General features: G+C 46.5%; 2 protein-coding genes and 1 long non-coding RNA gene across 5 annotated transcripts in view; 2 read left to right on the plus strand and 1 right to left on the minus strand.

Moving 5' to 3' along the window:
• cpvl (carboxypeptidase vitellogenic like) overlaps positions 1-2,146 on the minus strand; it is an 11,430-nt gene extending 9,284 nt beyond the window's left edge. The window contains exons 1-4 of the mRNA XM_042318498.1: positions 1,989-2,146; positions 1,560-1,741; positions 972-1,090; positions 355-469 (exon numbers count right to left, since the gene is read on the minus strand). Of these exons, the coding sequence (XP_042174432.1) occupies positions 355-469; positions 972-1,090; positions 1,560-1,741; positions 1,989-1,993 (421 nt within the window). The 5' untranslated portion in view covers positions 1,994-2,146. The remainder of the gene's footprint in view (positions 1-354; positions 470-971; positions 1,091-1,559; positions 1,742-1,988) is intronic.
• A 4,634-nt stretch (positions 2,147-6,780) lies between these two features.
• chn2 (chimerin 2) lies at positions 6,781-55,722 on the plus strand. The gene is made up of 13 exons (XM_042318512.1): positions 6,781-7,358; positions 24,541-24,579; positions 28,845-28,900; positions 29,855-29,886; positions 31,203-31,316; positions 31,396-31,669; positions 39,848-39,937; positions 45,309-45,393; positions 52,597-52,770; positions 53,526-53,603; positions 53,836-53,973; positions 54,157-54,262; positions 54,379-55,722. The coding sequence occupies exons 1-13, from the start codon at positions 7,310-7,312 to the stop codon at positions 54,548-54,550; spliced, it is 1,407 nt and encodes a 468-aa protein (XP_042174446.1). The 5' UTR covers positions 6,781-7,309; the 3' UTR covers positions 54,551-55,722.
• A 1,608-nt stretch (positions 55,723-57,330) lies between these two features.
• Positions 57,331-60,618, plus strand: LOC112225199. 3 transcript variants are annotated; one of them, XR_006082933.1, is made up of 3 exons: positions 57,331-57,711; positions 57,902-59,210; positions 59,254-60,618. It is a non-coding gene; the product is annotated as an uncharacterized LOC112225199 (long non-coding RNA). The 3 variants fall into 3 exon arrangements; XR_006082932.1 differs by having other exon boundaries at positions 57,334-57,711; positions 57,902-59,186; XR_006082934.1 differs by having other exon boundaries at positions 57,335-57,711; positions 57,902-59,186; positions 59,348-60,618.
• Positions 60,619-60,948: the final 330 nt, after the last annotated feature.

Consider the following 60,948-nt stretch of genomic DNA (forward strand, 5'->3'; position numbering starts at 1 on the left):
GTCACGTTATTATACACTAGACAGGGGTCAGTACAGAGTCATGTTATTATACACTAGACAGGGGTCAGTACAGAGTCATGTTATTATACACTAGACAGGGGTCAGTACAGAGTCATGTTATTATACACTAGACAGGGGTCAGTACAGAGTCATGTTATTATACACTAGACAGGGGTCAGTACAGAGTCATGTTATTATACACTAGACAGGGGTCAGTACAGAGTCATGTTATTATACACTAGACAGGGGTCAGTACAGAGTCATGTTATTATACACTAGACAGGGGTCAGTACAGAGTCATGTTATTATACACTAGACAGGGGTCAGTACAGAGAAATATGGCTATGTTGGTACCTGTTAGGTTCTTCAATACAACGTAGGGTCCATGTTCCACAAACAGCCCAAACATAGACGTGCCCCCAGGACCCCCCTGCAGCCACAGCAGGACTGGAGCAGTCTCAGGCCACTCCTGCAGAGAGACAGACAGACAGATACAAGTTAGTAGTTCTCTAACAGTGGATAGTGGAGGTATCTTAGTGAGAGGCCTCCACCCAAAACCCTTCTAATACAACACTGCCACCTTGTGGCTAAGTCATTGACACAGTTATGAAGGAAACACTGTTTAATCACTAGGACCTTGGTAATGTAGGTAGCAGAAAGGACTTGTTTTGTACTTACTTTATAGAGGCTAAGCCCATAAGTCTTTTGTTAAGTTTTCTGAAACCAAAACCTGTTGAAATGTACAATCCAAATAAAACTGTGCCCTGATTCACACATTCCTTTACAGGAGCTGATAAAAGGTGATTGCTAGACAAACACATGCTATTGATTCTTGTCACGAGTGAAACTACAGAGGACACTGCAGCTGATATGGGTGGCACCCTATTCTCTATGGGGCCCTGGTCACAAGTAGTGCACTACAAAGGGAACAGGGTGCCATTTGGGACACATGGTACTGTAGTGTAGTGTACCTGAGCAGGGAAGAACCAGAAGTAGAGGTTGCTGTTGTATTTCTTGTTGACAGTGAGGTAGCCAGCATAACTCTTCACATTGGCACCAGGCAGGGGACCTACCAGACTCTGCTTCCGTGCTGAAAGATAGAACAGGTCATTGCTTTCAAATAACTGTCTCAAACCTCGTTTCATCTGAACACTACGATTAGTCTCCCTCAGACTTCTGTGTAATACTGTAACATTCATGACGTTAACATCACAACGTCATAACAACTGTTCTGCACACGGTTATGTCATGTTTTGTTGCGTGGACCCCAGGATGAGTAGCTGCTGCATGTGCAACAGCTAATGGGGATACACCTGCATTGCTTGCTGTTTGGGGTTTTAGGCTGGGTTTCTGTACAGCACTTTGAGATATCAGCTGATGTATGAAGGGCTGTAGAAATCCATTTGATTTGACCTGTGTTGATGCAAATAACATGATGCATAACGCAATCTCGTCTATTTTTTGAAAACTTGACAACTGCCTTGTACAACATTAGGGATAGCATTAACAGTTGAACAAATGAACAAAATATAGTTTCTGAGTAAAGTAAACCAACCTACCCTCTTCGATGTTGCCCTTTTCCAGGTAGGGGGTGAGAAAGAGCGGCTTGCCAGGGTCGGCTCCTCTGGAGAGCATGCTGATACGGTGAGATTTCCGGCAGAAGAAACTCGAGCAGCCCCTTGACTGTGTTGCCTCCAGAGAAGCCCACAGGAGAAGGACACTCAGCGTCTCCTTCAACATTCTGTCAGGGGTGAGTGGAGAGCAGATACATTTGATAGTTTAGTTTCAACACAATTTCATTCTCACACATGTTTGCATTATCAAATGTTCACATGTCTGCTTTAGCTAGTTTGCGCATGTATTTAAAAAAAAAAAAGTATATTCAATATAATGAAGGAATTAGCTAGCCTAGTCAAATAACCATGGAGAGAACTGCACTGCATAATCCAATGACCAGGCTTTCATACAGTTTTATTTTGCACACATACCTCATAATTGGGGCTCGCCTCCTCTGGAGCTGGAGAAACCAGCTAATCCGTGTTATAGAAGCGAGATAAATCAAATCATCTGTAGTTTCACGTTGCTGCTCCGCTGTTGTTACAAAAATGGATTGGTCACATGATCAACTGGGTGAGTGATCATGTGATTTCAAGCTGTCTTGCGCAATCAAGTCCCTCATCCAACGGTGCGTTTCTGTTTCCGGTTCTCAACCATTCTTCATGTCGAAGAACTTTCGCAACTGCTAAATTCGACACCATTTTTTTACGGTCTATCCAAATGGTTAATGAATGTTACGGTTTTCTTCAGGCATTGTATTTTTTAGCTGTTTGGTTTTAGATAAATGGATGTAGGCCTATTCACATGTTTATCTTGGGTGAATTATTTATGTGCACATGGTTAGTCAATGACGTGAGGCACTAGCATTTTTACCAAATGCAGGCTTGAGCCTACACTCAAATTGATACATAACCCCTAATCGTGGAAGACATTTTAGTATGCCTAGCTAACTGACTGAAAGGGGCCCTAAACAATTATTAGAACATTAGGTACATTTTTTTCAATATTAAATTATTTACATGAAATGGTTCAGTCCTGCCCCCAAACCAGGCGCGAACGGTACTTGCTAGCAGTGATTTGCCGGTGGAGCATCATGTCTCAGCTTGCTAAAGAAAAATCTGGCTTCCAAAAACGAAAAGAAAGAAAAAGACAGGAGAGAGAATGTCACCCAATTTTTCACAAAGGAAGTTGGGTGGAGTCCGTGTGTGGTGGAAATGAACCTGTTCGCTTAGTCCATAGTGAAATAGGCTACTTTTGCTCCCATAATATTAGTTACTTAATATTATCTTCACAGAAAATGTTTGTGTGTTTACATTTCGTTCCTCTTTTAGCCGACATTTAATCAATGCAGGAAAACTTTTACCAAGCTATTCATAGTAAATGAGTTGTCCCTGCCCCTGCCTGGTGCCAGGGCCATACCCCTGAACCAGCCCTGTCTCCCCATCCCCATACCCCTGAACCAGCCCTGTCTCCCATCCCCATACTCCTGAACCAGCCCTGTCTCCCATCCCCATCCCCCTGAACCAGCCCTGTCTCCCATCCCCATACCCCTGAACCAGCCCTGTCTCCCCATCCCCATACCCCTGAACAGCCCTGTCTCCCCATCCCCATACCCCTGAACCAGCCCTGTCTCCCCATCCCATACCTCTGAACCAGCTCTGTCTCCCATCCCATACCCCTGAACCAGCCCTGTCTCCCCATCCCCATACCCCTGAACCAGCCCTGTCTCCCCATCCCCATACTCCTGAACCAGCCCTGTCTCCCCATCCCCATCCCTCACCAGCCCCCTGAACCAGCCCTGTCTCCCCATCCCCATACCCCTGAACCAGCCCTGTCTCCCCATACCCCTGAACCAGCCCTGTCTCCCCATCCCCATACCCCTGAACCAGCCCTGTCTCCCCATCCCCATACCCCTGAACCAGCCCTCCCCATACCCCTGAACCAGCCCTGTCTCCCCATCCCATACCCCCCAGCCCTGTCTCCCATCCCCCCCTGAACCAGCCCTGTCTCCCCATCCCCATACCCCTGAACCAGCCCTGTCTGCCCATCCCCATCCCCCTGAACCAGCCCTGTCTCCCCATCCCATACCCCTGAACCAGCCCTGTCTCCCCATCCCCATACCCCTGAACCAGCCCTGTCTCCCCATCCCCATACCCCTGAACCAGCCCTGTCTCCCCATCCCCATCCCCATACCCCTGAACCAGCCCTGTCTGCCCATCCCCATACCCCTGAACCAGCCCTGTCTCCCCATCCCCATCCCCATACCCCTGAACCAGCCCTGTCTCCCCATTTCCATACCCCCCAGCCCTGTCTCCCCCCCATACCCCTGAACCAGCCCTGTCTCCCCATCCCCATACCCCTGAACCAGCCCTGTCTCCCCATCCCCAGCCCTGTCTCCCCATCCCCATCCACCAGCCCTGTCTCCCCATCCCCATCCCCTGAACCAGCCCTGTCTCCCCATCCCCATCCCCCTGAACCAGCCCTGTCTACCCCCCAGCCCTGTCTCCCCATCCCCACCCCTGAACCAGCCCTGTCTCCCCATCCCCATACCCCTGAACCAGCCCTGTCTCCCCATCCCCATCCCCTGTCTCCCCATCCCCCCCCTGAACCAGCCCTGTCTCCCCATCCCCATCCCCTGAACCAGCCCTGTCTCCCCATCCCCCTGAACCAGCCCTGTCTCCCCATCCCCCTGAACCAGCCCTGTCTCCCCATCCCCATCCCCTGAACCAGCCCTGTCTCCCCATCCCCATCCCCCTGAACCAACCCTACTCCCAACTGAAGAAGGAGGTGAGCAGCATTGTGTTGAATTACATGTCAGTTGGCATAATTGCAGGTACTGCAATGCATTGAGGACAGGAATGTGATTCTCCAGTCAGGAAAAATCTTACTTGACACAGAGGCAGCCAATATCAGAGCCTTAAAGGAAGACATGCAGGCTCTTAGAGATGGATGGAAGTCTTTCTGTCTGAGGCAACACTGATTGCTACGCAAATGAATGTTGCACCTCAATTTAGCAAGGAACACAGCCGCCAGAGGAAGAGATTCCATGATGAGCTCTCAAGAGGAGACAGCTCAGGACAGTGCAGCAACGGTGTTTCAGAACACAGTGTTTTTACTGCTATGGACAACATCATAAGTGACTTGGACACCACACCACTGCAAACATTGTAGAATAATTTTCTGCTGTTCTGAAAGTTGGTCAGATTAGTGAGGATAAAGTCTCTTCTGTGTGCCAACCACTGATCATGAAGTATTCCAGAGATCTTACACCTGAGTTTCAAAATGAAGTACGACACCTGAACACTGTATATGCTGACTCTTTCTCCTCCTAACTTGTCCCCTCTTGGTCACCTGAACACTGTATATGCTGCTACTTTCCCCTCCTAACCTGTCCCCTCTTGGTCACCTGAACACTGTATATGCTGACACTTTCCCCTCCTAACTTGTCCCCTCTTGGTCACCTGAACACTGTATATGCTGACACTTTCCCCTCCTAACTTGTCCCCTCTTGGTCTCCTGAACACTGTATATGCTGACACTTTCCCCTCCTAACCTGTCCCCTCTTGGTCTCCTGACACCTGAACACTGTATATGCTGACACTTTCCCCTCATAACCTGTCCCCTCTTGGTCTCCTGAATGCAATTAGTAAGATGCAGCTACAAACAGTTTTGTAGAAGTGTGCATTGCTTTACGTATATTTTCCACACTGCCTGTGGCTGTTGCTGGTGGCGAGAGAGCTTTCAGGAAGCTAAAACTGATCAACTATTTGAGGTCCACTATGTCCCAGGACAGGCTGTGCAGTCTTGCCATGCTGTCCGTTGAAAGTCAGTTAGTTAGAAAGCTGCACTTCAACGACTTGATCAGGGACTTTGCTAGTAAGAAGGCTGGGCTCCTGGTGAGTAAGGCTGAGCAGGGGCCAGTGATATCTGCTAAATGGCATGGATATTGGATCACTACACACATGATGCCCACAGGCTGAGAACAAGACTGAGAACAGACTGAGAACAAGATATATCTCATAGTAATGGCTGGATTGCCATAACATTTGTTGTGCACAATCAAGACCCCAAGTGGAAGAAACCTATTGATTTGGTGACCTCTTGACCTTTCCTCTGGCGCCATCATCAGGCCTTTTCATTTTCATATCCATTTTGTTTTCCATTTCCATTTTTACAGCTGCTTATTTTCTCGTTGGTATATATACTTAGTTCAATAATATGCTGCTGATTTTATTATTTTGTTTGTTATATCATTCTATAGATGATACAGTTAATTTATTTTAATTGAAGAGGTTGATGTATATTTACGTTATATTTATTTTAAGTTATTCATTCATGTCAAGAGAATTTTCCATTCAAGATTTTTACCATTAAAATGACATTTAAACTGTAAAAGATGGCCTTTAGCACATTTCTTATAGAGGGGATCAGTCTTGCATCAAATAGTGAATTCCACTGTATGCAGAATGTTGCATGCATGTCTGTACAGGGTTATATTTTCACAGCTCGCTGTCAGTAAATATCCTACAGTAAATATTGGACTACAAGAGAGTTGCAAGCCTGCAAAGGTAGAGTTATTTAAAGCTTTGAGTGGGTCGATTGGCTTCTGGAGGTGTGTGGTTACAGAAATGGTTCTGGAGGTGTGTGGTTACAGAAATTGTGCAGGGTTGGTGTGGCCTGTGGTGGTGGGGCCCAATGTGATGTCTTTTCATGGGGCCCAAAATCCCTGGCTGCACCCCTGATGTGAGTTGACAGAGGCTGCGTTTAGACAGGCAGCCCAATTGTTATATTTTATAATTGATCTTTTAACCAATCACGTCAGATCTTTTCACATCGATGTCTTTTTCAGAGCTGATCTGATTGTTCAAACAAAATATCAGAATTGTGCTTCCTGTGCTATAAAAATCTAGCCTAGAGAGGACCTATTTTAGGCTGTTGAAATCAATATCCTATGGTTTAAAGGGTGTGAATGGACTGGGTTTGGAGTTGGACACATGCAATATAGCAGAATACAGTTGTCATCATGATGTTCATTTCCGGATTAAACATCCTCAAATATGTCTTTTATTCTGGTTATTTGTTGTTGTTATTGCATTGGGGAGTGGGGACACTGAACCAGCAGCAGTCTGCCCTGCACCCAGCCACTCTGTCACCATCATCACCATCATATTGAAATCAAAGGTCAGAGCTCTGAGGAACAGATCTGCTTCAGATTGACTGGAGTTCAGAGGTCTCTTTCAGTCTACTGAATACTTCCACTTTAAGAAGGCGGCTCCGTCGCAGTGTAGTGTGTTTATACGATCCCAGAAGTGGCACCACCACATGGAAAACGACACTGTGTTTTTAATTCAACATGGCGAAAGCATATGCCGCTCTTCCAGTGGATACATTTGACAAACTTTAATTGTGTGTATAGTGGTGCGTTTAGACAAGATGATCGAAAGTTGATATTGTTCCTGTGATCCTGTCTATTTTTACACCGCTGCCAGTGAGTGGAGCGACAGTAAATGCGGCAACATACGGCGCGCAGGGAAAGGAACCGAGAGAAGTGAAAGCGTGCTGGAACGTTACACATAGAAGAGGAGCAATTTAGAAAACTGACGTGAAATAAACAGTGTTAGTTCGTGCCAAATCAGTGAGTGAGAGTAGTTTACGCTACGTGACATAGTGAGATGGACGGACTACGGGGAACGGGCTGTGAGCGCACCTCAACCGACCGCGAGTGAACAGACCGAGCCTGAAGCGGATTGGGATGGCAGCATCCAGCAACTCAAGCCTGTCGGGTTCATCAGTGTCTTCTGGTAAGAGCCCTAAATTAAAATATTTTGTTTGATGAAACAAATAATAAACAATTTACTATATATTATTCGGCCTTAACATTTTATTATTTGTTAGGCTTATCAATGATAATATTATCACCCTTGTTATTCTCTCTCTATTCAATATTTATTGCATAATGCAATTAATATAGGGACTTGAGAGTTAACCGTGTCATAGTTGGCATGCATGCATTTCGTTTGTGATACAAATTATGTAACTTAAAAAAATGTCGATCTGTGCGTAATTGACAGACATCACCCAATAAGTCACGACGACAGTCGTCTACGTTCGCATCGATAATAATTCATTTCATGCCTCATCTCTTGATCTCTTTCACATCTGCCGCACCTGAACAGAATGATAAACGTTCCACTTTCAAGAGCTTGATGGAGTGACATACCAGTCTTGTCGTTCGCAATTAGGATGTGTTTTTATGCATTTTAACGCATCCCTTCTTGCGTCTGGTTTCAGTGAGGAATCATCTTGGATAGGAAGTGAACGCCTCTCTCAATGAACAAGCTGAGATTGTAGGGTTGGAATTGTCATTGATGTAATGGTAGTTTGGATAACTACCTTTACATTCTCAATTGTCCCCATAATCCTTGTTGACTGGCCATTGTGGCCACTGCTATATTCTGTTGGTAGGGGCACCAGGGATGGTGTCCCTCTAACTAAATCTACAATTTCCCATCATGCAAAGACCGGGCTTGATGTGACATTTCAAAAATACTTGTTTATTCCCAGTAAAACATTTTGAAGTTGGTCACGCACTAGTTGGAAAGATGCCATATATGCTGTGTTCTGATGGTCTTTAGATACGATAGAATATTCTCTGGGTTTCTTAACAAACACTGCCTTGCCCTGCACAGTTGACTGTTCCTATGTTCATTGATGGTTTGTGAGAAAAGCAACATATGCTTCACTATGGTGGACTTTATTTTAGAATAGTGGTGGCAACATCAAAGACACAACACACACACTCTCCCTCTCCTGGCTATTAAACTACTAGAATAACCACTTCTCCACTGAGATATAACACACACACACCCTTCCTGTGGTTACTGGTGTGGCGTTCACATACATTAACCAACAGTGTGATAGGGTTGTTTGTACTTTATACCCTGACAAACATGGGCACCACACGTTTATCTATACTGTGTGTTCAGGAGGAGGCTACAGCCAGCGACTGCTGTTTCACACTCAGTTATACTGTGTGTTCAGGAGGAGGCTACAGCCAGCGACTGCTGTTTCACACTCAGTTATACTGTGTGTTCAGGAGGAGGCTACAGCCAGCGACTGCTGTTTCACACTCAGTTATACTGTGTGTTCAGGAGGAGGCTACAGCCAGCGACTGCTGTTTCACACTCAGTTATACTGTGTGTTCAGGAGGAGGCTACAGCCAGCGACTGCTGTTTCACACTCAGTTATACTGTGTGTTCAGGAGGAGGCTACAGCCAGCGACTGCTGTTGTTTGAGCAGCTGTGGCACTTTTCCAGGTCATATTCTGAACATTTGTGACATCAGTCTTTTTCTATTCTCTACATGATTGACTCAGGTTAAGATAACAATGTGACCAAAAGTTCCAGAATGTACAGTGGGTGGGAGTAGCACTGACCTTTGATCCTATTGCTGCTGGGTCGTGGTAGTCAGAGTGAACATATGATATGATAGCCTGTATTTATTTAGTGTCTTCTAATCCCCCACCCAACCATACTATACCACAGAAATGACCCAGAAGGCTCTGCTGCCCATGGGAGCCAAGACACAATGTTTGTGTCCCAAATGGTACTCTATGATCTCTGAAGTGCACGACATAAGGAATAGGGAGCCATTTGGGACGCAGAGATCCGTTCCAGGCTGATACAGGCTGTCTGTGCTGACTTCATACTTCACAAGACATTATCTCATGAGTACGTTGCCAACAGCACTGGAATTACCACTTGACCATCTTTTTTAAGGGGAAAGTATTTTCTGACTGTGGTGTGGAGGCTTGTCATTATTGTTGGGCTCTCGATATAATTACCAGACGTTACGAGGTGCTGTGCTGCCAGGGACAGAGGGCCTGTCACACATGGCTATCATTATCTTCCTGGAGAGCTTTCTGGCTGACAGAGACATTTTGAATAATCTTTTCTATGAGGCGTATGACTCCATCTGCAGCACAAATGACACCCTATACCCTATATAGTGCACTACTTTTGATCAGGGCCCATAAGGATCTGGTCATAAGTAGTGTACTATATAGGGTGCCATTTAGGATGCAACCTCAGAAATGAATCTGTGATCACAACACGTTCTGCTTCATATTAGCCCCTTGTTTTCCTGCTGCTGCTGTAAACAAATGTTGCTGTGATGCTGCTGTCTTCAGCTGTTTCTACGTGACCGTAGTCTCTAGTCTGCAAGCCTTAATTGACTAGACCGTCCTCTCTCGGAGACACAGCGGTTGTGTGAGGAAACTACAGTACATGAGCGAGGTCGGTCCAGCCAATCAAGACTTTGAAGTTATTCTTCATGAAACTACCAGGATGGGCAGAAAGACATCCCGCTGTAGGATGTTACCAACAATGTTTATCCATCCCGCTGTAGGATGTTACCAACAATGTTTATCCATCCCGCTGTAGGATGTTACCAACAATGTTTATCCATCCCGCTGTAGGATGTTACCAACAATGTTTATCCATCCCGCTGTAGGATAATACCAACAATGTAAATCTGTGTAATACAGTTGGAGGAAGATTAGACCATTGATGAAAAGCCGTTTCCCAGGCACTGACTTGCACTGTGTATTACACTCCAATGGAAAAAAACAAGAGATTGTGAAATATATCACCAATCATTTTTCTTTCCCCTGGATAAAAACCCCCATTTGTGGCCGTGCTTGTGCCGTGCACTGATCTGAGAGACTACTCCTCCGCATTCCTGGCACAGGAGAGCTGTGTAGTGTGCACCAGCACACTGTTAGTCACATAGCTCTCAGCAAACACTCTGCCCTACTCTGGCTGGGAATAAATGGAGGGATACAGGATGAGTGTATCTCGTCTTCTGTCCGAGCCCTGCAACCACACCGTTAGATAGTAGTAGAGGCAGGTTTTGTGTCTCATAGGTTGCATCCCAAATGGCACCCTGTTCCCTATATAGTGCCCTGGCCCACCAGTGCACTATATAGGAAACAGTGTGCCATTTGTGACGCAGACACAGTCTTGTAAAGGAAGAGAGCCGTCTGTTCTTCAACATCATTATCCTGCAGGTGTTTCTGTCCCACTCTGTTCTGCATCACATAGGCATTCACATGTGGAGTGGAAGCTGTTTACTAGTCATGACTAGTCCGGCTTTTTTATTTAATTTTTTTATTTCACCTTTATTTAACCAGGTAGGCCAGTTGAGAACAAGTTCTCATTTGCAACTGCGACCTGGCCAAGATAAAGCATAGCAGTGTGAGCAGACAACACAGAGTTACACATGGAGTAAACAATTAACAAGTCAATAACACAGTAGAAAACAAAGGGGGAGTCTATATACAATGTGTGCAAAAGGCATGAGGAGGTAGGCGAATAATTACAATTTTGCAGATTAACACTGGAGTGATAAATGATCAGATGGTCATGTACAGGTAGAGATATTGGTGTGCAAAAGAGCAAGTAAATAAATAAAAACAGTATGGGGATGAGGTAGGTGAAAATGGGTGGGCTATTTACCAATAGACTATGTACAGCAGCAGCGATCGGTAAGCTGCTCAGATAGCTGATGTTTGAAGTTGGTGAGGGAGATAAAAGTCTCCAACTTCAGCGATTTTGCAATTCGTTCCAGTCACAGGCAGCAGAGTACTGGAACGAAAGGCGGCCAAATGATGTGTTGGCTTTAGGGATGATCAGTGAGATACACCTGCTGGAGCGCGTGCTACGGATGGGTGTAGCCATCGTGACCAGTGAACTGAGATAAGGCGGAGCTTTACCTAGCATGGACTTGTAGATGACCTGGAGCCAGTGGGTCTGGCGACCAGAGCATACAGGTCGCAGTGGTGGGTGGTATAAGGTGCTTTAGTGACAAAACGGATGGCACTGTGATAGACTGCATCCAGTTTGCTGAGTAGAGTGTTGGAAGCCATTTTGTAGATGACATCGCCGAAGTCGAGGATCGGAAGGATAGTCAGTTTTACTAGGGTAAGCTTGGCGGCATGAGTGAAGGAGGCTTTGTTGCGGAATAGAAAGCCGACTCTTTATTTGATTTTCGATTGGAGATGTTTGATATGAGTCTGGAAGGAGAGTTTGCAGTCTAGCCAGACACCTAGGTACTTATAGATGTCCACATATTCAAGGTCGGAACCATCCAGGGTGGTGATGCTAGTCGGGCATGCGGGTGCAGGCAGCGATCGGTTGAAAAGCATGCATTTGGTTTTACTAGCGTTTAAGAGCAGTTGGAGGCCACGGAAGGAGTGTTGTATGGCACTGAAGCTTGTTTGGAGGTTAGATAGCACAGTGTCCAATGACGGGCCGAAAGTATATAGAATGGTGTCGTCTGCGTAGAGGTGGATCAGGGAATCGCCCGCAGCAAGAGCAACGTCATTGATATATACAGAGAAAAGAGTAGGCCCGAGAATTGAACCCTGTGGCACCCCCATAGAGACTGCCAGAGGACCGGACAGCATGCCCTCCGATTTGACACACTGAACTCTGTCTGCAAAGTAATTGGAATATGGTGATTGACAGAGTCGAAAGCCTTGGCAAGGTCAATGAAGACGGCTGCACAGTACTGTCTTTTATCGATGGCGGTTATGATATCGTTTAGTACCTTGAGTGTTGCTGAGGTGCACCCGTGACCGGCTCGGAAACCAGATTGCACAGCGGAGAAGGTACGGTGGGATTCGAGATGGTCAGTGACCTGTTTGTTGACTTGGCTTTCGAAGACCTTAGATAGGCAGGGCAGGATGGATATAGGTCTGTAACAGTTTGGGTCCAGGGTGTCTCCCCTTTGAAGAGGGGGATGACTGCGGCAGCTTTCAATCCTTGGGGATCTCAGACGATATGAAAGAGAGGTTGAACAGGCTGGTAATAGGGGTTGCGACAATGGCGGCGGAAAGTTTCAGAAATAGGGGTCCAGATTGTCAAGCCCAGCTGATTTGTACGGGGCAAGGTTTTGCAGCTCTTTCAGAACATCTGCTATCTGGATTTGGGTAAAGGAGAACCTGGAGAGGCTTGGGCGAGGAGCTGCCGGGGGGCAGAGCTGTTGGCCGAGGTTGGAGTAGCCAGGCGGAAGGCATGGCCAGCCGTTGAGAAATGCTTATTGAAGTTTTCGATAATCATGGATTTATCGGTGGTGACCGTGTTACCTAGCCTCAGTGCAGTGGGCAGCTGGGAGGAGGTGCTCTTGTTCTCCATGGACTTCACAGTGTCCCAGAACTTTTTGGAGTTGGAGCTACAGGATGCAAACTTCTGCCTGAAGAAGCTGGCCTTAGCTTTCCTGACTGACTGCGTGTATTGGTTCCGGACTTCCCTGAACAGTTGCATATCCCGGGGACTATTCGATGCTATTGCAGTCCGCCACAGGATGTTTTTGTGCTGGTCGAGGGCAGTCAGGTCTGGGGTGAACCAAGGACTGTATCTGTTCTTAGTTCTGCATTTTTGAATGGAGCATGCTTATCTAAAATGGTAAGGAAGTTACTTTTAAAGAATGACCAGGCATCCTCAACTGACGGGATGAGGTCAATGTCCTTCCAGGATACCCGGGCCAGGTCGATTAGAAAGGCCTGCTCACAGAAGTGTTTTAGGGAGCGTTTGACAGTGATGAGGGGTGGTCGTTTGACTGCGGCTCCATAGCGGATACAGGCAATGAGGCAGTGATCGCTGAGATCCTGGTTGAAGACAGCGGAGGTGTATTTGGAGGGCCAGTTGGTCAGGATGACGTCTATGAGGGTGCCCTTGTTTACAGAGTTAGGGTTGTACCTGGTGGGTTCCTTGATGATTTGTGTGAGATTGAGGGCATCTAGCTTAGATTGTAGGACTGGCGGGGTGTTAAGCATATCCCAGTTTAGGTCACCTAACAGAACAAACTCTGAGGCTAGATGGGGGCGATCAATTCACAAATGGTGTCCAGGGCACAGCTGGGAGCTGAGGGGGTCGGTAGCAGGCGGCAACAGTGAGAGACTTATTTCTGGAGAGAGTAATTTTCAAAATTAGTAGTTCGAACTGTCTGGGTATGGACCTGGAAAGTATGACATTACTTTGCAGGCTATCTCTGCAGTAGACTGCAACTCCTCCCCCTTTAGCAGTTCTATCTTGACGGAAGATGTTATAGTTGGGTATGGAAATCTCTGAATTTTTGGTGGCCTTCCTGAGCCAGGATTCAGACACAGCAAGGACATCAGGGTTAGCAGAGTGTGCTAGAGCAGTGAGTAAAACAAACTTAGGGAGGAGGCTTCTGATGTTGACATGCATGAAACCAAGGCTTTTTCGATCACAGAAGTCAACAAATGAGGGTGCCTGGGGACATGCAGGGCCTGGGTTTACCTCCACATCACCCGCGGAACAGAGAAGGAGTAGTATGAGGGTGCGGCTAAAGGCTATCAAAACTGGTCGCCTAGAGCGTTGGGGACAGAGAATAAGAGGAGCAGGTTTCTGGGCATGGTAGAATATATTCAGGGCATAGTGCGCAGACAGGGGTATGGTGGGGTGCGGGTACAGCGGGGGTAAGCCCAGGCACTGGGTGATGATGAGAGAGGTTGTGTCTCTGGACATGCTGGTTGTAATGGGTGAGGTCACCGCATGTGGCAGGTGGGACAAAGGAGTTATCAGGGGTATGAAGAGTAGAACTAGGGGCTCCATTGTGAACTAGAACAATGATAACTAACCTGAGCAACAGTATACAAGGCATATTGACATTTGAGAGAGACATACAGCGAGGCATACAGTAATCACAGGTGTTGAATTGGGAAAGCTAGCTTAAACAGTAGGTGAGACAACAGCTAATCAGCTAGCACAACAACAGCAGGTAAAATGGCGTTGACTAGGCAACGGGGCCGACAGATAAAACATAAACAAGCAGAATGGAGTACCGTGATTAATGGACAGTCCAGAGTGCATCAGCTATGTAGCCAAGAGATCAGTATCCAGGGGGCAGCGGTGGATGGGGCAGGGAAGCTGGACTGGCGAGTGTTATCCAGGTTGAAAAAAAGTTAACAATGACTAAATAGCTTGTAGCTAGTTAGCTGGTTAGCTTCTGGAGGTTCTTGAGTGTGTTCTAAAAATAATAGCGATTCCGTATCACATTGGGTGAGGCAGGTTTCCGGAAAGGTATAAACAGATTAAAAATCAAGAAGAGATAGAAAGTTTCAGGACTGTACTGGTGTCAAAAGATAAGGATAACATTCTTTTCACATTGTAGTAACTTTGGCAGGTTCTCACCCTCGAAGTGACAAACACAAACTAAACAGTTGTCTGTTTTTAGGAAAACATAAAACATGGCCTAATGTTTCCATACAGAGATGGTGAGTTGTTTAATGCAACATGAGTCTGCTGTCTTTCTCTCTATTAATTAGAAACCCTGGTTCCCTCAGTGGCAGCCAGGGAATCACATTACCAAACAATGGAGCCTGGCCTGGTGTTAACCAGCACACTGTTTCCTCCCTAACTGATGGAGCCTGGCCTGGTGTTAACCAGCACACTGTTTCCTCCCTAACTGATGGAGCCTGGCCTGGTGTTAACCAGCACACTGTTTCCTCCCTAACTGATGGAGCCTGGCCTGGTGTTAACCAGCACACTGTTTCCTCCCTAACTGATGGAGCCTGGCCTGGTGTTAACCAGCACACTGTTTCCTCCCTAACTGATGGAGCCTGGCCTGGTGTTAACCAGCACACTGTTTCCTCCCTAACTGATGGAGCCTGGCCTGGTGTTAACCAGCACACTGTTTCCTCCCTAACTGATGGAGCCTGGCCTGGTGTTAACCAGCACACTGTTTCCTCCCTAACTGATGGAGCCTGGCCTGGTGTTAACCAGCACACTGTTTCCTCCCTAACTGATGGAGCCTGGCCTGGTGTTAACCAGCACACTGTTTCCTCCTAACTGATGGAGCCTGGCCTGGTGTTAACCAGCACACTGTGTTTCCTCCCTAACTGATGGAGCCTGGCCTGGTGTTAACCAGCACACTGTTTCCTCCCTAACTGATGGAGCCTGGCCTGGTGTTAACCAGCACACTGTTTCCTCCCTAACTGATGGAGCCTGGCCTGGTGTTAACCAGCACACTGTTTCCTCCCTAACTGATGGAGCCTGGCCTGGTGTTAACCAAGCACACTGTGTTTCCCCCTAACTGATGGAGCCTGGCCTGGTGTTAACCTAACCAGCACACTGTTTCCCCCTAACTGATGGAGCCTGGCCTGGTGTTAACCTAACCAGCACACTGTTTCCTCCCTAACTGATGGAGCCTGGCCTGGTGTTAACCAGCACACTGTGTTTCCTCCCTAACTGATGGAGCCTGGCCTGGTGTTAACCTAACCAGCACACTGTGTTTCCTCCCTAACTGATGGAGCCTGGCCTGGTGTTAACCTAACCAGCACACTGTGTTTCCCCCTAACTGATGGAGCCTGGCCTGGTGTTAACCAGCACACTGTGTTTCCCCCTAACTGATGGAGCCTGGCCTGGTGTTAACCAGCACACTGTGTTTCCTCCCTAACTGATGGAGCCTGGCCTGGTGTTAACCAGCACACTGTGTTTCCTCCCTAACTGATGGAGCCTGGCCTGGTGTTAACCAGCACACTGTGTTTCCTCCCTAACTGATGGAGCCTGGCCTGGTGTTAACCTAACCAGCACACTGTGTTTCCCCCTAACTGATGGAGCCTGGCCTGTGTTAACCTAACCAGCACACTGTGTTTCCTCCCTAACTGATGGAGCCTGGCCTGGTGTTAACCAGCACACTGTGTTTCCTCCCTAACTGATGGAGCCTGGCCTGGTGTTAACCAGCACACTGTGTTTCCTCCCTAACTGATGGAGCCTGGCCTGGTGTTAACCAGCACACTGTGTTTCCTCCCTAACTGATGGAGCCTGGCCTGGTGTTAACCAGCACACTGTGTTTCCTCCCTAACTGATGGAGCCTGGCCTGGTGTTAACCAGCACACTGTGTTTCCTCCCTAACTGATGGAGCCTGGCCTGGTGTTAACCTAACCAGCACACTGTGTTTCCTCCCTAACTGATGGAGCCTGGCCTGGTGTTAACCTAACCAGCACACTGTGTTTCCTCCCTAACTGATGGAGCCTGGCCTGGTGTTAACCAGCACACTGTGTTTCCTCCCTAACTGATGGAGCCTGGCCTGGTGTTAACCAACACACTGTGTTTCCTCCCTAACTGATGGAGCCTGGCCTGGTGTTAACCAGCACACTGTGTTTCCTCCCTAACTGATGGAGCCTGGCCTGGTGTTAACCAGCACACTGTGTTTCCTCCCTAACTGATGGAGCCTGGCCTGGTGTTTAACCAGCACACTGTGTTTCCTCCCTAACTGATGGAGCCTGGCCTGGTGTTAACCAGCACACTGTGTTTCCTCCCTAACTGATGGAGCCTGGCCTGGTGTTAACCAGCACACTGTGTTTCCTCCCTAACTGATGGAGCCTGGCCTGGTGTTAACCAGCACACTGTTTCCTCCCTAACTGATGGAGCCTGGCCTGGTGTTAACCAGCACACTGTGTTTCCTCCCTAACTGATGGAGCCTGGCCTGGTGTTAACCAGCACACTGTGTTTCCTCCCTAACTGATGGAGCCTGGCCTGGTGTTAACCAACACTGTTTCCTCCCTAACTGACAGCCTGGCCTGGTGTTGTTTCCTCCCTAACTGATGGAGCCTGGCCTGGTGTTAACCAGCACACTGTGTTTCCTCCCTAACTGATGGAGCCTGGCCTGGTGTTAACCAACACACTGTGTTTCCTCCCTAACTGATGGAGCCTGGCCTGGTGTTACACTAACTGATGGACCAGCACACTGTGTTTCCTCCCTAACTGATGGAGCCTGGCCTGGTGTTAACCTAACCAGCCACACTGTGATGGAGCCTGGCCTGGTGTTAACCAGCACACTGTTTCCTCCCTAACTGATGGAGCCTGGCCTGGTGTTAACCTAACCAGCACACTGTGTTTCCTCCCTAACTGATGGAGCCTGGCCTGGTGTTAACCAGCACACTGTGTTTCCTCCCTAACTGATGGAGCCTGGCCTGGTGTTAACCAGCACACTGTGTTTCCTCCCTAACTGATGGAGCCTGGCCTGGTGTTAACCAACACACTGTGTTTCCTCCCTAACTGATGGAGCCTGGCCTGGTGTTAACCTAACCAGCACACTGTGTTTCCTCCCTAACTGATGGAGCCTGGCCTGGTGTTAACCTAACCAGCACACTGTGTTTCCCCCCTAACTGATGGAGCCTGGCCTGGTGTTAAGCACACTGTTTCCTCCCTAACTGATGGAGCCTGGCCTGGTGTTAACCAGCACACTGTGTTTCCTCCCTAACTGATGGAGCCTGGCCTGGTGTTAACCAGCACACTGTGTTTCCTCCCTAACTGATGGAGCCTGGCCTGGTGTTACCAGCACACTGTTTCCTCCCTAACTGATGGAGCCTGGCCTGGTGTTAACCAGCACACTGTTTCCTCCCTAACTGATGGAGCCTGGCCTGGTGTTAACCAACACACTGTTTCCTCCCTAACTGATGGAGCCTGGCCTGGTGTTAACCAGCACACTGTTTCCTCCCTAACTGATGGAGCCTGGCCTGGTGTTAACCAGCACAGGTTTCCTCCCTAACTGATGGAGCCTGGCCTGGTGTTAACCAGCACACTGTTTTCCTCCCTAACTGATGGAGCCTGGCCACCAGCACATTGTTTCCTCCCTAACTGATGGAGCCTGGCCTGGTGTTAACCAGCACACTGTTTCCTCCCTAACTGATGGAGCCTGGCCTGGTGTTACCAGCTTGTTTTCCCTAACTGATGGAGCCTGGCCTGGTGTTAACCAGCACACTGTGTTTCCTCCCTAACTGATGGAGCCTGGCCTGGTGTTAACCAGCACACTGTTTCCTCCCTAACTGATGGAGCCTGGCCTGGTGTTAACCAGCACACTGTTTCCTCCCTAACTGATGGAGCCTGGCCTGGTGTTAACCAGCACACTGTTTCCTCCTAACTGATGGAGCCTGGCCTGGTGTTAACCAACACACTGTGTTTCCCCCTAACTGATGGAGCCTGGCCTGGTGTTAACCTAACCAGCACACTGGTTTCCCCCTAACTGATGGAGCCTGGCCTAGTGTTAATAGCACACTGTGTTTCCTCCCTAACTGATGGAGCCTGGCCTGGTGTTAACCAGCACACCTAACTGATGGAGCCTGGCCTGGTGTTAACCTAACCAGCACACTGTGTTTCCTCCTAACTGATGGAGCCTGGCCTAGTGTTAACCTAACCAGCACACTGTTTCCTCCCTAACTGATGGAGCCTGGCCTGGTGTTAACCAGCACACTGTGTTTCCCCTAACTGATGGAGCCTGGCCTGGTGTTAACCAGCACACTGTTTTTTCCTCCCTAACTGATGGAGCCTGGCCTGGTGTTAACCAGCACACTGTGTTTCCTCCCTAACTGATGGAGCCTGGCCTGGTGTTAACCAGCACACTGTGTTTCCTCCCTAACTGATGGAGCCTGGCCTGGTGTTAACCTAACCAGCACACTGTGTTTCCTCCCTAACTGATGGAGCCTGGCCTAGTGTTTAACCAGCACACTAACTGATGGAGCCTGGCCTGGTGAACCAGCACACTGTGTTTCCTCCCCAACTGATGGAGCCTGGCCTGGTGTTAACCAGCACACTGTGTTTCCTCCCTAACTGATGGAGCCTGGCCTGGTGTTAACCAGCACACTGTGTTTCCTCCCTAACTGATGGAGCCTGGCCTGGTGTTAACCAGCACACTGTGTTTCCTCCCTAACTGATGGAGCCTGGCCTGGTGTTAACCAGCACACTGTGTTTCCTCCCTAACTGATGGAGCCTGGCCTGGTGTTAACCTAACCAGCACACTGTGTTTCCTCCCTAACTGATGGAGCCTGGCCTGGTGTAACCTAACCAGCACACTGTGTTTCCTCCCTAACTGATGGAGCCTGGCCTGGTGTTAACCTAACCAGCACACTGTGTTTCCTCCCTAACTGATGGAGCCTGGCCTGGTGTTAACCTAACCAACACACTGTGTTTCCTCCTAACTGATGGAGCCTGGCCTAGTGTTAACCTAACCAGCACACTGTGTTTCCTCCCTAACTGATGGAGCCTGGCCTAGTGTTAACCACCAGCACACTGTGTTTCCTCCCTAACTGATGGAGCCTGGCCTGGTGTTAACCTAACCAGCACACTGTTTCCTCCCTAACTGATGGAGCCTGGCCTGGTGTTAACCAGCACAGTTTCCCCCTAACTGATGGAGCCTGGCCTGGTGTTAACCAGCACACTGTTTCCTCCCTAACTGATGGAGCCTGGCCTGGTGTTAACCAGCACACTGTTTCCTCCCTAACTGATGGAGCCTGGCCTGGTTTCCTCCCTAACTGATGGAGCCTGGCCTGGTGTTAACCACACACTGTGTTTCCTCCCTAACTGATGGAGCCTGGCCTGGTGTTAACCTAACCAACACACTGTGTTTCCTCCCTAACTGATGGAGCCTGGCCTGGTGTTAACCAGCACACTGTGTTTCCTTAACTGATGGAGCCTGGCCTGGTGTTAACCAGCACACTGTTTCCTCCCTAACTGATGGAGCCTGGCCTGGTGTTAACCACACACTGTGTTTCCTCCCTAACTGATGGAGCCTGGCCTGGTGTTAACCTAACCAGCACACTGTGTTTCCTCCCTAACTGATGGAGCCTGGCCTAGTGTTAAGCCCTGGTGTTAACCAGCACACTGTGTTTCCTCCCTAACTGATGGAGCCTGGCCTGGTGTTAACCAGCACACTGTGTTTCCTCCCTAACTGATGGAGCCTGGCCTGGTGTTAACCAGCACACTGTGTTTCCTCCCTAACTGATGGAGCCTGGCCTGGTGTTAACCTAACCAGCACACTGTGTTTCCTCCCTAACTGATGGAGCCTGGCCTGGTGTTAACCTAACCAGCACACTGTGTTTCCTCCCTAACTGATGGAGCCTGGCCTGGTGTTAACCAACACACTGTGCTTCCTCCCTAACTGATGGAGCCTGGCCTGGTGTTAACCAGCACACTGTGTTTCCCCCCTAACTGATGGAGCCTGGCCTGGTGTTAACCAACACACTGTGTTTCCTCCCCAACTGATGGAGCCTGGCCTGGTGTTAACCTAACCAGCACAATGGGTGTGCAGTCCAAAGGGTTTTATAACCCACCAAACTGTTATTTATTATGCACAGCATATTGTGCATACCTGTGCGCACACACTTACTTGCTGTCTGGATATGCTTGTTTTAGAACAGTTTGATGCACAGATGGTCTCCCCACAGGGGCTGTGCTACATCCCTGTGTGTGTGGCCATATGTTTGGTTGGGTCTAGCTGTCCATATGGATAGTGATGATGGTGAAAGGAGTGTGGGGTCTCTTTCTGTGAATAGGCGTATTCCAGGGTGATTCCACACCAACGGGAGAGGATACCAATGTAAAAGCATGTTAAACATCCTTCCTCCCAATGAAGTTTCCATGTGAGAATTCCCAGAACAATCTGAGATGCCAAAAATATTTTCTGCTCACGTGGAATCTACATTTTGTTCAATCTTGCTTGAGCACAAGTCCTCTCAGGGGAGAACGTCTTTGCTGAGCTTGATCTTTATTCATCTCTTATTCTCTTTGCTTCCAAAACAAACACCCTGAGAACACACACACACACACACACACCACTGTAATTATTTTATCAAATTCTTCCAATGACTGGTGAGCAACAGAGGGCAACACAATTAATATCCTGTCTCCTGAGGGGACAACCCTTACCCTCCAGCTACTGTGTGTGTGTGTTCTCTCACTATTCTTCCTCCACAACACACAGGCTGCAGCAGTTCAACTTTCCCTATTTGAAATTCGGTCTCAAACCAGTACATCTTCTTCCGCTTTCCCAACCCCTTTCTTAGGCCTACGCATACAGCATACAGCACACTCCACCAATCATGTCATATTATTTAAGCCTGTTATAACAAGTCCTTATATCTTGAGCTTTGCCAAATGTGACATAGCCCTTATGCCATCCATTTAATAGGAACTTAAACTCCTTTTAGAGTAGAATGCGTCAGCTCTGGGCCTGCCCTGAAGGACCTCACACCCCCAGACAATACCCTTCCAGAATAACCAGTTATTAAAAAGAGAGCATTCTCCAAATGATCCGCAGTAGAATCATTTCATTTAGATTGTTCACCAGAGCAGAGGCACAATGACCAACCTCCCCCCATTTTCTAGGAATCAAGCCGTGTTTTGAGTTGGGAAAGTTTGTCCATAAAGTCTCTCTCTCTCCTGAGTGCTGTTTCTAGATCTATTGAACAAAGGCTTTGTGACACATCCAGTATGGTTACTTCCCTAATGGCTCCCTATTCCCTCCCTAGTGTGCTACTTTATACCTGGGCCCATAAGGGAAGTGTAGTGAATTGGTTGCTAGATCTTTTGAACAAAGGCATTTGGTTTTATCAGTCAGATGTATGACGGTAGACAGAGTACAGTATGTCTGCTTCCCAAATGGCTCCCTATACCCAACCCTAGCTTCATGACCACATCCTGGTTCAACCCTAATCCACAACCCTAACCCTAGCTTCATGACCACATCCTGGTTCAACCCTAACCCTAGCTTCATGACCACATCCTGGTTCAACCATAACCCTAGCTTCATGACCACATCCTGGTTCAACCATAACCCTAGCTTCATGACCACATCCTGGTTCAACCATAACCCTAGCTTCATGACCACATCCTGGTTCAACCATAACCTTAGCTTCATGACCACATCCTGGTTCAACCATAACCTTAGCTTCATGACCACATCCTGGTTCAAACATAACCCTAGCTTCATGACCACATCCTGGTTCAAACATAACTCTAGCTTCATGACCACATCCTGGTTCAACTCTAACCCTAGCTTCATGACCACATCCTGGTTCAACCATAACCCTAGCTTCATGACCACATCCTGGTTCAACCATAACCCTAGCTTCATGACCTTCATGACATCCTGGTTCAACCATAACCCTAGCTTCATGACCACATCCTGGTTCAACCATAACTCTAGCTTCATGACCACATCCTGGTTCAACCATAACCTAGCTTTCATCCTGGTTCAACCATAACCTTAGCTTCATGACCACATCCTGGTTCAAACATAACCCTAGCTTCATGACCACATCCTGGTTCAAACATAACTCTAGCTTCATGACCACATCCTGGTTCAACTCTAACCCTAGCTTCATGACCACATCCTGGTTCAACCCTAACTATAGCTTCATGGGGACAGGGTGCCACTTGGATCCCACACTGAATATGCACCTCAAAGCTCTCTGTGACTGTATGGAAATGGCCAATGATGACAACAAAGCATTCAGTGTGGTTGACATGGTGATCCAGTGGACCAGTCACTCACTCAGACTAAACTTACTGTGACTGTCATTGTCTGGCTGGTTCCCGACAATGACAGTAGGCAGGTTTGGTCTGCCAGTGAGTTGTTGACTATAAATATAGTGCACTACTGAGAGTGAGAGGGCACAATGACACACCCCTCCATGCACACATGTGGCTCTTCTTGACTCTCTCAGGTGGGCCTGTGGCAGCCATAGGGTAGTTAGCATGCAGCCCATCCTCTGGGGGGGGGGGTAGTGGGTTGGCATATTGACCCCTAGATAGATGTCCCTGGGTCTTTTTAAATTAACTCTGTCTTTTACCTTTTTTAATGTGATTCATTGTTCACACATGCAGTTACTCCAGCTGTCGGTGAGATCCTTCCGCCGGGAACAGTAGAGAGATGTGATGCATTAAAGACACATTCCATCATTCCACCTGCTGCAGTTTTACTAGCTACATTTACACAATGATTCCTGACTAAGTGTCTGAGGTAGCAGAGGACTTAAGCCTACAGTAGGTTTCTATGTTTCTGGGATAGTTGGCATTGCACAGCCTTGCCAGCCTAAGATCCATAGTATAGCCATACTAATTAATTAGATATGCTTGTATACTGTAACAGTACATGACTATGTCAAGGTACTTATGGTGCATATAGTAGGTAGTATATTATGCAGGAGGAAGTTGTACCAACTTATGAGTTACCAAGGGAATACGGTGGGCATGATGACAGAGTACAAGGAGTAAGAAATTGTGGTTACATTTTCCTTCACTAAAACCTCAACCGTCCATGCAATTAAAGTAGCACATTTCCCCTCAGGTTACAGTAGATCCCATGGGTATTGGGCTGGAAATTGCATTTCCACATTTTCTCATTTGCTTTGTCCTTCTTGGGTAATGAATACTGTGTATCCTCATCATGGCATAATGCTATCCTTTAAAGGTGTTTTATAAAGATGGATCTGTCTGTGAAGAAGGGACATATCCCTGGGCTGCACCAGGTGCTATAGATCTGTTGTGTGGCAACTATATTCACTCACTGAGCAATGAGTATCTGAAGAGGCTTCACAGTGTGAATAAACCCTGTGTATAATTATGCTGGTCTAGCAGAATAACTAGACTGAGATGTAAACAACCCTGAAATAACCTATGGTGATGATGAGTTCATAATCCATTCAGAGAGAATGTAACTGGGACGCAGAGAGACGGACAATTCACCCAAGAAAGAATAAAACGGTTCTATATGCCTGTTGTCTAACCCCTTTACCTCCCTTCTGTCTAGTTCTGAACTGTCTTTCTGTTTCTCTGTCTGTCCAATTTAAGGGCTTTATTGGCATGGGAAACATGTTTGCCAAAGAAAGTGAAATGGATAATATTTATTTTTTTAAATAACAGTAAACATTATACTTAGAGAATTTCCAAAAGAATAAAAACATTTTAAAAAGTACAAAATGGTAAATAAATAAATCATAAATATAGGTTAAATTTACAATGGTGTTTGTTCTTCACTGGTTGCCTTTTTTTTCTTCTTGTGGCAACAGGTCACAAATCTTGCTGCTGTGATTGGACACTGTGGTATTTCCCCCAATAGATATGGGAGTCTGTCTTTCTCTCTCTGACCACTAACCCGCCTCCTGTGTTGTCGTTTCAGATCCTGAGGATTACCAACCGCCCATATGGAAGTCTTACTGTAAGTGTCTGAAGTACTGTTTATCCACTGTAAAGTCTTGGTTGTCCACCAGGAATGTGGAACGCTAGAAGCCTAGTCATCATGGCCGCCAGGCTGCTGCATGTCACTACAAAGGACTCTTATATGTGATCCATATAAGGATATTAAAGCAGAAATACTCCTCTGTTACAGTTAGTGTGTACAGTAAGGCTTCTTGGGACACGCCATGCCTCAGCACAGCTTCCTGTTACTTCTCTCTCCTCTCCAGTCTTCTAACACTGGCTGAGAGATATTTTTAGAGCTCACCAGTGGAGGCTGCTGAGGGGAGGAAGGCTCTTAATAATGTCTGGAATGGAATGGTGTCCTACACAACCATGTTCATGATTCCATTCACTCCATTCCAGCCATTATTATGAGCCGTTCTCCCCTCAGCAGCCTCAACTGGAGCTCACTATGTCTTCATGTCCGTGGAAGACGACCCGTGTGTGTCCGTGGAAGACGACCCGTGTGTGTGTGTCCGTGGAAGACGACCCGTGTGTGTCCGTGGAAGACGACCCGTGTGTGTCCGTGGAAGACGACCCGTGTGTGTCCGTGGAAGACGACCCGTGTGTGTCCGTGGAAGACGACCCGTGTGTGTGTGTGTGTGTCCGTGGAAGACGGCCAGGTCTTGCTGGTTGTTGTGAGTTGTCCTGATTAAAACAAACTCAGTCAGGAGTCTGCCTCCTCCCGCATGGAAAGTCTGTTGTGGGGAAGATTCAGTACAGAGACTTAACCTGTTACACTACTCCCAATGCTGTTACATTACAACGAGGAAACAGCACTACTCCCAATGCTGTTACATTACAACGAGGAAACAACACTACTCCCAATGCTGTTACATTACAATGAGGAAACGGCACTACTCCCAATGCTGTTACATTACAACGAGGAAACAACACTACTCCCAATGCTGTTACATTACAATGAGGAAACAGCACTACTCCCAATGCTGTTACATTACAACGAGGAAACAGCACTACTCCCAATGCTGTTACATTACAACGAGGAAACGGCACTACTCCCAATGCTGTTACATTACAACGAGGAAACGGCACTACTCCCGATGCTGTGTTACATTACAATGATGAAACGGCACTACTCCCGATGCTGTGTTACATTACAACGAGGAAACGGCACTACTCCCGATGCTGTGTTACATTACAACGAGGAAACGGCACTACTCCCGATGCTGTGTTACATTACAACGAGGAAACGGCACTACTCCCGATGCTGTGTTACATTACAACGAGGAAACGGCACTACTCCCGATGCTGTGTTACATTACAACGAGGAAACGGCACTACTCCCGATGCTGTGTTACATTACAACGAGGAAACGGCACTACTCCCGATGCTGTGTTACATTACAACGAGGAAACGGCACTACTCCCGATGCTGTGTTACATTACAACGAGGAAACGGCACTACTCCCGATGCTGTGTTACATTACAACGAGGAAACGGCACTACTCCCGATGCTGTGTTACATTACAACGAGGAAACGGCACTACTCCCGATGCTGTGTTACATTACAACGAGGAAACGGCACTACTCCCGATGCTGTGTTACATTACAACGAGGAAACGGCACTACTCCCGATGCTGTGTTACATTACAACGAGGAAACGGCACTACTCCCGATGCTGTGTTACATTACAACGAGGAAACGGCACTACTCCCGATGCTGTGTTACATTACAACGAGGAAACGGCACTACTCCCGATGCTGTGTTACATTACAACGAGGAAACGGCACTACTCCCGATGCTGTGTTACATTACAACGAGGAAACGGCACTACTCCCGATGCTGTTACATTACAACGAGGAAACGGCACTACTCCCGATGCTGTTACATTACAACGAGGAAACGGCACTACTCCCGATGCTGTGTTACATTACAACGAGGAAACGGCACTACTCCCGATGCTGTGTTACATTACAACGAGGAAACGGCACTACTCCCGATGCTGTGTTACATTACAACGAGGAAACGGCACTACTCCCGATGCTGTGTTACATTACAACGAGGAAACGGCACTACTCCCGATGCTGTGTTACATTACAACGAGGAAACGGCACTACTCCCGATGCTGTGTTACATTACAACAATGAGGAAACGGCACTACTCCCGATGCTGTGTTACATTACAACGAGGAAACGGCACTACTCCCGATGCTGTGTTACATTACAACGAGGAAACGGCACTACTCCCGATGCTGTGTTACATTACAACGAGGAAACGGCACTACTCCCGATGCTGTGTTACATTACAACGAGGAAACGGCACTACTCGATGCTGTGTTACATTACAACGAGGAAACGGCACTCCCGATGCTGTGTTACATTACAACGAGGAAACGGCACTACTCCCGATGCTGTGTTACATTACAACGAGGAAACGGCACTACTCCCAATGCTGTTACATTACAACGAGGAAACGGCACTACTCCCGATGCTGTGTTACATTACAATGAGGAAGACAAAGACACTGTCTGTCTCTTCTAATCCTGTTTCGTCCAATATTCTTAGGATGCGTCCTCAAGTGGCACCCTGTTCCCTATTTAATGCATTACTTTTGCACCAAATATGTAAACATGTATAATATTGTGTTCTTCACCAATAATTCTGTTATAAAAAAGTAGTGCACTATGTATGGAGTAGGGTGCCACTTGGTACACACACTTAGTGTCATGCACATTCTTATTGCATCACATGAGTATAGTATAATCTGTGTCTACAGTAAAGCCCTTAGAATAGGTACATTACAGACAATAGGCCTCGTGTCCCCAGCTCAGCTGTGATGTATTATACTGTGGCAGTCTTAACCGTAGATGTGATTTAATCTTGCTCGCTACATGGTTTTTTTCTCCATTCCATTTTCAACAGTTTCACTGATTTACACCGAGCACTCAGTCTTTAAGTACACTTCATCCATGATGGCAGCTTGGCTCAGTGCTGCTGCTGCATATGTTACTGCGCTACTCTGACTGCGTCCCAAATTAAAGCCTATTTACTGTAGTACTTGGTTCTGGTCAAATATAGTGCACTATGTAGGGGAATAGGGTGACTTTGGGGATGCATACTGTCTCCCCATTGTGTCCCAGTACTGAGATTTAATAGTCACTGTTCGTATCCTGCACTAAGGCCCTAGACTAAAGTTATGTCCCAAATGGCACCCTATTCTCTATATAGTACACTATGGGTCCTGATCTAAAGTACTGCACTACCTAGGGAATAGGGTGCCATTTGGGATGTATCCCTCTGTAATATTCATTGACATTCACACAGAGGGTTTGGTGATGTATGGGACCTGTCATATAAACCACTGAGAGACATTAGCCCGTGGATATCTTCGACTTCGCTAACAGCTCCTGGTGTTCCTACTGTTCCTTGTTGACTTTGCTCTGAGTTCGGCTAAAAGTGAGCCAGCCATCTTTGATTCATACTGTCAGTGGCCATACAGAGACTGTATGCTGCATGTCCAATATTAGAGCAACTATAACCTTCTAACTTCCTAACGGACAGTTTTAACTCCTCAGAATCTAGTGCCCCTTCCAAGTCTGCTGGGACCACTGCACACAAACATGTTCCATGGTTAAAAATAGTGTTGTACATGTCGCATGTGACAGTGAGCTGCAAGAGGACTGCATTGGGGCGTTATTAATAATTGTGTAACTCAAATAAATGATTAGACATCTGCTTGAACATATATGGCAAGGCCAGTAACTTGTCAGGTGGATGGATTATCTTGGCAAAGGAGGAATGCTCACTCACAGGGATGTAAACAAATTTGTGCACAAAATGTTTGAAAAATAATCTGGACCGGCCTGGTAGCTGTGGAGTGAAAATGGGACTTAAAGGAGATGAATACATTGGGGATGGCTGGACTGTAGTGGGACTGTATGTCCAGCTGATGACCCCATACAGTGACGAATGAAGACGTTACTGAACTTTATTGTCCCATAGGGAAATAATGCATGAATTAGTGTCTGTGTGTGAAACGGTCTACAGTCTACGTAAACGGAGCTGAAGGAGGTCTGTTTGTGTTGCTGTCTACGTAGTCTTTGTTCCGTCTGAATTTTTGCAAGTCGACGCGAAACGGACTACCGTTGGCTCAGTTTCCGTAGACTGTGTTGCGTCCTTAAGGCTGTGTAAGTCTGGAAGCGTACATATCGTGGCCTCAGCAGTGCAGCCATTCTAATGCTGAATACGATGCTTTTTACTTGACAGTCCATGTTTGTCTCTAACAGTGTACCGGCTCCAGCAGGAAGCTCCTCGGCCCAAGAGGATGACCTGCCCGCAGGAGGTCAGCACTGCACCTCTTTAAAGATGATAAGCTTACACCATATAGACTACAGTATTTTATGATGCCTGATCTGTTGTGATAATGTGACGAACATTCTGATAAGAAAACGACAATGTGGTAAATGATTAGTTTATCTCTAATCTGGTAGTGAATGGTAAAGAGGTCCGGCAATTGGCAGAATGAAAGAGGGAGAGTCACACAGAGCAAACTAGAATGCTATTTGGCCCTAAACAGAGAGTACAGTGGCAGAATACCTGACCTGGATCTCAACAGAAGACAGGCTATGTGCTCACTGCCCACAAAATGAGGTGGAAACTGAGCTGCACTTCCTAACCTCCTGCCAAATGTATGACCATATTAGAGTGACACATTTCCCTCAGATTACACAAACTCACAAAGAATTTGAAAACAAATCCAATTTTGATAAACTCCCATATCTACTGGGTGAAATACCACAGTGTGCCATCACAGCAGCAAGATTTGTGACCTGTTGCCACAAGAAAAGGGCAACCAGTGTAGAACAAACACCATTGTAAATACAACCTATATTTATTTCCCTTTTGGACATTAACTATTTGCATATCATTACAACTATATATATATATATATATATATATATTATATACCATTTGAATTTAAAAAAATAAAAAAACAACTTGAGTTTAATGTTTACTGTACGTTAGTTTTTCACTTTCACTTCATTTTTGCTTTGGCAATGTGAACATATGTTTCCCATGCCAATAAAGCTCCTTAAATTGAAATTAAATGGAATTGGCAGAGAGACACAGACGGGCAGAGAGAGACAGACAGAAAGCAATAAATATCTGTTCCCCAACAGACACAGACATCCTTTATGAAACATGTATCCTTCTTGGCCAAGCCATCGAAGTGACCTTTCAACTGACTATGTCTCTGTCAGCCAATGTATCTTTTCTCTTTCCTCTGGATTTTCAGATGGACACCAGACCCAAATATTACGGCAGAGAGTGAGTAGTGAGACTGACTTTGTGATTTTCATCCATGTTCTAATACAGCTGCTGGGGAGACTGGCTCTAGCTGTGTGATTTATCATTAACGTCAAGCTCTACATGTGCTTAGGGTGTTGAAGGTGTGTGTGTCCGTGTGTGTGCAAGAGGATGGAGATAATTGAGTGTTAAATCCAGAGGGACAGAGACCTCAAGGTCCGTAGACAAGTCCACAGCACTGACGGGAGACTTGTGGTCGGCACTGACGGGAGACTTGTGGGCACTGACGGGAGACTTGTGGTCGGCACTGACGGGAGACTTGTGGTCGGCACTGACGGGAGACTTGCGGTCGGCACTGACGGGAGACTTGCGGTCGGCACTGACGGGTGACTTGCGGTCGGCACTGACGGGTGACTTGCGGAGGCGACGGGTGACTTGCGGTCGGCACTGACGGGAGACTTGCGGTCGGCACTGACGGGAGACTTGTGCGGTCGGCACTGACGGGAGACTTGCGGTCGGCACTGACGGGAGACTTGCGGTCGGCACTGACGGGAGACTTGCGGTCGGCACTGACGGGAGACTTGCGGTCGGCACTGACGGGAGACTTGCGGTCGGCACTGACGGGAGACTTGCGGTCGGCACTGACGGGAGACTTGCGGTCGGCACTGACGGGAGACTTGCGGTCGGCACTGACGGGAGACTTGCGGTCGGCACTGACGGGAGACTTGCGGTCGGCACTGACGGGAGACTTGCGGTCGGCACTGACGGGAGACTTGGCGGTCGGCACTGACGGGAGACTTGCGGTCGGCACTGACGGGAGACTGCGGTGGCACTGACGGGAGACTTGCGGTCGGCACTGACGGGAGACTTGCGGTCGGCACTGACGGGAGACTTGCGGTCGGCACTGACGGGAGACTTGCGGTCGGCACTGACGGGAGACTTGCGGTCGGCACTGACGGGAGACTTGCGGTCGGCACTGACGGGAGACTTGCGGTCGGCACTGACGGGAGACTTGCGGTCGGCACTGACGGGAGACTTGCGGTCGGCACTGACGGGAGACTTGCGGTCGGCACTGACGGGAGGCTTGCGGTCGGCACTGACCTGGGAGGCTTGGTCGGCACTGACGGGAGGCTTGCGGTCGGCACTGAGGGAGGCTTGCGGTCGGCACTGACGGGAGGATGCGGTCGGCACTGACCGGGAGGCTTGCGGTGGCACTGACGGGAGGCTTGCGGTCGGCACTGACGGGAGGCAAGATGGGGCACTGACGGGAGGCTGGAGGGAGGCGCTGACGGGAGACTTGAGGGAGGCGCTGACGGGAGACTTGTGGCTCTCTCAAGGTTCCATGGCATGCTATCCAGAGAGTCTGCAGATGAGCTACTGGGAGGAGCAGAGGGGGCTTACCTTGTCAGAGAGAGCCAGAGACAGCCAGGGACACACACCTTGGCCTTAAGGTACTGTACACAGTACACACACATTTACTTACTAAACGCTCTCCCCACCCACCCACTCGCTCTACCTCTCTCTCCCCAGGTTTGGGCACCAGACCCTGAACTACAGACTGTTCTATGATGGGAAGCACTTTGTGGGGGAGAAGCGCTTTGAGACGGTCCATGACCTGGTGACGGATGGCCTCATCACCCTGTACATCGAGACCAAGGCAGCAGAGTACATCGCCAAGATGACCACCAACCCCATCTATGAACACCTGGGCTACACATCCCTGCTGAAGGACAAGATGGGGCACCGGCTGAGCCGGAGACGCACTGAACCCCATAGGGTCACCTTCCAGAGAGAGGACAGGAAGGTGAGGTACATCGCTTTGACATTCTTTAGGTAACAAAGTGCTGTGAAAAGTGACTTTGGTGATGACATTGGTGGGGGTGGTGACATTGGGGGTGGTGACATTGGGGGTGGTGACAATTGGGGGTGGTACAATTGGGGGTGGTGACATTGGGGATGGTGGGGGTGGTGGTGACATTGGGGGGGTGGTGGTGACATTGGGGGGGGTGGTGGTGACATTGGGGATGGTGGTGACATTGGGGGTGGTGGGGGTGGGGTGGTGACATTGGGGATGGTGGGGGTGGGGAAGGTGACATTGGGGATGGTGGGGGTGGTGACATTGGGGATGGTGACATTGGGGATGGGTGGGGATGGTGACATTGGGGATGGTGGGGATGGTGACATTGGGGATGGTGACATTGGGGATGGTGACATTGGGGATGGTGACATTGGGGATGGTGACATTGGGGATGGTGGGGATGGTGACATTGGGGATGGTGGGGATGGTGACATTGGGGATGGTGGGGATGGTGACAGTGGGGATGGTGACATTGGGGATGATGGGGATGGTGGGGGTGGTGACATTGGGGATGATGGGGATGGTGACATTGGGGATGATGGGGGTGGTGACATTGGGGATGATGGGGGTGGTGACATTGGGGGTGGTGCCATTGGGGGTGGTTGTGGTGACATTGATTCTCTCCCATAGCACCAGATTAACTATGTATTAACATGCTACATCTACTACTGTTGTGTTTCCTGACTATAGTTGTGACCTTCTTAGGAACAACTCTGGGCCTTAGCTATGGACTGTAACAGACCAGAGTTTTTCCTGGTCACGCCACACGGTCTGGAAAAACTCCTGTCCCTAAAACATGTTCATTACCTTCTACTCTATCAGCATCTGCAGTAAGGATGGAGTTTTTCATTATGTAATTGTTTCTCATGAGAAAGAGACATTTAGTGTCTCTGCAGGGGGGTGTTTCCTTCCTGACATCACCTCTCATTAAAGGTCATGAGGACCAACAGGACTGGGATGTTATTCTGTAACAGACAGACACTGTTCTAGGGCTATAGATGAATCACACATTTCACACCATTTGTTCTCATCAACTAACTGCTGAAGGATATTGACTGTCTGTGACTCATTATATTAGCCGATGTGAAATGCTTTCATTCTACTGTGACGTTCTAGGGTGTTGGCAATTCCCACATCTCACCACTAGGTGGCAACCGGACCAAGCCATAGCATATCAACAGCACATTTCACACTTAGCTGTGATTGGAAATGTTATTTTTCTTCAGTCTTTGACTGTTAAACATGGTAAAATCACAAAGCTTTTCTTTCATCCATGTTTGGTTGGGTGAAGTTGTCTTGACATTCTGCTCTGTTCCTCTCATACCAGCCACACACCCCTGGTGCTTCTTGGAATATTGAACAAATCATTTAGTTCTGATAAACAGTATCCCTCCCAAATGTCACAATATTTCCTATGTAGTGCACTACCTTTTCCCTGGTAAAAGTAATGCCCTGTATGGGGAATAGGGTGCCATCTGGGACGCACATGGGTCTCCATCAGTCGTCTGACAGCAACAAGGCAGTTCTGCCCGAGTCAGTGGCGTTGCAAGGCGTCCGTTTCCTCTCCGCTCCTTTCCAACACCCACCAGCGCTGTGCTATTCATGTCACTGTCTGTCCACTAGAGTTAGAGTGAAGGGGACAGAGAGCCTTAAGCCCTTACTGCAGGAGGCGGCTCTATCCCTGCGGGAGGCGGCTCTATCCCTGCGGGAGGCGGCTCTATCCCTGCGGGAGGCGGCTCTATGCCTGCGGGGAGGCGGGCTCTATGCCTGCGGGGAGGCGGCTCTATGCCTGCGGGGAGGCGGCTCTATGCCTGCGGGGAGGCGGGCTCTATGCCTGCGGGGAGGCGGCTCTATGCCTGCGGGGAGGCGGGCTCTATGCCTGCGGGGAGGCGGGCTCTATGCCTGCGGGGGGCGGCTCTATGCCCGGGGAGGCGGGCTCTATGCCTGCGGGGAGGCGGGCTCTATGCCTGCGGGGAGGCGGGCTCTATGCCCTGCGGGGAGGCGGGCTCTATGCCTGCGGGGAGGCGGGCTCTATGCCTGCGGGGAGGCGGGCTCTATGCCTGCGGGGAGGCGGGCTCTATGCCTGCGGGGAGGCGGGCTCTTAACTTGGTCAGTAGTTCATGGATTCTGACGGATTCCAACACATTCAGAGATGAATCCTTAACATAAAACTAAACCCCTCCAGGAGGAGTCTCCATAGCATGGTCTGTATTTCTGTCAGGAAACATACAGGACCTGATATACAGAAAGTACATGTACTAGGGTATTTGGTCTGGTCAAGTACAGACTGTCTGACCTTGTATAGTATTTTGGGGGGGGTTACCAGCAGACATGTGAGTGGATATCTAGAGCATGTTTTGACACCAGACTGCCAGCCTATCAGTCAGTAATGTCAGAGTGTCTGTAAAAATGTGCTGTTTTGAGTGTCACACTTCGATCTGTCAAGCTTAGGTTATGTCCCAACTGGCACCCTATTCCCTAGACAATGCTCTACTTTTGACCAGAGCCCTATGAGTCCTGATCAAAAGTAGAGCACTAAAGAGGTGCCATTTGGGATGCAGTCTTGGAAACCATGATGAGTTGGGCCAATGACAGGTCTCCTGATTTTAGGCTTTCAGTGTTGGACAAACACCTGCCAGTCTGTCATGTCCCAAAAAAAGCAGGAGGTCAAAGTGTAGTCCTCCTGTTTCCTCTCTTCTACGTCCCAAATGACACCCTATTCCTTTTATAGTGCACTACCTTTGACCAGGGCCTATAGGGCTCTGGTCAAAAGTAATGTACTAAGTAGGGAATAGGTTGTCATTTGGGATGTAGCATATGTCCCTATGGAGTGGAGCCAGGCTTGTTCGAATGGCCTGTATCTTTACTGACTTTAGTTAACACTGCACTATAATACTCTGTCCAGTATCAGTCTGTATCTTTACTGACTTTAGTTAACACTGCACTATAATACTCTGTCCAGTATCAGTCTGTATCTTTACTGACTTTAGTTAACACTGTACTATAATACTCTGTCCAGTATCAGTCTGTATCTTTACTGACTTTAGTTAACACTGTACTATAATACTCTGTCCAGTATCAGCCTGTGTTTTCAGACACACAGTAGCTATAGTAAACATGCTCCCTCACATACTGTCTTTACTCTCTCTTGTAAATCCTCATTCATGTGTGTGTGTGTGTGTGTGTGTGTACATTCCTCCTGGAGGGGGAGGGGAAGAGACTCACTCAACCTGTCTGGTGACCTGCTGTGTGTCAGCCTCCTCGGTTCACACGGCTCAATGTGTCTGTGTACTTGTGCTGGGAGTTGCCACAGTGGCCAAACTCCTGCCAGTTTCCTCCTATAACAGCTTCCCAAATGGCACCCTATACCCTCTGGTCCCTCAGGGCTTTGGTCAAAAGAAGTGCACTATGCAGGAAATGGGGAGCCGTTTGAGACTCACTACTGGTTTAATGTAACTGGTGCTGGAGGGGAGATGGAAGAAGGTGATCAATGCATTTCTAGTCTATGTTCTGGTCCTAGTTCTATAATGTCAGGTTAGCCTGCTTGGATATTATTCTGAGGTTATAGTAGTTTGTTTGTTTTTGGAAGTTTAATGACCTCGTCCTTGAGCAACCTGTTAGTCTGTTGGAAACAACATGATCTATAAAGATGGCGTTGGGAAATAATTGAGCTACTACAATAAAGATTTTCTACAGTAGCTACATACTTAGTAAAAGGCAGAAGGCTTTCAACGTCGATCTGTCATACTTCCAGACACAGGCAGACCTGTTTTAATTGGCACTGTACGTTTTCCTTTCACTACACTTTCTGAATAGTAAAACAGACTATCACTGACTACATCCCCATTCACGTCTATGTTTGGATGAAATTGTATGAGATGGTGTGTTTTTGTTTGGACGGTTATCTGACCTTACAGAAAGAAAGACACTAGTGTTATTTTCTATTTTCCCATGATCCTCTGTTCTCCCCACTGTGTCTGCTCAGCTGCACCCACACAGTGAATAAGAGCCTGGCTGCTGAAAAGAAACCAGGGCCTTTTTTAAATGTATTTTATTCTAAACTCTTCTCTGAGACAAGAAGCCATCTGCCTCGAGGGAAAAAGACCATAACCGTCACACACACACACACACACACACACACACACACACACACACTCTCTCTCTCTCAATACGTACTGTATACCTCCTCCTCTCCCCCCTTTCTTTTTCTGTGTCATACATTTTTTCATCTGCCTGTCCTTCTCTTCCTCCAGATCCCTTACTCTTCTCTCTGCTCTGTCTAGTTGAGATCCTCCTCCTGGTCTTTGATAGGCTGTCTAGTTGAGATCCTCCTCCTGGTCTTTGATAGGCTGTCTATCTCGGTGACAAACAGCTTCTCCTGTCCTGACTGTTATCTGTTCAGCCATTTTAAATCAAATGTTTTAGATACATGCTTTGTAAACAACAGGTGTAGACAAACAGTGAAATACTTCCGGACTCTTCCCAAAAATGCAGAGAAATAAAAGATGAATAATGGAAAAGTAATAATAAATACACAATGAGTAATGATAACTTGGCTATATACACAAGGTACCAGTACTGAGTTGATGTGCAGGGGTACAAGCTAATTTTTGTATATATTTTTTTATTTGACCTTTTATTTAACCAGGTAGGCTAGTTGAGAACAAGTTCTCATTTGCAACTGTGACCTGGCCAAGATAAAGCAAAGCAGTTCGACACATGCAACAACACAGAGTTACACATGGAATAAACAAAACATACTTTTCTACTGTATTATTGACTATGTGCAAATGAGGTAAGATTAGGGAGGTTAGGCAATAAATAGGCCATGGTGGCGAAGTAATTACAATATAGCAATTAAACACTGGAATGGTAGACGTGCAGAAGATGAATGTGCAAGTAGAGATACTGGGGTGCAAAGGAGCAAGATAAATAAATACAGTATGGGGATGAGGTAGTTGGCTGGGCTGTTTACAGATGGGCAATGTACAGGTAGGCTATGTGCAGTGATCTGTGAGCTGCTCTGACAGCTGGTGCTTAAAGCTAGTGAGGGAGATATGAGTATCCAGCTTCAGAGATTTTTGCAGTTCGTTCCAGTCATTGGCAGCAGAGAACTGTAAGGAGAGGCAGCCAAAGGAAAAATTGGCTTTGGGGGTGACCAGTGAGATATACCTGCTGGAGTGTGTACTACGGGTGGGTGCTGCTATGGTGATCAGTGAGCTGAGATAAGGTGGGGCTTTACCTAGCAGAGACTTGTAGATAACCTGGAGCCAGTGGGTTTGGCGACGAGTATGAAGCGAGGGCCAACCAACGATAGCGTACAGATCGCAGTGGTGGGTAGTGACAAAACGGATGGCACTGTGATAGACTGCATCCAATTTGCTGAGTAGAGTGTTGGAATCTATTTTGTAAATTACATCGCCAAAGTCGAGGATTGGTAGGATAGTCAGTTTTACAAGGGTACGTATGGCAGCATGAGTGAAGGATGCTTTGTTGCGAAATATGAAGCTTAATTTTGGATTGGAGATGCTTAATGTGAGTCTGGAAGGAGAGTTTGCAGTCTAACCAGACACCTAGGTATTTGTAGTTGTCCATATTTTCTAAGTCAGAACCGTCCAGAGTAGTGATGCTGGACCGGCTTTGTACATATAACTAGGAATAAAGTGACTAGGCAACAGGCTAGATAATAGACAGTAGCAGCAGCGTACAGTATGTGAGGAGTCTAAGTTAGTGGAAAAACAGTCAATGCAGATAGCCAAATAGCTAACTGGACTAACTATTTAATAGTCTTAAGGCTTCGGAGGTTGAAGACTTGGTGCAGTGGTACTGCTTGCCATGCGGTAGCAGAGTGAACAGTCTCTATGACTTGGGCGGCTGACAATTTTTATGGCCTTCTTCTGACACTGCCTGGTCTAGAGGTCCTGGATGGCAGGGAGATTGTCCTCAGTGATGTTCTGTAGCGCCTTGCGGTCGGATTACAAGCAGTGACGCAACCAGTCATGATCTCAATGGTGCAGCTGTAGACCTTTTTGAGGTTCTGAGGCCCCATGCCAAATCTTTTCAACCTCCTGAGAGTGAAGAGGCATTGTTGTGCCCTCTTCACAACTGTTGGTGTGTGTGGACCATGATAGATCCTTAGTGATGTGGACACAGAGGAACTTGAAGCTCATGACCCACTCCACTACAGCCCCATCGATGTGAATGGGGGCTGCTCTGCCCTTCATTTCCTGTGGTCCATCATCGGCTCCTTGGCTGACGTTGAGGGAGAGGCTGTTTTCTTGGTACCACACTGCCAGGTCTCTCTGATCTCCTTATAGGCTGTCTCATCAGGATCAGGCCTACCATAGTGGTATCGTCAGCAAACTTAATGATGGTGTTGTAGTCGTGCGCGGCCACAGGGAGTACAGGAGGGGAATAAGTACGCACCTCTGAGGGGTCCCCGTGTTGAGGGTCAGTTTGGTGGATGTGTTGTTGCTTACCCTCACCACCTGGGGGCGGCCCGTCAGGAAGTCCAGGATCCAGTTGCAGTGGGAGGTGTTCAGTCCCAGGGTCCATAGCTTAGTGATGAGCTTGGAGGGCACTAAGGTGTTCGTTCCTCTTGTCCAGGTAGGAGAGGGCAATGTGGAGCTGTTAGGGAGGTTTGTGAATTGGTGAGGGTCCAGGGTGTCTGGGATGATAGTGTTGATATGAGCCGTGACCAGCCTTTCAAAGCATTTCATGGCTGCAGGTGTGAGTGCTACGGGGTGATAATCAATTAGACAGGTTACCTTGGCATTCTTAGGCACTGGGACTATGGTGGTCTGCTTGAAACATGTAGGCATTACAGACTGGGTCAGGTAGAGGTTGAATATGTCAGTGAAAACACTTGCCAGCTGGTCAATGCATGCTCTGAGTAAGTGTCCTGGTAATCGTGGGATTACACCTTGAGTGGGGATTACGGCCATAATCCCTGCCAATCCCAGTGGATGACCATGGTCGGGTGCTGTTCTGATGGGGGTTTTAAGAGCAGAGCAGAGTGATTGGTGGGAGCAGGCTGGAGTCATAGCGGCTGTTTGTAGTCTGGCTGCAGTCTAGGCAGGGAGAGGAAGACCACCAGTGGATTGTGAGGCATGAAGGTCGAGATGTAGTTGACTAATCTGTTTCTACTGGACTGGAAGGAATCTAGGAGCATGTCGTGGCTCTTCTGGGCCAGAAGGATGGTGCCAGGACTCCTGTTGTGTGGAGGGGACTTGGTTATGTAACTGTTGTTGGTGGGGGGGGTTTGTTACCGTGGGCTACTGGCAGTTCAGTATCTCCAGTTGAGTGTGTATGTCCGGGACGCAACGTGCTAATAGGTAGTGTGACATGGTTCTCTGTGTCTGTAGAGAGTTTGACTGCAGCCATTGATCCTGCTTTAGATTGCTGCTGAGCCGTGAAGAGCTGTACTGACAGCTCTCCCTCACCCCACGCACACTCACTCTAACCCCACACACCCACCTAGCCCCTCCCCACCAACCAAGGGACTCTCCTCCTAGCCCCTCCCCACCAACCAAGGGACCCTCCCCCGGACTTCTCTCTCTCCTATTGGGTGTGTGTGAATGAGAGTCATTGTGTGAGGCACACTCCTGCCCTGGGGGCCGCCCACTGCTGCTGGCTGCTCTGCTTCTTTTTCCCTGGAGCTGGAGCTCAGAACAGATGCAGAGCCACCCCCATCCTGACTGTCAGTCTGTACCCTCCTGGGTCCCAGCAGCAGCAGGAAGAGGAGTAGGGGGAGGAGGGGAGTGGAGCACAGCGGCCGTGTCCTCCTCGTTGGGCGGCTGCCGCCGGCGTCTGTTACCCAGCACTGGGCGCTACGTCCTCCAGCACACACCACACGGCTCACCAGAGGAGACCGAGGCTCTGTGGGAGCCCGGACTAGGACCAGGACAGGGGGACACAGTCAGACACACGGCAGCGGCCATGGAAGTGGAGGAAGGGAGCCGGGGTCCGGGAGGAGGGATAGGGCCAGGAGATGTAACGGTCCACAAGACCAAGAGAGGGGAGCGGAAGAGGCAGGAGCTACTGGCCTTCGCCCTGAGGGTCAAGTTGGGGAGCAGGAGAACGTTACTCTGGAAGCCTCTAAAACTGTTGGCTTCCTGTCCACAGATCACCACTTCTCCTCTGGTACGGCACAGCACCCTGAAAGACTGCCCCTCCGAGAAGCAGAGCTCCTATGACAAGATCCACAACTTCAAGGTGAGATGGTTTGTTTGATTGAACCTTTTTAAAGGAGGATGTAGTGAGGTACTGGGAGGGAGGGAGGGAGGGGTGAGATTCGACTGCTTTAGGACCTCTGTAGGAGGTCTGCCTCTGTAGATTCTTTGTTCAAAGCTCTGTTCGAAGCTCTTTCACCTCAGGAAATGATTCCATTCCTACACGCAGGTCTGCTTGTCCATGCAGGCTCTGGGAGATTAAGTTCTGTCAGGTTGATCTGAAACTTAAAAGTGACGTTCCTCAAAGTGACAAAGTAACCGATTTCAATGACTCTTTTTATCTGCTTAGTGAGCTGCCTACCTGTCACTAGACTGGCTACCGGTTAGGTACCATTATAACACAGAGACTGATGTTATTCATCATCATGTGCTTTCATGATGAAAGCTGTCTTGTGGGCACGTGCAGCTGTCAGCCATATGTCTAAATCTATCGACTTGCTTCATGGATATGGCATATGTTTTAACCCATTAACGGCTGTGAACATTGATTGGCTGAGATTTTCGAGCACTTTAACCTCTTTGTTTCATCTTGATTTTCAAAAACAGAAATACAGTTGATATATTGAATACAACAAATGATTTTGCGTGAGACCAACACAAACTTGGCAGTAAACCTAACCAGTATTTTTGACCTCTCAGCTTCATCAAATCTAAACATTTCAAACAGAAAACCAGAGAAAATTAACAATGACAAATGGTTTGATGAAGAAAGCAAAAACCTAAGAAAGAAATTGAGAAACCTGTCCAACCAAAAACATATACCCAGAACCTGAGCCTTCACTATGGTGAATCACTAAAACAATTGAAGAATCCATAGACTCTTCGAATACCCTAAACAAACAACAACACAGAGTTATCTATGAAATGAAAATGAATGGGTAAATCACTTCTCCAGTCTTTATGGCCCTACAACAAAGAACAAACAGCAGAAACATGATCAAATACACATTTTAGAATCAACTATACAAGACTACCAGAACCCACTAGATTATCAAATTACATTGAATGAACTACAGGACAAAATACAAACCCTCCAACCCAAAAAGTCCTGTGGTGTTGTCCTCAATGAAGTAGCCGAGTGGTTCGAGCGTTGGACTAGTAACCGGAAGGTTGCAAGTTCAAATCCCCGAGCTGACAAGGTACAAATCTGTCGTTCTGCCCCTGAACAGGCAGTTAACCCACTGTTCCTAGACCGTCATTGAAAATAAGAATTTGTTCTTAACTGACTTGCCAAGTTAAATAAAGGTAAATTAAATAAATAAATGAAATTTATAAAATATGCAATCCACAAATTCCAATTGTCTATACTTAAACTCGGGTTAGGGAGGGTTTGGCAGGCAGGGATTGGTGCGGCTGGATTCCGGGTTGGATGTGCATTGTGTCAAGAAGCAGTGCGGCTTGGTTGGGTTGTGTTTTGGAGGACGCATGGCTCTCGACCTTCGCCTCTCCTGAGTCCGTACGGGAGTTGCAGCGATGAGACAAGACTAACTAATTGGATACCATAAAATTCGGGAGAAAAAGGGTTAAAAAACAATTTAAGACTAAAATAATGGTGTTCCAATAAAGATCCGGTTGCCAGGACCACAAATTCCATCTAGACACCGTTTCCCAAGAGCACACAAACTACAGGTCCCTCGGCCTTAACATCAGTGCCACAGGGAACTTCCACAAAGCCTTCAATGCCACCAAAAGGAAATACAAATTCGACATACCAATTAGGATCTGGCTAAAAATACTTAAATCAGTTATAGAACCCATTGCCCTTTGTGGTTGTGAGGTCTGGGGTCCGCTCACCAACCAAGAATTCACAAAATGGGACAAACACAAATATCCTCTGTGTACAATGTAAAACACCAAATAATGCATGCAGAGCAGAATTAGGCCAATATCTGCTAATTATCAAAATCCAGAAAAGAGCCATTAAATTGTACAACCAGCTAAAAGGAAGTGATTCCCAAACCGTCGATAACAAGCAAGCTGGTCCTGGGGCTCTGTTTGCAGACCCCACAGAGCCCCAGGACAGCAACACAATTCGACTCAACCAAATCAGAAGAAAACAAAGAGACTTTTTTGATACTTTGGAAAGAATGAACAAAAACAACAGGGCAAACTAGAATGCTACTTGGCCCTAAACAGAGAGGACCCAGTGGCAGAATACCTGACCACAGTAACTGACCCAAAATGTAGGAGATCTTTGACTATGTACAGACTCGGTGAGTATAGCCTTGCTATTGAGAAAGGCTGCCGAAGGCAGACCTGGCTCTCAAGAGAAGACAGGCTATGTGCACACTGCCCACAAAATGAGGTGGAAACTGAGATGCACTTCCTAACCTCCTGCCCAATGTATGACCATATTAGAGAGACACACTTCCCTCAGATTACACAAACCCACAAAGAATTTGAAAACAAATCCAATTTTGATAAACTCCCATATCTATTGGGTGAAATACCAGTGTGCCATCACAGCAGCAAGATTTGTGACCTGTTGCCACAATAAAAGGACAACCAGTGAAGTATAAATATAACCCATATTTCTGTTTTATTTATTTTCCATTTTGTACTTGACATTTTTGCAAATAATATGACATTTGTAATGTCTTTGTATTGTTTTGGAACTTTTGTGAGTAATGTTTACTGTTAATTTTTGTTTATTTCACTTTTGTTTATTATTTGGTTCACTTGCTTTGACAATGTTAACATACGTTTCCGATGCCAATAAAGCCCTTAAATTAAATTGAGAGCGAGAAAGCGATCTCTCCTCATGGGCACCTGAATACATTCCTGCCATTGTGTCTCAGGTTTCAGTGAGCCTGCAGGGTAGAATGGCCTCCTAACCTCCAGCTCTCCAGCCCAGTGTCTGGTCCCATTTCAGAACAACAAACCACCCGGCTGCTCAGCACCTGTCAATAGCCCTTATCTGTACTGTTTTATCAATCTAACGTAACCTAATAACTCTTTAGTGAAGTGGTCGGTGCAGGCTTGCGTGTGTGTGAACATGTTTGCATGTATCCAGCAGCCCGGGCAGGAACAGATGCCAGACACTTCGTAAATCCTTTTAATCTGACTTGTATACACAGTCACTCATTGGACTTGGGGTCCCTCCCTCCCTCCCACTGTAGACTGGGCTTGGGGTCCCTCCCTCCCTTCCACTGTAGACCGGGACCAGAGACCAGGGCTGAGTTCCAAATGGCACCATATTCCCTAGATAGAGGACTAGTTTCACCAGGAAAAAGTAGTGCACTATATAAGGTATAGGGTGCCATTTGGGACCCAAACAAGTATTCTCTGCCTTACTGAAGAGACATTCCTCTGTCATTACTAAGCACAGTGTGAAGAGCTGTGGCACATCCAGGTAAACAAGTATCCCTCTATTTTGACATGGTGTAATATTTACTTCCCAAGCCAGAGCAGCCCATAGGACAGTAAGCCACGTCTGACCCAGAGCAGCCCGTAGGACCGTAAGCCACGTCCGACCCAGAGCAGCCTATAGGACAGTAAGCCACGTCCGACCCAGAGCAGCCCATATGACAGTAAGCCACGTCCGACCCAAAGCAGCCCATATGACAGTAAGCCACGTCCGACCCAAAGCAGCCTATAGGACAGTAAGCCACGTCTGACCCAGAGCAGCCCATAGGACAGTAAGCCACGTCCGACCCAAAGCAGCCTATATGACAGTAAGCCACGTCTGACCCAGAGCAGCCCATAGGACAGTAAGCCACGTCCGACCCAAAGCAGCCTATATGACAGTAAGCCACGTCTGACCCAGAGCAGCCCATATGACAGTAAGTCACGTCTGACCCAGAGCAGCCCATATGACAGTAAGCCACGCCTGACCCAGAGCAGCCCATATGACAGTAAGCCACATCCGACCCAGAGCAGCCCATAGGACAGTAAGCCACGTCCGACCCAGAGCAGCCCATAGGACAGTAAGCCACGTCCGACCCAGAGCAGCCCATAGGACAGTAAGCCGCGTCTGACCCAGAGCAGCCCATAGGACAGTAAGCCGCGTCTGACCCAGAGCAGCCCATATGACAGTAAGCCACGTCCGACCCAGAGCAGCACATAGGACAGGAGTCTGTTTCTGTAGTGTGAGGCAGCTTGATGTGTATGTACACCCCCTGGACAGGATGCTAATATTCTCTCCCCTATGAGAAACCATTGTGAAACCTCCATTTTGATCTAAGAAACAAAAGAGCTGATGAACAAATACAGAATGTGTAGTTTGGACGACAACATGATTCATTGTGTGTGAATCTCTGTCAGCCCATCTGATCTGCCCTGGGTCCCACTCACCTACAGTAACCATCTGACCTGCCCTGGGTCCTACTCACCTACAGTAACCATCTGACCTGCCCTGGGTCCCACTCACCTACAGTAACCATCTAACCTGCCCTGGGTCCCACTCACCTACAGTAACCATCTAACCTGCCCTGGGTCCTACTCACCAACAGTAACCATCTAACCTGCCCTGGGTCCTTCTGACCTGCCCTGGGGCCTACTCACCTACAGTAACCATCTGACCTTCCCTGGGTCCCACTCACCAACAGTAACCATCTAACCTACCCTGGGTCCTACTCACCTACAGTAACCATCTGACCTGCCCTGGGTCCTACTCACCTACAGTAACCATCTGACCTGCCCTGGGTCCTACTCACCTACAGTAAACCATCTGACCTGCCCTGGGTCCTACTCACCTACAGTAAGCCATCTGACCTGGGTCCTACTCACCTACAGTAACCGTCTAACCTGCCCTGGGGCCAACTCACCTACAGTAAACCATCTGACCTGCCCTGGGTCCTACTCACCTACAGTAAACCATCTGACCTGCCCTGGGTCCTACTCACCTACAGTAAACCATCTGACCTGCCCTGGGTCCTACTCACCTACAGTAAACCATCTGACCTGCCCTGGGTCCTACTCACCTACAGTAAACCATCTGACCTGCCCTGGGTCCCACTCACCTACAGTAACCATCTGACCTGCCCTGGGTCCTACTCACCTACAGTAACCGTCTAACCTGCCCTGGGGCCAACTCACCTCCAGAAATACAATGAATGAAAAAATTCACAGATCTTGTGTGTTTGTCTGTTTGCGTATATGTGTGTGTGATTTTAGAGTTATAATGTTTGTTCAGTGTGGTATGTGTGATTTAGAGTTATGTTTGTTTACTGTGTGTGTGTGATTTTAGAGTTATAATGTTTGTTCAGTGTGGTATGTGTGATTTAGAGTTATGTTTGTTTACTGTGTGCGTGTGTGATTTAGAGAGTTATGTTTGTTCAGTGAGAGCGAGAAGGTGTGGCGTGTGTGTCTTCCAGACTCTAATCTGTTGCTGTGTTGTCTCACCCTTTTCATAGGTTCATACTTTCCGAGGGCCTCACTGGTGCGAGTATTGTGCCAACTTCATGTGGGGCCTCATAGCCCAAGGGGTCCACTGCTCAGGTACCCTCTTCCATTCAGACATCCCAACACTGCTCACTGCTGACCTAGCTACCATCACCTTTCATGGGTACTTCATTACATTAGAGTACCATCCCAAATATCACCCTATTCCCTATGTAGTCCACGTGTGTAGGGCTCATAGATCAGAACCCTAAAGTTTTACAGGGAATAGGATGCAATTTGGGATGAAAGCCTACAGAAAATAACTCCAATCCCTGATCAGACCCTCGGAGTCCTGTTAACATCCCTGATCAGACCCTTGGAGTCCTGTTAACATCCCTGATCAGACCCTCGGAGTCCTGTTAACATCCCTGATCAGACCCTTGGAGTCCTGTTAACATCCCTGATCAGACCCTCGGGGTCCTGTTAACATGTTCAATAAATCATCCATGTAACCAGGCTTTGTCTCATTTTATCCCCCGTGTTTACCACAAATAAACAATTGACTTCCAAGTTTTGATTTATTTCAAGAATTCACGTTTGATCAAATATCAATCAATTTGGACTGATCAGACATCTCTGTCCGGTTGGGTTTCATGTCATGTGACTAATGTCATGTGACTAATTGTAACACATGAGATATCAAACTTGAAATGCCTAATAATGTACTTATTTTTAAATGCTATGACAATAAAAAGGGTATTACAATATTACGTCTAAGCCTGGATCATGTCATGGAATGTAGAGTCCAGGAAATGTGGTCTGTTCCATATAAGTCAATGGTTGGATGAGGCCTGTGAAATGTGGTCTGTTCCATATAAGTCAATGGTTGGATGAGGCCTGTGAAATGTGGTCTGTTCCATATAAGTCAATGGTTGGATGAGGCCTGTGAAATGTGGTCTGTTCCATATAAGTCAATGGTTGGATGAGGCCTGTGAAATGTGGTCTGTTCCATATAAATCAATGGTTGGATGAGGCCTGTGAAATGTAGTAATTTAGCATTCCTCAGTGACACCTGGGACAAACCAGTTCCCCCTGTGACTATGGCTGTCAACTATTTATAAACAAGACAGACGCTCACAGAGAGCTTAGAAGGTGCATCAATGGGACACACCCAGTCAAACAAGGACATCCAAATACTGTATTCCCAAAACTGCAACAAGGCTGGCTGTGCTGGCTGGCTGTGCTGGCTGGCTGTGCTGGCTGGCTGTGCTGGCTGGCTGTGCTGGCTGTGCTGGCTGTGCTGGCTGTGCTGGCTGTGCTGTCAAATCAAATTTTATTGGTCACATACACATGGTTAGCAGATGCGAGTGTAGCGAAATGCTTGTGCTTCTAGTTCTGACAGTGCAGCAATATCTAACATGGTAATCTAAAAATTCCACAACTACCTAATACACACATCTAAGTAAAATAATGGAATAAGAATATATAAATATATGGATGAGCAATGATGGTGGCATAGGCAAGATGCAATAGACTGTATAAAATACAGTATATGAGTAATATTAACGAGGAATGCAAGATATGTAAACATTATTAAAGTGGCATTCTTAGTGACTGGTGATCCATTTATTAAAGTGGCCAATGATTGAGTCTGTATGTAGGCAGCAGCCTCTGTGTTAGTGGCTATTTTAAAAGTCTGATTACCTTGAGATAGAAGCTGTTTTTCAGTCTCTCGGTCCCAGCTTTGATGCACCTGTACTGACCTCGCCTTCTGGATGGTAGCAGGGTGAACAGGCAGTGGCTCGGGTGGTTGTTGTCCTTGATGATCTTTTTGGCCTTCCTGTGACATCAGGTGCTGTAGGTGTCCTGGAGGGCAGGTAGTTTGCCCCCGGTGATGCGAGGGGAAGAACGCACCACACTTTGGAGAGCCTTGTGGTTGAGGAAGGTGCAGTTGCTGTACCAGGCGGTGATACACCTGCAGTTTGAAGGTTTTAGGTGACACGCCACATTTCTTCAGCCTCTTGAGGTTGAAGAGGCGCTGTTGTGCCTTCTTCACCACACTGTCTGTGTGGATGGACCATTTCCGTTTCTGTGATGTGTACACAGAGGAATGTAACTTTCCACCTTCTCCACTGCTGTCCCATTGATGTGGATAGGGGGTGCTCCCTCTGCTGTTTCCTGAAGTCCAAGATAATCTTCTTTGTTTTGTTGACGTTGAGTGAGAGGTTGTTTTCCTGACACCACACTCCGAGTGCCCTCACCTCCTCCTTGCAGGCTGTCTCGTCATTGTTGATAATCAAGCCTACTACTGTTGTGTGGTCTGCAAACTTGATGATTGAGTTGGAGGTGTGCATGGCCACGCAGTCATGGGTGAACAGGGAGTACAGGAGGGGGCTGAGCACGCACCCTTGTGGGGCCCCATTGTTGATGATCAGTGAAGTGGAGATGTTATTTCCTACCTTCACCACCTGGGGGCGGCCCATCAGGATGTCCAGGACCCAATTGCACAGGGTGGGGTTGAGACCCAGGGCCTCCAGCTTAATGATGAGCTTGGAGGGTACTATGGTGTTGAATGCTGAGCTATAGTCAATGGACAGCATTCTTACATAGGTAATCCTCTTGTCCAGATGGGATAGGGCAGTGTGATGGCGATTGCATCGTCTGTGGACCTATTGGGGCGGTAAGCAAATTTGAAGTGGGTCTAGGGTGACAGCTAAGGTGGAGGTGATTATGATCCTTGACTAGTCTCTCAAAGCACTTCATGATGACAAGTGAGTGCTACGGGGCAATAGTCATTTAGTTCAGTTACCTTAGTCTTCTTGGGTATTGGAACAACGGTGGCCATCTTGAATTATGTGGGGACAGCAGACTGGGCTAAGGAGAGATGGAATATGTCCGTTAACACGCTAGCTGGTCTGCGCATGCTCTGAGGACGCGGCTAGGGATGCCGTCTGGGCTGGCAGCCTTGCGAGGGTTGACTTTTGAATGCCTTACTCACGTCGGCCACGGAGAAGGAGAACCCACAGTCCCTGGTAGCAGGCCGTGTCTGTGGCACTGTATTATCCTCAAAGCGGTCAAAGGTGTTTAGTTTGTCCGGAAGCAAGACGTTGGTGTCCGTGAGGTGGCTGTGGTTTTCCTTTTGTAGTCCGTGATTGTCTGTAGACCCCTACCACATATATCTCGTGTCTGTGACTCCACTTTGTCTCTATACTGACATTTTGCTTGTTTGATTGCCTTGCGGAGGGATTAACTACACTGTTTGTATTTGGCCATATTCCCAGTCACTTTTCCATGGTTAAATGTGGTGATTTGCGCTTTCAGTTTTGCGCGAATGCCGCCGTCTATCCACAGTTTCTGGTTAGGGTAGGTTTTAATAGTCACAGTAGATACAACACCTCCTATACACTTTCTTAGAAATTCACTCGAATCAGCGTATTTGTCGATATTACTCTCTGAGGCTACCCGGAACATATCCCAGTCTGCGAGATCAAAACAATGCTGTCTGGCCGTGCTGTCTGGCCGTGCTGTCTGGCCGTGCTGTCTGGCCGTGCTGTCTGGCCGTGCTGTCTGGCCGTGCTGTCTGGCCGTGCTGTCTGGCCGTGCGGTGCCGCTGGCCGTGCCGCCTGGCCGTGCCGCCATGCTTTCTTGATCGCTTTGTAATGGAGATCCTTTTTAAGGAGGTTTTAACCCATTTCAGTGCTTCAGTACATAGGGAAAATATCACAATACTGTTCATATCATTCCAATCCTGAAGTTAAATTGAGTGAAAAGGGACACATGTAGCTGTCCTTGGAGCTTCCTGCCAGATAAAAGGATGTAATATTTAGGGTTGCAAAGCTACCAGTAAGTTACCATATTGTCCATGAGTATCTAGTAGATAGACCATATGGTTGAAGAGAGAACAGCATAATAATGCAAAAAGCATCTAATCAACGATGGCATTATTTTCAATGAACTGTGACACTCTATTTACTATTAACTTTTGTCACAACTGCCACCAGTTTTCTTTCTTTTTACTATTTTCTACATTGTGGAATAATAGTGAAGACATCAAAACTATGAAATAACACATGGAATCATGTAGTAACCAAAAAAAGTGCTAAACAAATCAGAAGGTATTTGAGATTCTTCAAAGTATCCACCCTTTGCCTTGATGACAGCTTTGCACACACTTGGCATTCTTTCAACCAGCTTCATGAGGTAGTCACCTGGAATGCATTTCAATTAACAGGTGTGAATTTCTTTCCTTAATGCATTTGAGCCAATCTGCTGTGACAAGGTATGGGTGGTATGCAGAAGATAGCCCTATTTGGTAAAAGACCAAGTCCATATTATGGGGAGAACCGCTCAAATAAGCAGAGAAAAGACAGTCCATCATTAATTTAAGGTCAGTCAATCAGGAACATTTTAAGAACTTTGAAAGTTTCTTCAAGTGCAGTCGCAAAAACCATCAAGCACTATGATGAAACTGGCTCTCATGAGGACCGCCACAGGAAAGGAAGACCCAGAGTTACCTCTGCTGCAGAGGATAAGTTCATTAGTTAACTGCACCTCAGATTGCAGCCCAAATAAATACTTCACAGAGTTCAAGTAACAGACAGACACATCTCAACATCAACTGTTCAGAGGAGACTGTGTGAATCAGGCTGAATTGCTGCAAAGTATCCACTACTAAAGGACACCAATAATAAGAAGAGACTTGTTTGGGCCAAGAAACACAAGCAATGGACATTAGACTGGTGGAAATCTGTCCTTTGGTCTGACGTGTCCAACATTTGAGATTTTGTCTTTGTGAGATGCAGAGTAGGTAAACTGATGATCTCTGCATGTGTGGTTCCCACCATGAAGCATGGAGGAGGAGGTGTGGGAGTGTTTTTCTGGTGACACTGTGATTTATTTATAATTCAAGGCACACTTAACCAGCGTGGCTACCACAGCATTCTGCAGCGATACTCCATCCCATCTGGTTTGCGCTTAGTGGAACTATCATTTGTCTTTCAACAGGACAATGACCCAAAACACACCTCCAGGCTGTGTAAGGGCTATTTGACCAAGAAGGAGAGTGATGAAGTGCTGCATCAGATGATCTGGCCTCCACAATCACCCGACCTCAACCCAATTGAGATGGTTTGGAATGTGTTGGACCGCAGAGTGAAGGAAACAAGTGCTTAGCACACGTGGAAACTCCTTCAAGACTGTTGGAAAAGCATTCCTCATGAAGCAGGTTGAGAGAATGCCAAGAGTGTTCAAAGCTGTCATCAAGGCAAAGGGTGGAAACTTTGAAGAATCTCAAATAAAATACAAAATATATTTTGATTTATTTAATACTTTTTTGGTTACTACATGATTCCATATGTATTTCATAGTTTGATGTCGTCACTATTATTCTACAATGTAGAAAATAGTAAAACTAAAAACCTTGTAATGAGTACAGTAGGTGTGTCCAGACTTTAGACTGGTACTGTATGTCACACTGAAACCCTAATATGGTACCAATGGTATTCACTAAGTTGCTGGTTTATATTTAGGATCAACAGCGTTGTCATTCTGTTTGCGGCAGGGTAGCCTGGTGGTTAGAGCGTTGGACTAGGAACCGGAAGGTTGCAAGTTCAAATCCCCGAGCTGACAAGGTACAAATCTGTCATTCTGCCCCTGAACAAGGCAGTTGATCTGGCCTCTTTTTTTGGCCACTGTTCCTAGGCCGTCATTGAAAATAACAATTTGTTCTTAACTGACTTGCCTAGTTAAATAAAGGTAAAATAAAAATGAGTTTATATATTTTTACAGGTAATAAGGACACACAGAGAGCTAGAGATAATTACAGACACCAACCACCCTTTGCAACCCTAGTATTTATGAACACCACCTAATGATTCTACTGATCAATAATGTTGTATCCTAGTGAACTTGTTGAAATGTTTGTTGGCTGAAAAACAGATCCGACTGTATTTTTATAACGAGGCAAGCCAGTTTAGAACAATTCTTATTTACAATGACTGCCTATCGGGGAACAGTGGATTAACTGCCTTGTTCAGGTGCAGAACGACAGATTTTTTTAACCTTTGTCAGCTCAAGGATTCGTTCCAGCAACCTTTCGGTTACTGGCCCAACGCTCTAACCACTAGGCTACCTGCCGCCCTATACTTCACTGGTGCAGTGAAGTATAGGGTAGAGACACACTATAAATACATTACAGACATTTACAACGTAGCAAGACTGTAGCACAATTGAGGCTAGTTGACCAGTAGACAAGTAGGTTCGGAAAGTCCCTAAACTGCGATAGACACAGGGTTCTATTATGGCCTGGATACAATCCTGACATGGACTAACGTGGCTGTTTTTCTCTGTAGACAGATGGTTTGTTGTTCAGATATTAGCCATGCTTATAAGCCCCAGGCAAACACTGGTGTCATCAGACAGCCCTGTGCCCTATGGGAATCAGAAGAGACTTCTTTAGTACTTCCAGTTGTATCTGAAGCAGTCCTCTAACACACAGAGATACACAACTGATGACTGGCTTTCTATCCTCATTGTCTCTCTTCCTCCCTGTCCTCATCTCTCTTCTCTCTCTCTTCCTCCCTATCCCCATCTCTCTCGCTCTCTCTCTCGCTCTCTCTCTCTCTCTCTGTTTCCTCTCTCTTCCTTCTTATCTGGCATGCTTAGCTTGTCTTCTTCCTCCCTATCCCATCTCTTTGTCTGTCTATCTCTTTCTCCATCTTTTTCTGTCTGACAGTCTCTCTCTGTTTTTTTCTCTATTTTTAATCTGTCTGTATCTGAGAATAAGGAACCCCAGTCAGCGGACCAGCAATAATGCTGGGTATTTCTTGGTAGTAACAACGCCACTATCAGTGATGAATGATTTAGCTGGATGTTCTTATTGAGTCAGGGAGACTCCCAAGTACAGTATGTTTATAGGCAGGCAGAGAAACCTCAACCTAGGTTACATTCCTGTGGCATCTCCCAGAGAGGCAGCTTGCTCTCTTCGTCACGGTGTGTGTGCAGGCCAGACCGGGACAGTGATGCCACACAGAGAGGTGGTGCTCCGCTCTCTCACCCCCAGCTGTCCAACAGCCTCTGCTGTGACGTGGCCCACCATGGCATATTGAAGCAGCCTGGTCTTACCGTAGCTGGCTGGGCTTTCTCTCTGAGATTGGGATAATCCCTGTACTACTTGTTGTCTCTAACCCCTCTGTAATGTTACATGTTGTTTTAGAACAAGTTGACCAGAATCATGTCAGATTATAAGATTGGAATCAATCCTTTCTGTATGTGTGTGTATTTTAACACTGACTAACCACCTCTCTGACCTGTGGTTTTCAGACTGTGGGCTGAACGTACACAAGCAGTGTTCCAAGCTGGTGCCCAGCGACTGTCAGCCAGACCTGCGCAGGATTAAGAAGGTGTTCAGCTGTGACCTCACTACCCTGGTCAAGGCCCACAACACCACACGGCCCATGGTGGTGGACATGTGTATCAAGGAGATAGAACTACGAGGTACCGTTTAGAATGTTTCTGTGACATTTAAGCCAGGTGCACCCTGCATGTTGTTAGCTAAACTGAAAGAATATTCAAATTTCAAGGTGAAAATGGATGTCTGTGATATGGTCTTGTGTGGCTCAGTTGGTAGAGAATGGGACTAGCAACGCCAGGGTTGTGGGTTCGATTCCCACGGGGGACCGGTACTTTAATGTATGCACCCACAACTGTAAGTTGCTCTGGATAAAAGCATCTGCTAAATTACTAAAATGTATTGGCTTTCTTGGACCAGGGTTAAGGAGGCTCCTAAATGAAGTGCTGTGTAAACCAATCTTTTAAATTAGCATCAAATTCAATCAATCAAATGTATTTATATATCCATTTTTACATCAGCAGATGTCACAAAGGGCTTATACAGAAACCCAGCATAAAACCCCAAACAGCAAGCAATGCAGATGTAGAAGCACAGTGGCTAGGAAAAACTCCCTAAAAAGGAGTATTTGTCCATTTGAAATGTGTTGAACTACTCTCAAAAGGGTTATTTCTAAAATACAGTATATATAATAGACTTAATCAACATTTGAATCAAAATATGTCATTTCCCCAAAGTACTGTAATCTGCCTCGAGGCTCCATTGGTTGAAATAAAGGCCACCCTTGTTGAATAATTTTGTTGATCCAAAGAGCTTGTTGAGTTTATTTAGTAGAGACTGCATGGGGTGAAAGAGGGTACAGAGAGTAGAGATAACCAGCTCTCTGTGTTGCTGCTTGCAGGTCTGCAGTCTGAGGGCCTCTACAGAGTGTCTGGCTTCTCAGAACACATTGAGGACGTGAGGCTCGCCTTTGACCGAGGTTTGTGTTAACTTAATTTCCTTTGCCTCAGGGCTTAGGTCTGGTTTAAAGGTTATGAGACATGAAAGTCCATAGGTTGAAATGAAAAGCACATGAGCACAGGAAAGCCGTATCAGACTGCCGGATGTCGTTATGTGAGGTGTAAAGGGCAATTATGTTGCATTGTGGTAATTGTAGTGAATATACTGCAGTCTGGTCGGTACATAATGTGTCTGGTGTGTCATCTCTGCAGATGGCGAGAAGGCAGACATCAGTGCCAATGTGTATAACGACATCAACATCATCGCTGGAGCTCTGAAGCTCTATCTGAGAGACCTGCCCATTCCAGTCATCACATTCCATGTGTACTCCAAATTCATACTAGCTGCAAGTACGTACGCCCAAACTTATTCCCACAATTAGCTCAATGCACCTTGGGTCTCCAGCGCAATGACTGACTGTGTACTGAGCTAAAGGCTAGGCACTAGCTTGGGGAGCTAAGGAAAATGTTCAGGTCTGTGGCACGGTTATTTATCAGGTGAATGTAACTAACAGTGGTACTTCCTCCTGGTAGAAATGCCCAACCCAGACACCAGACTGGAGGCCATCCATGAGGGACTGCTGCTGCTCCCACCAGCCCACTACGAGACCCTACGCCACCTGATGATGCATCTCAAGAAGTGATGAAACACACACTGCATCTGATCTTCATGGGGTTGAATCAGTGATGTAGTCTTACATACACATATGTTGTTTCTCACCTTTCTGACTAATATAATAATCATCTTTCTCACAGGGTCACCATGTTTGAAAAGGACAATTTCATGAATTCTGAGAACCTGGGGATTGTGTTTGGTCCGACGTTAATGCAGCCGCCTGAACAGAACGCCCTGGCCACTCTGAACGACATGAGGCATCAGAAACTCATCATACAGCTCCTGATAGAGCATGAAGACGTCTTGTTTTGAAGGACTGGAGCCCTGTCTGTTGCTGGGCAGGATGGGCTGGAGCCCTGTCTGTTGCTGGGCAGGAATAGGATGTTTGATTTATTCCATACCAGAGGAATCTCAAGCCATCATGTCTGTCATCATATGAAGTGTCAAAATTCCCAAATGTTTCTATTGTGGTCAGATTTGAGCATCCATTACTTCTCTCCCATAAGCATGAGTGTTGGAGTTGAGTCTGTGGTACGTCAGTCAGACATCATGTCTTGTTACAGTAAGGTCAAAGGTTGTCACATCCTGCCATATTCTCCTTAAGAGGAACAAGGTACTGGATACATCCCAAATGGCACCCTATTTTCATTACTTCTGAACAGGCCCCATAGGGCTCTGGTTAACAGTAGTGTACACTATATAGTGAGTAGGGTGCCATTTTAGAAAAAGCCATTGATTCCAACATTTCCACACACCTTTCATGGCGTCAAGTAGCCTAGCGGTAAGTGTTGGGCCAGTAAACGAAGGTTGCTGGTTTGAATACCCGAGCCGACAAGGTTAAAAATCAGGTTGAGTGCCTTTGAGCAAGGCACTTAACCCTAATTTGCTCCAGGGTCGCTGTACTACCATGGCTGACCCTGTAAAACAACACATTTCACTGCCCCTTTCCGGTGTCTGTGACAATTAAAGCATGTTCCCATAAATCCAGCATCATCACACTAACACATTCTTCTTGGTTGATGTCTGTCTGTATAGTGATGGTCTGCTCAAGTGTGTTCGTTGTGTGCTTCTTGGTCAATGAGTCTCATGACTCAGTAACTGTGTGATCCTGTAGGGTGAGATATGGATGGATGGTCTATGTATGAAGCACTGTGCTGATCCATTTATTTTGTGAAGATTTCTTTGTTTTCAGCATCATGTGCTTTTTTCCCCCTGAAACTGACAGGTTGTCAAGGATCTGCGATGTGTTCCATTGTCAAAATACAACAAAACCCTAAAGGAATTGGTAAACAGAGCAGGTTAAACTTGTAAGGAAATGCTTAGAAACATATTTTGAGTGGCGCGGTTGAAGTTCCATCTGCAACTGTTTGCTGGTACTATAAAAATAGGCTGAGTTATAGTGTATGGTTTGGTTTGGGTGAAATGTGTGTGAGCCTAAATGTTTACAGAACTTTTGAATCAAACTTCTCATTCTTTTAAATTGACACATGGAATTAGTATAGTAATTAATATAATATATATATTAATATTCATACTTTAGTGGAATACCATTGGGTAATATATGTATATACATATACACACACTGAACAAAAATATTAACGCAGCATACAACAATTTCAACAGAATTGACTGAGTTACAGTGCAAATAAGGATATCAGTCGCAATAACTGAATTAGGCCCTTATCTATGCATTTCATAAGACTGGGTGGGCCTAAATCCTCCCAGGCCTACCCATGGGTGCTCCCCTGCCCAATCAGAATTAGTTTTTTTCCCCACACAAGGGCTTTATTACAGACAGAAAGACTCCTCAGTTCAATCAGCTGTCCGGGTGGCTGGTCTCAGACGATCCCGCAGGTAAAGAAGCCGGATGTGGAGGTCCTGACGTGGTTACACGTGGTTGTGAGGCCAGTTGGACATACTGCCAAATTCTCTAAAATTATGCCTGCTTATGGTAGAGAAATTAACATTAAATTCTCTGGTGGACATTCCTGCAGTCAGCTTGCCAATTGCACGCTCCCTCAAAACCTGCGATATCTGTGGCATTGTGTTGTGACAACTGCACATTTTAGAGTGAACTTTTATAGTCCCCAGCACAAGGTGCACCTGTGTAATGATCATGCTGTTTAACCAGCTTCTTGATATGCCACACCTGTCTGGTGGTTGGATTATCCTGGCAAAGGAAAAATACTCACAGGGATGTAAATAAATTTGTGCACAACATTTTAGAGAAATAAGCTTTTTGTGTGTATGGAACATTTCTGGGATCTTATTTCAGCTCATGAAACCAACACTTTACATGTTGCGTTTATATTTTTGTTCAGTAAAAGCTACTCGTAGACTGCCAAACATCTAGTATGGGTAAGGACTAGACCTCGTAGTGTTCTGCCTCTATTTGACACATACTAAAGTCAGGAAACATAAAGTGTAAATGTTCAGACTATAAAACTGCCTGGAGCAGCTATAGGTGTTGTGGAGCTCGCCTTCTCCAAACAACGTCATGGCGACAGAGTTTACACATTCTCTGTTTTCCATTATTGATAATAATTGAAATCCTTTCTACGATTCCATTTTATTAAAAGTATTTTTGTGATGGGTGCAATTAAGATTGTAATTTATCAAATGCTGATTTATTAAAAGGATGTAAAATGACATTTTGCTCAATCTTTTATGTGTACGTTTAGGATAGGCTACAATTCAATTGCTCAAAGCAATGTCTGCGTCATGGTGCAATGCAACGACAACACACACGTACTCTACCACACCTTCAATAGGACAACGATGGCTCAATAGCGCTGGTGCTGAAGAGAGCAACAAGGGTGGACGCCCTGTACCTGAGGGTACACACATGGAATGTGTCTCAAATGGCACCCCATTCCCTCTATAGTGCACTACTTTTGAACAGGTTCCATAGGACTGTGGTCAACGGTAGTGCACTATGTAGGGAATAGGGTGCCAATTTGGGACTCAGACATGATTAGTCACCCTGTTTCTAAATGTAAGGGTGTGGAGGACTTTGCATGTATTGTTTCTTCTGTGTGTCTAGTTCTCAGATACTGTGTTACTCTGGCTGTCAGGTCAGGTATTCTTCCTGCAGGCTTCCAGGGAGGTAACTTCTCTCCCAGTTTTATGTGAACCAATCAGGTGTGCATGGGTGGGGTTTTGTTTGTAGGCGATATAGACAGCTGTATTCCGATACCTGCAACATTTGTTGCCTTTCAGTGACAAGGAATACATCAGAGGTCAGTTATTTACAGTCGTTTTTCTACTTAAAACATTGGCCTTCGTGTAGATTCAAGCCTTGATTGGATGTTGTAAATTGAGTCTTCCAAGTGGATGCAGCTGTAAACAACTTGGAATCTACACGGTCTTAGAAGGTCTGTGTGCGGGTCATGTTGTCCTCAGCCGAGGACTAACCTCACGTTGAACCCCCTTGGAGATACTAAAGGAGACACCAGAGGGCTGAAAACATACAGGTGAGTTGATGGCAGGTGTATGACATATTATCCATCATAGCTGATCACAAACGTATAGCATGTTTACATGACAGCTCTATGAACATGACTTCCTATATGTTCTATTATTGATATCATTTTTATGGCATGATTGATTCTTTTTTCTCAATACCAGTTTGTCTATATTGACATACACTAATGTATCTTGCAGGTGAAACTTAATGGTCCAGATATGGCAGCGCCTGTGAGATACCCTTGGTGGAGAGCATTTGTGACAAGGAAGAGTATTCCAACAACCCAAGAATCTGGTGAGACCCAACCTTCTGGGGAGAAGATGTCTCCTATCTCCTCCAAATCTACCCCGGACTCAAAGGGAAAGGAAACCTTTCCAGATGCAGAAACCTTTGACGATGCAGAGTTTGAGCCAATGTTCAATGAGAAAACCTGTAGACGGAATCTCAAAGTTTCACGTTCTGGACGTTTTAAGGAGAACAGAAGAGTACGGGGGACCATACCTGACAATAACAACTTCAGTGGAAGTGTTGCTGCGACTGCTGTTGCTAAGTAGTCCAGGCTACATCATGATCTATCTACCTGCCAGACTGCAACCTGTTATGGAGCATGGAGCATTGATGATGAAATATGAATATATTATATTTTTTTAAAGATATAACTTTCATAATGTTCATCAATTGCGCCTATCACCAGGTTAATATATTAGATATACACCTAATTCATAATATGTTTAGGCCAATGAAGCATGGATACGGAATAGTTATGAAGTATCAAATAATTGTAAAGAATGATTTCATAATCATTTTATAGTGAATTCGGGAAGTAGCTCCGTCCGGGACTCAAACCAGGGTCCGGTAACTGTCAAGCCAAGACCTTAATGCCAAGAGTTCTGGGTTAAGGTTACAATATTACCACCTTCCTTCAGGAGAGTGTCCCCACACTTCTCTATACCAAGTCTCTCTCATGTGTACACGCCTCTCAAATGGGCTCACGGGCACCATCCCACTTCACTAGGTGTGGGTTAAGGTCTCCTACAATATCGATTTTCAAGTATGTTTTCATATTTCATACACACACAGCCGAAAGCACATGATATCTAATGTTACAAATATATCCAGCCAGGGTCAATTACTTATTTTGTCATTTGTTTAAATTGGTTTTTGTGTGTTTGTTTTCTTGACATGAAGGACTTGAGGTGGTTTGATATGAAGAACATGAGGTGGTTTGATATGAAGGACTTGAGGTGGTTTGATATGAAGGACATGAGGTGGTTTGATATGAAGGACTTGAGGTGGTTTGATATGAAGGACTTGAGGTGGTTTGATATGAAGGACTTGAGGTGGTTTGATATGAAGGACATGAGGTGGTTTGATATGAAGGACATGAGGTGATTTGATAAAGGACTTGAGGTGGTTTGATATGAAGGACATGAGGTGGTTTGATATGAAGGACATGAGGTGGTTTGATATGAAGGACATGAGGTGATTTGATATGAAGGACTTGAGGTGATTTGTAAAGGACTTGAGGTGGTTTGATGAAGGACTTGAGGTGGTTTGATATGAAGGACATGAGGTGGTTTGATATGAAGGACATGAGGTGGTTTGATATGAAGGACATGAGGTGATTTGATAAAGGACTTGAGGTGGTTTGATATGAAGGACTTGAGGTGGTTTGATATGAAGGACATGAGGTGGTTTGATATGAAGGACATGAGGTGATTTGATAAAGGACTTGAGGTGGTTTGATATGAAGGACTTGAGGTGGTTTGATATGAAGGACATGAGGTGGTTTGATATGAAGGACATGAGGTGATTTGATAAAGGACTTGAGGTGGTTTGATATGAAGGACTTGAGGTGGTTTGATATGAAGGACTTGAGGTGGTTTGATATGAAGGACATGAGGTGGTTTGATATGAAGGACATGAGGTGGTTTGATAAAGGACTTGAGGTGGTTTAATATGAAGGACTTGAGGTGGTTTGATATGAAGGACTTGAGGTGGTTTGATATGAAGGACTTGAGGTGGTTTGATATGAAGGACATGAGGTGGTTTGATATGAAGGACTTGAGGTGGTTTGATATGAAGGACATGAGGTGGTTTGATATGAAGGACATGAGGTGGTTTGATATGAAGGACTTGAGGTGGTTTGATATGAAGGACTTGAGGTGGTTTGATATGAAGGACTTGAGGTGGTTTGATATGAAGGACTTGAGGTGGTTTGATATGAAGGACTTGAGGTGGTTTGATATGAAGGACTCACATACAACCAAACTTTATTTAGATCATGTTGGATTAATCTGATTCTGTTCATACTGTACTAGGCTACCTAAGGTCTAGTATGCACTAATGCAGTGGTTCCTAACCATTTTTTGGTTACTGTACCACCAACTGAATTTTGCTCTGCCTAGAGTACCCGCTCATGTGTATTTGACCAGTAAACCTATGGTCTCATGAGTCTTCTCAAGTACCCCTGTGGATAGACCAGGTACACCCAGGGGTCTTAGTACCACTGGTTGGGAACCACTGCAGTAATGAACTCTTACAGAGGATGTGAATGAAGGATATGCCAGCATGTACATTAGCTAGTGTTCAGGAGATTGTAAGATTACATTTAGTTGTTTACATCACATAATACTTTAAATGTAAAAACAAAAAAAAAAAAATCTGTATTTTGTACTGCAATGTACACACAAACGCGCACACTCACTCAGGAGTTACATATGACGTTAATACACCTTTGTTACATATTTATTGTGGATAATATATTTACTATTTAGTCACGATCTCAAAATATCTGTTTTGAATGGACTATGCCTTCTGTCATCATTGTTACCAGTCTACTAAAGGTTTACTTCAGAGATGTACATGAAGAGAAAATGGCTACAATATTGTAAATAAATGTGTAAATATGTTATCTGGTTTACTTTGTGTTTTATTTTCACTTCATAACAGATATGGTGAAGAAAGCTAAATACATCTTAATGTCTAAATACATCTCAAATCAAATCAAATGTTATTTGTCGCACATACATATTTAGCAAATGTTATTGCGGGTATAGCAAAATGCTTATGTTCCTAGTTCCAACAGTAATATCTAACAATCCAAAACTATACACACATCTAAAAAGTAAAATAATGGAATTAAGAAATATATACATATTAGGATGGAAGTCTAAATACATCTAGAAGTCTAAATACACCTAGAAGTCTAAATACACATAGAAGTCTAAATACATCTAGAAGT

This window comes from Oncorhynchus tshawytscha, unplaced genomic scaffold (genome assembly GCF_018296145.1).
Source record: "Oncorhynchus tshawytscha isolate Ot180627B unplaced genomic scaffold, Otsh_v2.0 Un_contig_4572_pilon_pilon, whole genome shotgun sequence".
Classification (NCBI taxonomy): Eukaryota; Metazoa; Chordata; class Actinopteri; order Salmoniformes; family Salmonidae; genus Oncorhynchus; species Oncorhynchus tshawytscha.

Coding starts and splice junctions, on each gene's coding strand:
- chn2 (XM_042318512.1), top strand. CDS start 7,310: ATGGCAGCATCCAGCAACTCAAGCCTGTCGGGTTCATCAGTGTCTTCT. Junction 7,359..24,540: donor GGGTTCATCAGTGTCTTCTG/GTAAGAGCCCTA, acceptor TTGTCGTTTCAG/ATCCTGAGGATTACCAACCG. Junction 24,580..28,844: donor GCCCATATGGAAGTCTTACT/GTAAGTGTCTGA, acceptor TGTCTCTAACAG/TGTACCGGCTCCAGCAGGAA.